Source organism: Miniopterus natalensis, chromosome 7 (assembly GCF_054644295.1).
Source record: "Miniopterus natalensis isolate mMinNat1 chromosome 7, mMinNat1.hap1, whole genome shotgun sequence".
NCBI lineage: Eukaryota > Metazoa > Chordata > Mammalia > Chiroptera > Miniopteridae > Miniopterus > Miniopterus natalensis.
The window spans coordinates 9,547,401-9,617,891 of record NC_142087.1 but is presented as its reverse complement, the minus strand read 5'-3'; the positions used below and the strand labels follow the sequence as shown (position 1 = coordinate 9,617,891).

The window sequence follows — 70,491 nt, the reverse complement described above, 5'->3', positions numbered from 1 at the left end:
CAGTAGCTCCATGTTGGGCCCATGTGCATAAGGGAGCAAAGGCGAGGCCAAGCTGTCAGGGTGGTGGAAAGAATTTTAGGATGGTGCAGCATCTGAGAAGCCCAGGGCGGAAGATGTTTTTAGAAGGAATGACTGTCAGCTTGCGTCAGATGTTCCTCAGCGGTTGACTACTTTACCTTGTCCTTATATAGTCTTTGGAAAAGAGGTTTTTAATGATGACTTCACGGGGACCCGTGTCTGAATGTACCAGGATTTATGTAACCACTCTCCTATTATTGGATTTTGAGGTTGTTTCCAATTTTTGCTACTACAAATTGTGCCATGGTGATTATCATTGTATGAAAGTATTTGGCCACCACCTGAGTGTTTATGTAGGGTAGATTCCTAGAGGTTCAATAGATCTGAGGGTGTAAACATCTGAAAAGCTCATTCAGTCAGTTCGCACCCCCACCGGCAGTGAGTTCCAGGCCTGCCTCGCCGCTGTCCTCCTCATCAACAGGACGATGACACTGAGAACACCTCTGCTCACACAGTGGATGTATGGGAAATGTCCTGTTGTTTTAATTTGCATAGAGTTGAGAAGTTGAAGGTTGAATACTTGCCTGTTCATGAGCTTACTGGTCATTTTGTTTCTTTCTCTGAGTTGTCCATTTTCACTAGTGTGTTTCCTTTTCTTATTAATTTTAATGATCGTATGTTTGTGTGTGGGCGGGGGAGAGAGAGGGAAAGAATGGAAATGGAGGAGATGCTAACCTTCATTGTCACGCATGGTGCAAAATTTTGGCATTGTGCGTGTGTGTGTTTTCACATTTTGTTTATAGTAGTAGTGTTTTTATGCCCCAGAGTTCTTAATTTTTATGTAGTCAAACTGAATGATAAGGCTTTTTTCCATTATTTTGTTGTTCATTTTTATCCCTCTATAACGGGTCAGAAAACTATGGCTGGAAGGCCAAATGTTCCCCCCATCTGTTTTTGTAAATAAAGTTTTATTGGAACACAGCCATACCCATTCATTTGCATACTTTATAGCACTAAAAAATGCTAGCCATCATCTGAGCCTTCAGTAAGTCTAATCTTTTTGCTGATGGGGAGGTATGGCCTCGATGTTGATGGCAGCTGACGGATCACAGATCACCATAACAAATATAATAATACTGAAAACGTTTGAAATACTGTGGGAATTACCAAAATGTGACACAGAGACACTAAGTGAGCAATTGCTGTTCAAAAATGGTGCCAACAGACTTGCTTAATGCAGGGTTGCCCCAAACCTTCAATTTGTAAAAAGCGCACTATCTGCAAAGCGCAAGAAGGTGGAGCGAGTTATGCCCGTTTGTCATTCATAAACGCTAGGAGCCCTTGTCTTCTGGACCAGAGTTATCTAATAGAACTTTTTCTAATGATGGAAATGCACTGTCCAATCTGGTAGCTGCTAGTCACCAGACTAGCAGCTACCAGAATAGTCATGTGACTATTGAGCACTTAAAATGTGACTAGGATGATTGAGGAACTAAAGTTTAGGTTTTATTTAATTTAAATTAATTTAAGTAGTCAGCCGTGGTTAGGCTACAGGTGAACTGTTAGGCTACTGTGTTGGACAGCAAATCCTGGACTGTTATTCAAATCCCTGGTAAAAATGTTGGACAGGTCATGGCCAAAGACAGAGCCTGGGACACAACCCATATTAATGTATCTTAAAGAACACAATTCAACCGAGTAAGTTTGAAGACCTAATTGTCTATTAAGCAATTCATGAACCAGGTAGCATCCCATCTAGCAACTAGAAGGGCACTCTGATGATTTGTACAAAATGAAAGGTGTTTATAGGCAGAAAGAGGGTGGAACTAAAAAGTTAAAAGAGTGGATTATTTCAGGCAAGGACCCCTTTCCTTAGGGGAAGGCATGGGGTTTTATCAGGGAGATTACCTCTCTAGTGTTGGTCAGGAAATTCTAGACTGATTGGATTACAATTTCACTCCTGGGAGAGGCTGAAATAAGGATTAGTTACTAAGTTTTGGCTTGGTGATGTGGCTTGGTGCCTTGGTGAAAGTGACTCCATTTTGGTCTGTTGTTTCTTTCTAAAATATCTATCCGAGTCAATCATTACCCATTGGGGATAGTTGTTCAATTGAAATGAACTTAACTATACTGTTATTTGTAGTTGGTATGTGGGAACAATAGCAAGAGTCTCTACTAAGAAAAAAGAGCCTTCCGTTCTTATGAAAAGTTGGAAGATTTAGCTCTGAGGATTAAATTATAGCAGAGATTCATGCACAGACATTCATGGAACGACATCTGGACAGTGCACAGTGAGTGAGAGACTAGACTAGGCCATGCTGGGGCTCAGAGACTAGCAAAGCAACTTTGAAGAGGGCACAGTATCAACCTCCTTAGCAGTGGATAATATTATTATAAAGAGAGCCTTGTACAGAACAGATGCCTAGAAAACGGAGGCTAGAAGATCATTCATGACCAATGCTGTCTAAGTACCATCCAGGGGAGAGGCTCACACGACCAACAACTTTGAAGATTACCGTTCTGTGCTTAGGACAGTGTGGTTATGGAAACCCATCTTGACATAATGCCATTAAACAGGATGATCATGTCCCTCCGTACAACCCTCTGGTTATAATGACACTTATGAATGGCATTCCAGCCAGGTCCTCCTGCAGATACAGAAGGAGTGACCATGCTTAAATGAATTTCTAGCATGCCAGGCAGTTCTCCTTCTTGCATGAAACTGCATTGTAGTTTTATTGGGCAGCCTCCTATTGCTTGGATCAAATGAGACGTCTCTTGGGGGAAGAAATCACTTGTGGAGACTTGTAAACCGTGGTCCGTTACCTAGGTGATGCCACCCTGGGGGATTCAGCCAATTGGAACTGTCCTGGAACCCCCTCAAACCCCAAACGCTATGACACTGAAGCAGTGGTTCCCCAAGGTATTGATAAGGAGATACATGGGAGGCTTGTCAGATGCTCACTGGAGCCCAGACACTCTCTGTCTTTGACATTTCTCAGTCCAGTGACCCTGTTGAGGAGATAGATGGGATATTTCTAGCATGATTTATTCTTGCTTGGCTTCTAAGGACCACTGTTTCCTTTCTAATGGAGTGAGAAAATGGTCATTTGTCAAAGAAACTCAGAGGCTCTTTAAATACGTAAAAGCTAAATCTTTCAACAGCCAGCAAAGCCAGGGTCATCAAACAACCATGTGGAGGAAGGCTGGAGTTGGACTAATAAAAGAATGTTTCAGAATCTGCTCAGAGCATTGCATTGTCCAGCACATTTATCCCATGTTTGTGCCAATAAAACAGACTGGTCTCATGGCCCCATCCTCTGTCTTCCATATTTGATGGAGGAAATGTGTCCGGCGTGGAAGTGAAGACAAAGAAGGGAGACATATGAGACTTGCTAACTCGGGGAAGAGGGAAATAGTACCTTTGCCACTTACACAGGAAAAGTCAAATGAAGCCCAAATCTTGATGGAGGAGTCAAGGTTCCCAGTCCTTCAAGGGAAATCCTAGGACACAGGCATTCTGGCTTAAGAACCCCAATTCCCTGGGCACCACAGAAGTAGTAATGGCCCTTCTCCAGGTGAGTCATCATCAAGAACTATGCTGTATCTGTTGCCTACTGTTGCATAACAAACCACCCTGAAACACTTAGTGGCTTAAAACAACAATTTATTTCTCTGTAATTCTTTGGGTTAACTAAGTAGTTCTGCTGGTCTTGCCTGGGCTCATCCATGAGGCTGCAATGAGCCAGTGGGTCAGCCTGTGTCTGTTCTCAGCTGGGACGGCTGGGATTCTCTCTCCATGTGGTCTTTCCACCTGGGCTTCATCCAGCATGGTGGTCTCAGGGTTCCAAGAAAGCAAGCGCCAATGCACACACTGTTACCAGGGTTCTCTATCTGGGAACCCTGGACTCAGCTTCAAGCACGCCAGTGTGTGGCTGGCATTGATGCTAAAACCATGGCAGCCAGGATTCAGCACTAGGGAATGGTTATGCTTATTTAATTTTATTGCTCATTAGCTGCATAGCCATGACAGTGATTTATGTGATTTCATAATATTATGGTGAACCCTCAGTAATTGGTGTTAAAGTCTGGATCAATGTTGAAGCAGAAACAGGAACAGAAAAATAATCAGCTGCCAGATGGAACAAATGATTAGTTCATAAATGCAGTGTGCTCGATAGATAGCATCTTTCAAAACCCGGATGGCATAGGAGAAAAGGGAATCAAAACGGGACCTTGGTGGAAGGGTTGGGAAGCTTTGCAGAAAGATAACAGACCTTGGAAGTTGGGACATGGAATCAGACAAAACTATATTTTAATCACCATTTTGTGACCTCTGGCAAGTTACTTTCTTTGTGGCCAGACTTCTCATCTGTAGAGTGGAGAGAGTAATGACGGGGGAGGTGGTGGTGGTGGTGGTGGTGATGGCTGAAAACATTTGTAGAGATAACGGCTGGAAAGTGAATGTAGTCAAGTAGCTATTACTATCTGCCACTAGCCTCAGTTTCAAGGGGCCAGAGGCAAGGTTAACATCTCTTTCTTTTTCTTTCTAATCCTGCTGCTCACCCTCATTGCCATAATTACTCTCATTTTCTCTTTGTTTACTCAGTGTCAGCTTACTATCAGTCATTGATATAATTCTGATTGTAGTCATGTGCACTTTAGTATGAAAGAGTTAAAAAACTATTTTTTTAGTAGCAGTTTTCATCGTAAGCCAGTGGGAATTGAAAGGCTTTGGCCACCCTTCATAATGCAGCACTCAAAGCCTGTTTGCATTATAGAGCCCTTTCAGAGTCCCTAAAATGAAACAGCCTGCTACTGAAAAACTTGTGTCAGGTCATTACTGAGACCCTAGAACTCAAGGTACCTGGAATATCCTGGCTTCCTGTATCATTTCTTAAGGTAGTCACAATATTCATTCTGCTTGGCTTGAGCTATTTGAATGTTTAAAACCCATCTATAATTACAAAAGCTCTTTGGAGGGACCCTAATTAGCTTCTATAAATTGCTTTCTCTAACCTTTCAGAGTTAATATGATCTGTTCCCTTGTTATTTAAAAAAAACCACCACCCTAGGTTATTTCACAAAACTTCTCCCAAGTTACTTGGCACCTTACATTTTGTCAGGGAGACATGGTGGCCAACCTTCCTCCAAATGGGCTAGGTTTCTACATAGTCATTCCTTCCGGCTCATGACTTTCTTCATTTGCTGCCCACGGATGCTGAAAATAACTTGTTTTCTGGCAAGCTTGGGATGAGATTCCTTATACTGAATTAAATCTATAATGAAGCTCTCTCTGCTTTTAGGAGAGAGCATCCTGAACTGCAGGGTTAGGAGTAGGGCCCTCTTGTCTCAGCATCACACCTGGAGCCAGGAGATTGCTACAGGGCCATGCCGACCGACCCGCTAGGGTCCTTGCATGTGGCTGAGGCTCCTGGCTCTGCCTGGCAGTTTTCCCTGCCTTGTGCCATGTGCCTCTGTCTTCCCCCTCCCTGTAGCCCAGACCACCACAGGCCTCACAGATAACAAGCAGGAAACATTCCATCTCTACACATCAGCTGCTTGGTTCAGGAGGACACAATTTCAGTTGTGAGCATGTGAAACAGAGTTTGTTCTTATATTATTATTTATTAATTATTGTAAAACCTACTTTTACCCACCCCTTTGTGTATATATATCAGGACAGATTTGTCCCAACTAAAGCCAAGATTCCTTTAATTGTTCGAAACTGGTGTTAAATTAGAAGCTAATACCTCTGGATGATAGGAGGGTGATTGGGAAGCTGGGGAGCGGCAGAGTAGCTGGGTGACGAGTGATCATCTCAGTGGCCGACAGGAAGCTGAATAATGAAGGAGCAGCTAAGGTTATGGGGAAGTAACTGGAGAGAGGGAGTAGCTGGAGAGAGGGAGTAGCCAGGCCCTGAGGGAGTAGCCGGAGAATGAAAAAATAACTGGACAATGAAGGTCAAGCACAGGAGGGAGTTACTACAGTGGGGCAACAGCGGAGCCCCAGGCCTGGAGGAGGGGCCGCTCTGCCCGCTCTGCCCGTCTCCACTTTGTTACTTTCTTAGGTCCTGCCGGTTGAAGCAAACACTCTCAGTCTGTATGAGCTGCTGGAGTCTGGGCTGCTGTAGGCCAGAGGAATGCAGCTCCCTGTGATTGAGGCTGAGGCTGTGGTGGTGGTGGGCAGGTGCGAGGTGGCTGGGTGAGCTTCACCTTTTTAGGGAGGGGCTCTCTTCTCTCAGCCCCTCAAAGCATGGGTGAAGTTATCTGCCAGAGGTCCTAGCATAACCCACATCTGCGCTCCCCCTTCCCCATCGCCTTCATCATTCTACCAGTGTTCATTGACCCTTCAGTGCAGACACCATGCTAAAAGTCTTGCCATGCATTATCTCCTCGCATCCTCTTGACAAGTCTATGAAATAAGTACTCTTGGTAGCCCTATTTTACAGGTGGGTACACTAAGGCTTAGAAAGTTCTAGTAACTTTTCTGGGTAAGAGACATCCCATACTGACTTCAGAACCTGTACTCTCTCTGCCACAGTCATGGACTGCTGTGGAGCATTTGCCCTTTTGAAAAGCCTAACCCTCCCACCCACAATTTAACAGCATTTTAGCAAAGTCTGGGCCAGGAGTGACGACTCAGGTAGCATGTCCTACTTGAGGAAGGAGCCCAAGAAACAAGCCAAGTGCCCCCAGCCCCCACCTATGGGTGGGTGCAGCCGCTGGCAGCAGGGTTCCAAACCCATTTCCAATGAGGTCTGTCAGATAGAGTCACAATTTAGCACCAGGCTTCCCAGGGCACACCCACCACCGGCAATCAGACCTCATTTGCACTGAGACATTTATAGTCCATGGTGAATTTCCATCATCTGCATAGGATGAGACATAGCAGGAGAAGTCTCTGCCTTTGGGAGTTTTTTCTTCTCTCTCCTGTACTTTTCTGTGTGCCTTGTGACAGATGCCATGTCAAGGGTCGGTTTACATTTTCAAAAGCATTTTCCAGCTGCTTGGAAAACATTACATGGCAATAATTTCAGGCTTTGGGAAATTTTTTTTTAATTCAAAAATAATTTACATGTGGGTCCTGTAGAGCCTGACTTCTCTTTATTTTATGAAAGCAATACAATCACATTGTCATAAGTCACTGGGACCTTGTTTCATAAGCTGCTGGATCCAAGAAAAGCCATTCACTCCAGGAGGATCATGGTGAATGAAATTGTTTTCCACTGAAAGAAACTTAAGGTTAAGCTCTAATTAATGAAGGGGGGTTGGCTATGATACAGGTCGATCAGTAGGTAGGTTTGGGGACCTGTCAAATACACCGCCTTTGTCACTGCAGTTGAAATATATGCATAAAGCCCACACAACTCTGAAAACTCCATTTTCGACAAGCATATTCTGGTCTTGGTATGCTCTGGCTAATAAGCAGCTTCTGACTCATGGCACTCAATGACTGTCATTGCATTGACCCAGGTGTCATTCAGGGCATACCTGATGGTGGCCAAAATCTTCCAAGTCATGTGAGCCCATAAGTGTTTTCTGGTGGCCATGGCTTGGGGACCTCAGCGAAGGCGCTAGGGCACTGTCTTAGTTATATTGGGCTACCAGAGCAAAATACTATAGACTGGGTGGCTTAAGCAACAATAATTTATTTTTTTATAGTTCTGGAGGCTAAAAGTCCAAGCAGGGGGCTGGAACATCTGGGAGATGGCTGGGCATCTCTCTCTCTACATATACCAAAGGCCTCTCCATGTGGCCCCTCCAGCATGGTGGCCTTGGCATAGTCAGACTTCTTACGTGGTGGCTCAGGGCTCCAAGAGCAAATGTTCCAGGATCTAAGAAATGAAAGCCACCAATATCTTGAGACCTGGAACAGTTACAGAGCCACTCAGATTTAGGGGGAAGGGATGAAGACCCAACCTCCTGATGGCAGGAGCTTGATGGTCATCACAGTTGGTGGCCATCTTTAATCTACAGCAGGAGGCTAACTGCTGTGACACTTTGAAAATTCTCTCTTGCTCACATAACAGTCTGAGGTGTGTTGTCATGGTTTACCTAGGGCTGGAGTTGGGGGTGGGGAATGGGGAATAACTGCTAATGGGTATGGGTTTCTCTTTTGGGGTGCTGAAATGTTCTAAAATGGATTGTGGTGATGGTTGCCCAACTCTGGAAGGCCATCCTAGGTGACCCTCCTCCACACAGCAGCCCGTGCCCAGGTTCCTTCCATCTTGTGGCTCTGCCCTCTCCAATATAGATCTGTGCTTTCCAATAGAAATATAGTGCAAGCTGCATATGGAATTTTAAATGTCTTAGTAGCCACTTTTAAAAAGGTGAACAGGGGAAATCAATCTTTAATAATACATTTTATTTAACCCACTATATCCAAAACACTTCAACATGCAATCAACATAAAATACACAGAATGAGATATCTTACATTCTGTGTTTTTTTAATATAAGTCTTTGAAATCTGGTGTTTATTGACATACCATATGTCAGTGCTGATTAACCACATTGCAAGTGTCCATGGCCACAGGTGACTTGTAGCTGCCATATTGGGCAGTTTAGCTTGGGATGCTCAGGTCCCCTCCATCAAGCCGGGGATGCAGAGTGTGTGGGGCTTGCAAGGGAGGTTCTACAGGCCAGACCTGCAAGTGGCATAGGTCACTTCTGCCCACAGTATGCTGACCAGGACCCAGACTGTGGTCACACCTTTACAGGGAGCCTGGGGCAGATACTCTAGCCATGTCCCCGGGGATGAGGGAGCAGGGTTTGGTGAGCACAGCAGATTCTACCCCAGCAGCCATCAATTTTTTGAGCACCTACTAAGTGCTAATTGGCCTGCTTGGCAGGCTTTGTCCGTGTTTAGAGTAAGTGGGAGGCAGCTTTGCTTTCTACATGCGTTTCCCTTGACTCACAGGCCATAGTCCTTGAAGTAGCAGTCCTCTGGCTGGGAGTTGCCTCTCTTGTCCGTACAAACCACAGCACAGAATACAGAGGCGTGGAAATGGAGAAGTTTCTAGAGACAGCTTCCTGGTACTGAGACAGCCCTGGTCTGACCACACAGACCCAATACAGTTCTTACTTCCCCTCCCGTCTGTGAAGCATGAACTTGGCTGGTTTCATTCTGCCTGGGCCCAGAGGCCCTGCTGACAGGCTGACCTCCCAGCAGGAGCGGGGCCCCACTGCCCTGGGCGAGGCGGAGGACATCGGTGATGGAGAGACTCAGACCCTTTTCCGGTTCATATCCTGACTTCTCTAACAGTAGCCGTGTGACCCTGGGCAAGTGGCTTTTCCTGTTGGCATCTTGGTTTTTACATCTAGCTGGCAGCTGTAACAATAATAGCCACCCCGGTGAACTTGAGAGAATTAAATGAAGTGTGTGTCAGCATACCTAGAACAGTAATTGGCATAGGGTAAGTTGCTCCAGAAAAGTTAATTCCTCATCTTTCCTGCTGGGTGGTACCAGATGAGAGGAGGGTGTTTTATTTAACAAAAGCTTACATAAAGAAGCAGCAGTTCACTCCTAGGCACGTCCCCAAGAGCAGCGAAACATATGTCCACACAAATCCTGGTGCATGACTGTTGATAGATGCATTATTTATAATAGCCCTTAAGTGGAAACAGCCCAAATGTCCATCAGCTGGCAAATGGATAAACAAAATGTGGCCTGTGCCTACAATGGAATATTGTCCTGAAGAGGAATGAAGTACTGATTCACGCTACAGCGTGTATGAACCTTGGAAAGAAGCTAAGTGAAAGGTGCCAGACACAAAAAGTCACATATTGTATGATCCCATATGTTCGAAATGTCCGTAATTTGCAAATCTATAGAGACAGTAAATTAGTGGTTACCTAGGGGTGGGGTGGGAGTAGGGAATGGAGGGCGCCTACTAATCAGTGTGGGGCTGTTTAGGGGGTGATAAAATGTTCTAAGATCGAGTGTGGTGATGGTTGTGCAACTTTGTAGGTAGAGTAAATAAAAACTCATTGAATAGTATCCTTTAAATAGGTGGTTTGTATGAGATATAAATTATACCTAAAAAAGCTATTTAAAAATGGAAAGTTGGGGAGGAAAAAGTAAACTAGCACTTGCAGGTTTCATAAATATTCACCCACTGAATCCTCAGGGCAGCATAGTGAGAGGTACTGTTATCACCTCACTTCTGCAGTTGTAGAAACAGGCACAGAGAGGTAAAGTAAGTTACCCAAAGTCACACAGCTAGCTAGTGGCAGACCTAAGAACTAAACTGGGACATCCTGGCTTCTGCTCTAATTGCCCCCTTTTGCAGCAGAGGTCAGACTGTGTGCACGACGGGAGGGGGATCACAGGAGCTTGTCAGCCCAGAAAGACATCCAGGGCCCCCCACCAGGGACCTTCTGGGACCTGGGTGGGCTATGGCCCCGGCGCAGTGCCAGGGCCACTCGGCTCTCATTTTTCCTGATGTTGCCATTGTGCCGTCTCAGTGGGAAGACGTGCAGACTGTCTGACGGTTTTGTCGGGACACAGAGGGGAGGATTATAACAGCAGCACCTGACCAGAGCACCCAGTTATACATCTCAGGTTTCCCTTCCCCACTCTCCAGCCTTCTGTCGGTTCTCACTTTCATTCTCGCCCCTGCTACCTACAGCCTCTTAAAATCCTCCAGTTGTCCGCAGGGAGCCAGCCTGTACCCTCAGCTTGCAAAACCCCCTCAGTGAAATGGCGGCTTGCCCCAGGGGTCTCAGGTTACCCCCCAGTTTCAGCTGGCTTCCTTCTACTTAGAAGCCCCCCAATCCTCCTGTGGCCCGACTCCTCCTGTTACTGTCTTCTTTGGACACACCCTCATCGCAGCCCCACTGGGCCTTGGGGTGTCCACAGGACACAGGCAGCCGGCTCCTGCAGTGTGCCTGCATTAAGCACCAACTCCAGGGAGCTCACCATACCCACGCGATTTGGATCAGAATCCAAGGCTCGGTGAAGCCCCAGCAGCCTGGTCTGCCACCGAGGGGATGCTGTGGGATTCCCCCGAGTCAAGAGGTGGATTAGCAAGTAGTGGAGAGCAAGGACTCAGGGTCAGCCAGGCCTGGGGTTCGACCCCGACTCTGCTGTGGCCTTGGGCAAGTCACTCCATCTTTCTGAGCCTCAGTTTCACCATCTGTAAGATGGGGACACTGACAGGATGCTGTGAAGTTTAAATAAGGTGATGTATATAAGGTGCATGGGCGCATTTCCTGACACACAGCAAGCCCCTGTTAAACAGAACCTTTTATCGCTGTTAGGATATCTCCAGCATGTATCTGGGCCATGGCTGATGATGGCTTTTATTGTCTGAGCTCTGCCCCTCAGCCTGAGCCTTCTAGCTGGTCATCTTTAGCCCCCAAGATGCCACTTTTGCCTCCTATTCGGACTTTGTTTGGCGCTGGTTCCTTTTGTTCTCATTGGTGAACTCAGCAGGTTCTGCTGGGCCCTGCCCATAAGTGAGGCCCCGGGCCCCAGAGGCCTTGACCCTGAACCAGCTTGATATGTGGCCATGCCCTCTCCACTTGCCACCCCCACCAGGTGTGAGTTCAAGCTCACCTGGACCTCTGAGCCTGACATTGTGGAGTAGCTGGGGACCAGTGTCTCTGGAGAGGAATGCAGTGCCTACTGGGGTGGGCTGGGCAGTTGGAGAGAAAGACCTCCGTTAGTGACCCGAACCCAGGCATCAGGGTGGGGCAGGTGTGGGGCCCAGATGGACCAGCAGAGAGCTGGCTCTGAGATGAAGGTAAGGAGGGGGTGTTTCCAGGTGACTCTGAGGGACTAGCAGTCTCTGACCTAGTTTGGGAGCTCTTGGCCCGTCAGTGTTGGAGCTGCAGAAATCGGTTTGCAGACTGGTAGGTACATTCCATTTAATTAGCGTGGCCTCCTTCTGACTGGGAAACACCATTAAGTGGGCTGGGTTGGCCTGAAATCCTGACGGTGGCCTCAGCCCCAGCCCCACAGGGCTATCTGTCCCTCGGGCTCTGTCCCCTTAACCAGGCTGCAATTCAGAATGGCCTGGGTTTCTGATTTGGAGCGTGAGACAAATCCTACCCTTGTCTACCCCCCAGGAAACACCTTGCTCGAACATGGCAAGTGTGAGATGGCCCTGGGGCCTGGGGTGTGAGGGGACCGGAAGGAGGGGGAGCAGAGGGTTCACCGCAACACTGTGCCCTGCCCCGTCCCAGTGGGAGCTGTGACAGACCTCTGGCTTCTTCAGGGTACCCACCTCTCACCCTGCACATTGTTGCACCCTGTGCATGCAGCACGCCAGACCAGAGCCCTGCTGTGTGGGCTCGACATCACAGATGAGGAAACTGAGGCTCAGAGAGATTGTCACTTGCCCAAAGTTCACGCAGCCAGAGCACAGGGTCCGGGTTCCTAACTCCAGGTCTCCTGGCTTCTGGCGCAATCTCCTTTGGCCCCTGCAGAGCCCGGCTCTGTGTCGAAGGCAGCACTCGTCGCCTGTGTTTTACAGCCTGCGCTGGGGTGGGGGGTGCGTTTGAGTCCTGCTCGTGGTTGTGGGGGGAGAGTGGTCACACAGGCTCTGGGCCCCCAGGAAGAGGAACCCCAGGCCCCGGGTGTGCGTGCCTGTGAGCTGTGTGTGTGGCAGAAGGAGCACCTGTGGGTTTCACCACTTCCTCGCGCGGTGAACTTCAGCAGCGTACTTGATCTCTCTGGGCCTCTTTCCCTTGTCTGTAAGCTGGGGTTTCAGCAGCACGTATCCCAAGGTAACTGAGGAAACAGGATGACATGCAGAGGCCTTTGCACTTAGGACGTGTCCCATGAGTGCTGGCAGGGTCTCAGCGGTACTTCTGCGTGGCCAGCTTCTTGGACGGAGCCTGGCTCAGAGGGCTGCTTGCTTTCCCTTCGCTCCGTGCCTGTCTGGGATGGGAGGCAAAGCATGTGTTTTTTTGTTTGTTTGTCTTTTAAATATGTTTTTATTGATTTTTTTTTAAAGAGAGGAAGAGAGAGGGAGAGAGAGAAACATTGATGAGAAACATCCGTTGGCTGCCTCCTTCATGCCCCCTACTGGGGATCGAGCCTACAAGCAGGGCATGTGCCCTGACTGGGAATCAGACCGGCCACCTCTTGGTGCACAGGACGATGCTCAGCCACTGAGACACACCGGCCAGGGCCAAAGCGTGTGTTTTCCCAGAGAGGGCATAGCCCGGCGTGCAGGGGCAGCCTGGGGTGGAGGGTGGGCCTCCTGACCCGAGTATGTCAGGAATCAGAGCATAAGCTATGGAGTTCAGTTGTCCCGCAGTCTGGAAACTACTGGGTTTTAAAAAAATTTGTGAAATTCACATAACATAAAAATAAAATTAACTGTTTTAAAGTATACAATTCGATGGCATTTAGTATATTTACAATGTTGTGTAACCATCCTCTACCTAATTCCAGCACATTTCCATCACCCCAAAAGAAACCCAGACACCCATTAGCAGTCCCTCCCCAGTTTCTTCTACCCCGACTTCAGAAAACACAAATCTGCTTTCTGTCTCCAGGATTTGCTATTCTGGACTTTTCATGCGAGTGGAATCATGCAGTATGTGACCTTTTGCATTTGACTTCATGTTCAAGTTCATCCATGTAGCATATATCAACACTTCATTTATTTTATGTTTGGATAACAGTCATTGAATGGCTATACCACAGTTTGTTTATCTGTTCATCAGTTGATGGAGAGACTGTTGTTTTTATTTATTTTTTAAACATATCTTTATTGATTTCAGAGAGAGGAAAGGAGGGGGAGAGAGAGAGAGAAACATCAATGGTGAGAGAGTCATTGATCGGCTGCAGCCCGCAACCCGGGCATGTGCCCTGACTGGGAATTGAACCCCGATCTCCTGGATCCTAGGTCGATGCTCAACTGCTGAGCCACGCCCAGCTGGGCGAGACTGCTGTTTTTAAAAGGGACTAGAAAGAGGACAAGGCTGGGCCCAGAGGGACGGACGGACACACACACACACACACACACACAGAGGCTGCAGCCCACCCTGACTCACTTCCAGCAGTGATGGTCAGAGGGCACTGTGCTCATGGCTCCTCTGCCCTCGTCAGCACATCAATGTTCAAACTTTAACCGGGTGCTGATGGGGGCAACGGGGGGAGTGGTTCCAGGGGGTGGAGACGGTTAAAGGTCCACCAGGCACAGAGGACCAGCTTCCTGTGTGGTTCGGCCCAGGGCTCACCAAAGTGCATGGGTCAGACCCAAGGCTCTGGAGCGAGACAACTGGGCTCAAATCCTGGCTCTGCTGCTTACTGGGTGACCTTGGACAAATCACTCAACCTCTTCTGTGCCTCAGTTTCTCTTTTGGTTAAATAAATATAAAACACCTACTTAAAAGGGTTGTACCGAGGACTAAATGAAGCCCTTTAGCACAGAGGAAGGTTCCAAAACATGTTAGCTCTTGGCTATCATTAATCTTTAATTATATCAGTCGGCATTCAGCCCTAACGTTGCAGCATTGGGGTTGTGCTGAGCCCCTAGCTGGGCCAGGTCCCTGAGATGTGTCCTTGTGGCACGGTCCCATCCATCTGGGTGGTTATTTTCTTCCTGTGCATCCCTGTGACCCTCACAAGGCAAGGGCTGGTCGGGTTTGGCTCAGCCCAGTATATACACCTGGCACAGTCCGTATAAGTGACCACACCCCCACACCACTTCTGCCTTTTATCTCAGGAGTCCAAAGCCCTGCCCCAGTGAGTAAAGCTCATGCCTTTTTATTCTGACATAATTTTAGACTCACATGCAGATTTTAAAACTAATAGAGGGATCTCTTTTACCTTTAAGTCAGTATACCCCACTGGTAAAACTATAATATAGTATCACAACCTGGACATTGACCTTGATACAATTCACCAGCCCTAGTCAGATGTTGCCAGTTTTCATGCACTTGTGTGCGTGTATGTTTAAGCAGGTTTTTAAAAATTTTAATCACAGTCCTTTTATCCCCTATGAAAGCACCCTGTCCGTTCCTTCATAGCAAGGGATTTCGGGGTAGGAATGAGGGAGCAAACTGCCACCCATGCCTTAAAGAGCCTGATCTTCCCCTCTCACATACTCTGTGGGCCATGGCACTATTCTTTAGGCTTTCAAACCACACACTTCAAATATCCTCATTTGTAGGTTAATTGAAAGAAGCCTCACACACAAGAAGCCATTTCCTAGAACGATCAAAGCTAACTGTAAACTTCATATCCAGTAGGTGGCTATAATAAAAGAGCAGACAATAACAAGAGTTGGCGAGGATTTGGAGAAATTAGAACCTTTGCACATTGGAGAATGGTACAGCTGCTGCAGAAAACAGTCCGGCAATTTCCCTGAAAGTTAAACATAGAATTACCATATGATCCAGCAGTCCCAGTTCTAGGTATATCCTCCAAATAATTGGAAACAGGAGCTCAAACAAATAATGTACACTCATGTTCATAACAGCACTGTGCACAATAGCTAAAAAATAGCCAAAGGATGGAAACAATTCAAGTGTGTACATACCTTTGGTCATAAAGAGGAATGAAGTACTGACCTGAGCTACAGCATGGGATGAACTGTGAGGAGGTTACCTAAGGAGACCTGAAGGATGGGAAGGAGCCAGCCACGCAGAAAGACAGAGGAGGTTGGACTGGAGGAGAGCATTCTAGGCAGAAATAATAGCTTAAGCAAGGGCCTTGGGGCAGGGAAAGCCTCCAGTAGTTCAGTGCTAAGTTGGGAAGGGTGGGAAACCAGTGGGAAAGAATGAGGGATGTTACTGCTGGTGGGTGGTGGTACAGGGGCACAGCCTTGTGTTAGCTTTAAGTGGACATGGAATGGGAAAGGCCGCACATCGTACCAGCTCCAAGGGGCAGCTCATCTGAGATATTGTGGCTCATCCCAGTGTCTTACAGCCTCTCAGACTGAAGGGCTGGGGTGAGGAGGGTGCAGTTAGGGGCAGCTGAGTCTGATATTCCAGGACACAGGCCTGTAATACCCACTGTGACTCTCACCCAGGCCACACAGGCTTGGAAGCCTGAGTCTCACACACGTGCACCCTCACCCTCTCAGCCCATGGGGGGGGGGGCAAGTGCATGGCTCACCCTGGTGCCTTCCCCTCATGGAGAACTTGGCACTAAAGCTCCAAGCCCAGATCCATGCTCTGATGCTCTGACAGCCTCCTGGAGCTTCGAGAACAAACTGTCCTGCACACAGAGTCCTGGCCATGGGACCAGCGTGCACCTGAGCCCTGTGTGCAAGGGGGAAACTGACCCCAGCCCTGAGTTACATAAGGACATCTTTGGAATTTTGCTCCTTTTGAAATGAAACGGGAAAACTACACCCACACAAACAGGTATGAGGGATTAGATAGGAGGGAGACTCCCTCAGGGTCACCTCTGGGTCAGTCTGTGTTCTGAGCGTTGGTTTACTCATTCAGCAAACAGTATTGACACCTGCACTGTACGGAGCTGCATGGGTGGGGGTGCAGAGCAGATAGCCAGTGAATGTTTGTGGGAAAGAGAGAGGAGAGGGGAAGAGATCCAGGAAGGAAGGGAGGGAGGGGACAGATTAAAATGCCCTCACAGAGCTCACAGCTGTGCCCACAGTCACGTGACTAAATATTTACAGTCTAGCTCAGCGTTGGTCCATAGAAATATAATGTGAACCACATATTTAATTCAAAAATTTGTAGTAGCCATATTAAAGTAGAAAATAAACAGGTGAAATTAGTTTGTATATTTTCTTTAACCCAATATTTGCAACATGTCATCAAGTACAAAAAATCGAGCCATTTTTGGTACCTTATTTTGGTGCTAAATCTTCAAAGTACACTCACAGCACATGTCAAGCCAGATTATGCACATTTCAAGTGCCCCAACACCCTACATGGTTCAAGGCCACTGTGAAGGTGACAGGCGCTCTGGCTGAGGTGCCCACTGCCTGCTGAGGGCAACTTCAGGGTCAAGGGACACCTGACTGGGGTGGTGGTTTCAGTCATGTGTTCATTCACTCCCTTAATGGTCAACTCGTGTCCATTGAATGTCTCCTGCACTGGTATGAGGGCTGGGCCGTGATTTGGCTGCTGGGCACAGGGAAGAATATTCCAGACTCTGGGGAAGGCAGATTGCAAGCTCCAGGAGGGCAGAACGGGTGTCTGTCTTGTTCACGGCTGTGCCCACACCTGGTACGGAGGTGGTGCCGGGTGAATACTTGTGGAGGAGGGAAGGGAGGGAGAGAAGGTGGGTGTTCCTAGAGCATAGGCGACTCCGGAGGGAATGGTGGGAGAAGAGGCTGGAGCATCAGGATCACTGGGACAGTGTGTTAAACCCCAGGTTGCTGGGCCCTCCTCCGGAGTTCCTGAGTCAGTAGGTCCAGGGTGGAGCTGCAGGACTTGCATTTCCAACAAGTTCCCAGGTGATGCTCCTGGTGCTGGGACCACACTGTGAGAACCACCGGGTGAGCTCAGGGACAGTGTAAAGGCAATGGGGAGCCATGAGAGGCTTTTGAGCAGGAGAGAAGCACATTCAGGTCTGCGATTTAGAAAACTGTAGGTGGCTACTGGGGACAGAGGACTGTAGTCTCCTCCCCACCTCTCTCTAGCCATGTCAGGGGTACACTTAGCTCAGGAGGGTACCTAAAAACTCAGTCCCATCCTCATACAGTAGAGGAGCCTGGGTGGTGTTCCTAGAAAAAGATACCCAGGAAACTGACATGTTTTCAGCGCTGTGGGTGGACATAAAAACCCTTAGTCAGCTGTAGGATTCAGTGAAGAATTTCTCTGAAATCTGACTGACTGTGGTGGGGAGAGGCTATTTACACTCTACCTCTCAGTTAATCTTAGGAGTTGGTAACTCCCATTTTACAGGTAAGGGAAACTGAGGCTCGGATAGAGGAGATGATGTACCTGAGATCAAATCCCTGGGAAATGGTGAGGTCTGGATTCTTAGCCATCACACCTGCGTTTTCATGCCAGGTGCAACGTTTAGGTTGATTGCCCGTCCCCTAGAGGTACATTTTGGTGGCCTCTCTCCAGGGTGGGAGTGTTTGTAGCAAAGGTCTGAGTAGCCCTTACATCCCGCTGGCTGCTGCCTGGTGCTGGGCGCGCTGGTGGAACAGGAAACGGGAGTCTCCGGGCTGTGGATCCTTAGCTCTAACACCGGGCCTCAGGTTTAGCTCCAAGACATGCATGGAAATTGTCGTGGGGGAGCAGGCATGGAGTTCAGGTGTGGGGTTACTGGGGCCTCTTCCCAGAGCGGTTTGGGGCAAGTTCATTCAACTCACTGTGGCTCAGTATTCCCATTTGTAAAATGGGAGAGATCAAAGAGGCTGTCCCCCTCCTGTGGGGGGCTGTCCTGGGGATTAAATGAGGCAGGTCCTGCATAGCTAGGCACGCAGTAAGTGCTCCGTAAATGTGAGCTCTTGCTGTCACCGGCTTGTTAGATGCTGATGCAACTGCTCCTGCTCCCACATTGGGCTGAATCCCGGGGACAGGAGGGTTGAGGACAGTCCATTTTTATCTATTGCATGAGCATCAGCAAATGATGCCCAGCTCCCAGGGCTGAGGATGTGCCCAGCAAAGGACTCCCAAGTTCTATACTGAATGAACTCTGTCCACAGCCACTGCCCTGGTCCCTCCCAGCCGGCTCCTTGCTAAGAACTGTGGGTCCAGAAGCTCCGCAAAGCCTGCAACTTGCTCCCTCCCACCCAGCCAGCTCCTTTCCGACAAGAGAGTGGTTTTTTCCATTCCGCGCAGTAGAAATACTCCGTTTCCTCTCTGCCCACCCAGCCTCCCTGGTTTCTGCTCCTGAGCAGGCAGAAAATGGGTATCTCGATGTCACAGGAGGTGTTGTGGCAGAAGGGGAGGGTGCAAAGGACAGGGGCCCTGGGGTAGGTGGCCTGGTGGCAGGCAGTCTACCCTTTGAGGAGATAGTTGTCTCTGTTCTGATGCAACAAGGGAGCTGAGTCTGTAGCAGAAACAAAACCAAATACCAGCAAATAAAAGCCCCCAGCCCATACACAGGAAGCAGGAGCTAGATAAAAACACCATTCTGATGGCAACTGCAGCCTCCACCACGCTGGCTGCAGGAGGTCACGCTCTTTACAGGAAATGCTCTTGACAGGAAATGCGACGGCTTTTGGAAGGAAGAGGTGCCTAAATTGGGGGGTTGCGGTGAGATGATGGCGAGAAAAGTGAGCGGCAGTAGGCTTTTGGGGTGGGGGTTGTGCCCCTTCAGTCCTTGGCAGGTGAAGAAACTGAGCCATGAGCTCGAGGTCCACCTTGGCCACACTCTTCCTCTGCCACCTGGGACCGTTCGACTTTCATTGTGAGAGTGAGGTCACGGTGGCGTTCAGCCTACTTTGTTGGGCACATAGAACCGCAGCAGGGACCAGCAAACTGCTTCTGCAAAGGGCAGCTCAGAAATGCCGCAGGCGGTGGGGCCGCGCGGTCTCAGACAGAGAAGCGGCCTTGGGCATGGCGTGAACCAGGGAGCGTGTCCCAGGTAAACCCCGCATGGACACTGATGCGTGACTCTCATGTCATTTTCAGGTGTCATGAAATATTATTGTTCTTTGATTTTTTTTCCCCCCCAACCATTAAAAAATATATATAAAGCACCCCTGGAAGCAGTTCAAAATTGCAAGATTTGGCCGTTGGACTGTAGATTGCCAATCCTCGGATGATACAAACAAAGGGACTGTTATTGTTGTTATTTAACTTCCTCCCCAGCCCGGGAGTCCCAGCCTCAGCATTTCTCTCGTGGCCTCGGCCAGCTTGAGAACTCATTTCCGCCCTAACTCGTAGCAGAAACATGGTTCTTACCCCTTGGCTGTCATTTTGTGGAGGGTTTATGTTTTTTAGCGAAATCGGAAAATTGTGATTATAAAAGTAACACACACATACTTTTGAATGTTTGGAAAATTCTGGCAACTATAAAATAAAAATCACTGATAACCACAGTTAGTATTAATATTTTTCCAATGAGAAGTGTGTGTGCGTAATGAGCATTTCCTTCCCAAGGAGATGGCACTGAATGTACAGTTTTGATCTCGTTTTTCCATTCTATATTATCTGTCAAGCTTTTCCCCGTGTCGTTGAAAACCCCTCGCAAGATACCATCCTCAGAATGTTCCATTACTCGGATGTTCCACGACTTACTTAACCAGTCCCCCATGGCCTAGACTTGGGGCTGCTTCTCATATTTTCTCCATCATAAACGATGTGAACATCTTTGTCGATAAATCTCTGTCCCCTTTCTGATCTTTTCCTTAGAGTGTATACGAGCTAAAGATTACTGGGAAAAATTGTGGTTTTGACTTACACACTGATTTTTGTTTTCCTGAATTTTGCTTTACTGATGATGCAATTCATTAAGTCTCCTAACCGAGGATGACTTCCTTTCCCCGCCCCACCGCCAGCCCCAGGCAACCCCGGCTCTGCTTTCTGCTCACGATTCCATTTTGAAGTATCTTTTTAAAACCAGCCCAAAGCTGATGACCTCCTCTTTCTGCCCTGAATTCTTTTCTGCATCCCAGCAATAATGTTGCCACCCGTTTGTCTGTGTGTGTGTGTTTGCACTTGCTGTTTTCCGCTTGAGCATGCCCTTATTTTTAATCTCTCTTGTTATTTTGTTGGGATGTCTCTCCCGTAAGCAGCACACGACTGGATGTTTTGTCCTTTCCGCAACCAAACCCCTGCGGCCTTGTAGTGGAGGGCGAGCGGTTGAAGGCGGCGCTGGAGTAGAGGCTTGGTGTTGCTCGTCTGGTTTCATGCTTTGCAACTTTGATGCTTCTATGTTATTTTTTTCACTTTGTGATTTTGAATTCTCTGTTTATTTATGCTGTGTAATGAAGTTTATGTTTATTTGCTTTTATGTTTTCCATTGATAGGGAAGATATAAGTCCTGATTTCAATTTTTCGGGTGATTACCTTGAAAATGTTCAAATCTCGTTTGACTCCCTGGGTTAGACGAGCAGAGCCCGGAGTGGGACTTGCCCCTGACCCGTGTAGCGCAATGCCAAGGGGGACGGGGGCGGGGGCGGGGGCGGGGGTGGTTATGAAACAGCAGAGCAGGACCAGGGACACCAGGCAGAAGGTTTCAAGTGGGCAGGTGAGAGCAGGAGGAATTTACCCCCCTACAGGCAACTTGATTTCTCCGCCTAAATATCCATTGGAATGGATTTTATCCTTGGTTATGTTGGAGTGAGAATCTCTTGTCACTAGTTGTGCCTAAAACTAGAACTCAGTCTCAATACTTATTAGCTAAGTGAGCTTGAACAAATTACAGAAGTTCTTTGCTGAATGAGTTAATAGCAGCTAAGCCACAGGGGTTTTGTGGGGGTTAACTGGAATGAGACATGTAAGATCTTAGCATAGTGCCTCACGCTTGAAAAATACTCAGTAAATGTTATATACACACACACATACACACACACATATATATATAGACACACACACATATATATATATATTTGAATCCTCACTTGAGAATTTTTTTTCCATTGCTTTGCAGAGAGAGTGGAAGGGAGAGAGAGAGAAACATTGATGTGAGAGAGACACAGTGATTGATTGCCTCCCGCACGTGCCTCTACCAGGGCCTGGGATTGAGCCTGCAACCCATGTATGCGCCCTTGGCCAGAACCGAACCCAGGACCCTTCAGTCTGCGGGCTGACATGCTAACCACTGAGCCAACTGGCCAGGGCAATATTACATATTATGATGATGGTTGTGAAGCCATTTTAGCGTTTGTGTGTATGCAGCTCCTACCTGGAGGGCTGGGAATATTTTTATCTATTACTTGCCTGAAGATATTAAATAATTGGGCTATTTTAAAAATGGAGAAGAGAAATAAGGTGAGAGAGATGAGGTTGGGGGAGCAACAGGAATTCAAGAGGAGGGGAGTGCAGGGCATTTGGGGAGAGAGAGGACTTGGGATAAGAGCGGATACCTTGGAGAGTTCCCAGGCAGCCAGGCTCTGTGGGGATAGAGGGAGACCAAGGTCCTGGGTCTGTGCAGAAGCTGCAGGGAGAAGCTGGGAGAACTCTGGAAGCAGAATTAGTGCAGAACAGGGCCCTGGCCCAGTCGAGGTCTGTTCAATGTGCTCACAGATGGAGTGGGGAAGTTCTAGGGTCATATTTCTGGACCAGCAGTACCATTGCCTGGAGGCCCTGCGATGAAGTACTGCAGGACGAAAGTGGGGATGGGGGCAGGCAAGATGCCTATGGGAGGGGGCAGGGGGAGCTTGCAGAAGGGGAGGGAGGAAGAGGGAGGAGGAAGTGCACACAGACGCAGTCTTTGCAGCTTTAGTGGATAAACCTTACAGACACACATCTTCTCCACGTTAGATGAGTGAAATGCAGTCCCCGCCCCAACCCTTTGAGAAATGTAGTATCTAAATGTTTGCTCCACATTAGGAAGTGTCTCCTCCCCTCCCCCCATGTTTCAGAAAGACTGTGCATTTCTCAAGAAGATTCACTGAAGCTTACTTTGTACATAGGCTCCCCTGATTTTTTTCTGTTTGTTTGTTTAGGCTTTAATTTTTTTTTTTTTTTAGAACAGCTGTAGGTTTACAGCAAAATTGAGGGAAGGAACACCTATACACCCCCTGGCCTCACATATGCATAGCCTCCCTCCCCCATTATCAACAGCCCCCACTAAAGTGGGAGGTTTGTTACTGTTTATGAAACTACATTGACACATCATAATCACCCAGTGTCTGTAGTGTACATCAGGGTTCGCTCTAGGTGTTGTACATTCTTTGGGTTTGGATAAATATATAATGACATGTATCCATCATTAGGGTATCATGCAGAGTATTTTCATTGCCCTAAAAATCCTCTGTGCTTCATTGTTTCCTGCCTCCCCAACTCCTGGCAAACACTGATTCTTTTACTGTCTCCGTAGTTTTGTCTTTTCTAGAACCTCATATAGTTTGAATCATACATTATGTAGTCTTTTTACATTGGCTTCTTCCACTTAATAATATGCATTGAAGTTTCATGTCTTTTCATGGCTTTATAGCTCACTTCTTTTTAGCGCTGACTAATATGCCATTGTCTGGATGTACCACAGCTTATCCATTCACCCATTAAAGGGCATCTTGGTGACTGCCAAGCTCTGGTGGTTATGAATAAAGCTGCTATAAACACCCATGTACAGGTTTTTATGTGGACATAGTTTTCAACTCCTCTGAGTGAACACCAAGGGGTGCAGTTGCTGGATTATATGGTAAACATATGTTTAGTTCTGTAAGTACCGTGTTTCATTCCCACCAGTAATGAATGAGAGTGGACTGTATTTATGGGGGTCTATTTCTGGGCTCTCCATTCTGTTCCATTGATCTGTTTGTCTAGTCTTTCACTGATACCACACTGTATGAATATAACACATTCTAATTTTTCATTCATTCATCGATGGGCATTTGGGTTGATTCCACTTTGGGGCTATTGTAAATAATGCTATTAACGTTTGTGTACAAGTTTTTTGTGGACATATGTGTTTATTCTTCTTGGGTGTATACCTAGGAATAGAATTGCTGGGTCCTATGGTCACTCTGTATTTACTTTTGGAGGAACCACCAGACTGTTTTCCAGAGCAGCTGCACCATTTTACATTCCCACCAGCAGTGCATGAGGGTCCCAATGTCCCCACATCTTCTCCAACACTTGTTAGTGTCTGACCCCTCTTCTCTGATGGGCCCTGGAGAAGGCACCCTGGGGAAGAGCAAGGCCTGGCCCCCTGGCCTGGGCATCTGACTTTGAGGGAAGCCCAGGTCTTCCTTGCCCACCCTCCACCATGGGGGAGGACCATGGAGTGAACTGCTTCGGCTGTACCAGCCACTGCAGAAGCCACCATTAAGCTTGACTGAGTCCCCACTCCCAGCTCTGGGCGGCTACGCTTCCCTAGAAGCAGCTATTTCTGGCTATTTCTGCTCCAGGGAGGAGCAGTGGTGGGTGGAAAATTTGAAATTGCTCAGTGGGGTGGTTTTGAAGTACAGCGCACTAAGGACTCAGGACAACCTTGACGTGAGAGAATAAAAGGGCTGCTTTTAGAGGGCGCTGGTGCTCCAGGCATTGTCCAAGGAGCAGGCTGGGCCGCCTGCCACCCGACAGCACCCTAGGAGGGGGCGAGGGGAATGGTGGGCCTGAGAGCTGGTTTGACCAGGCTGCAGGTGCTGGACCCCGTGAAACGCTGGGCAAAGCAGACATGGGACCTGAGGAGGGGAGGAAATGGGGTCCGGGTGGTCAGGATTTTTCCACGGAGGACGTGCTGCCCAGTGGGTGGGTGCGGCAGCTGGAGGCAGGCCACCAGAGACCCTGGAAGCAGAGGTGGGCTGTAGCCTGCCTAGGATGGAGAAGCGGCAGGAAACAGACAGAGACGGGCTGGAGCTCAGGCTGCCCGGGCAGCCCCAGAGCTGCCACTCACCTGCCGTAACACCGCAGGCTAAGTGCTGACCTCGGCAGCCCCGTCTGCAAACGACACTGGACACTGACCAGGTGGTTGCGATGACTGTTAACGATTGGTGTCTTTATAACCATGCAAGGTCTAGAGCACTGAGCCAGGCAGTGCGCTTGGCCTTCCTTTAGCCTTGTGCCACCTCTGTGGCTCTCTTCACACTGACATCTGCATCTCATCCTGCGCTTCCCTTTGCTGCCATGTTCCTTCCCTTCCTTGGCTCAGATTCAGCCTTTGCAGGCAGCCGGGTCTGGGTTCAAATCCCAGCTTTGCCACTCTCAGCCTCTGGCCTTTGGGCAAGTCATTCACATGTTCAAACCCGAGCCTCAGATCTTCCCAAATTGGGGAATAATAGCAGGCAGTTAATTAATAATAGCCGGTGATTAACCCTCATAACTGGAGTAGGAGAACTAAGGGTTTGCTGGGTGTAAAGCGCCAGCACCGTGCCTGGCACACAGTTAGTGCTGGGTGGTAGAAAGAACAACCGAGTGCGCAGGGCCGGGGGAGTGAGGACTTGGATCCCGGGCCGGAGGAAGGCGACAGGTGCCCGGGCCTGGGAGTGGGGCCGAAGGACGCCTCGGGCCAGCTGCTGGGTCTGGCTGCATTGACGGTGCAGGCCTGGGGGGGGGTTATTTGCTGTTTCATTTGTGCACAAAATCCACTCTAGTTGCTTTTCAGCCCCCGAGTCACACTCCTTGTGGTGCCCCATATCCACAGGTCTACGCAGGTGTCCCCAAGAGGAGGACGGGTCCCCACTGTCCCATGGCCCCAGGAACAAGCAGCCCTGGGAGCCCTGGACCATTCTTCCCTTCAGCTCTTCCTTCCTTTGTTCATTCACACAATAGATATTTCTTTTAAAAAAAACTTTAAATGTTTATTTTTTAATAAAAATTGGAGATATTTAAGGTGTACAACATGATGTTTATATGTATGTACATGGTGAAGTGATTACTATAGTCAAGCCAATGAACATATCCACGTCCTCATATTGTTGCCTTTTTTTGAGATGCTGGTCAGAGAGAACAAAGTTTCAGTTACGCAGGACCAATAAGCACAGAGATCTAAGGTACAGCATGATGTCTATTAGTTAATAATAATACACTGAGTACTAGAGATTTGCTGAGAGAGTAAATTTCAGGTGCTCTCGCTACAATAGATATACTTTGTGTCTCTACCATGAGCCAGGCTCCATGGTGGGCACTAGTCACACCAGTCAATGAGACTGACATGTCCCTGCTCTCGTGAAGCCCAAAAAACTAAACAAATAACTATATAATTCTTCTATACTAACTAATCACCCTGTCATTACAAAGTGTGATAGGCGGCGCTATGAAGCAGAAATGCAGAAATGCAAGGTACTGTGGGAGAGAATAACTCGGGCCACTGGATTGAGATTGGGGTGATCAGGGAAGGCCTCTCAGAGGAGGTGACATTTTGGCTGGAATCTGAAGGATGAAGAGGAGATTGATGGCTTAAGAATGGGAAGAAAGTGTGTGTGTAAAGGCCTTGAAGAGCTCAGTTTTTGTTTTGTTTTGTAACTGAATCAGTGAGTAACTGGAGAGAGAGGTGGGATGACGGGAGGAGGAGGGGAGTGAGGAGAGGCGACATTATGGGGAGCTGGGTGGGTAAGGAAGTGAGATGGGAAGGGAGTGGGGCTTGGTGAGTGGGTACCCCACAAACATGACTGTGCAAGTCATGTGGCCAAGGCAGCAGCTCAGCTCCAGGGTGCCCCTGCAGGTGGAGATTGCCCAAGGACCACCTCCAGGGGCAGACACCTCTGTCTTGCTGCCCCCGTCCCCCCAAGGCAGGAGCAGGAACCACACTGGCTGCACTGACCAGCTCCAGGTCAGGCAGCCTGCTCCGTGGGCCAGAGAGGGGCAGGTTGCGAAGAAAACGCAAGCTTGTCAGCGGTGATTTCTCCAGGCCAAGGCAGCCACCATCAGCTTCCTGCCGAGATGGGCCTGTTCAGCCTCACTCGCTACAGCTGGAGACGGAGGGGAGCAGATGGCCCTGCTTGGCCCAGGTTCCTGCCAGATTGCCAGGGAGGTGTGGGCAGAGTGATGGGGTTGGTGCCAGGAGCAGGAATGCACAGGGGGAGGGCGGGAGCCACCTCTTCGCTGTCGTCGCCATGGGTTCTTGCCTATATGGGGTGGAGGGTGGAGACATCGGCTGTGGCCTCACTGTGCTCCTTGAGTCAGCAACTACTCACAGTCCCCTGGAGAGAGATGGCCTCTGTCTTACAAGCACATTGAGAGCTCTTGAGAAATGCAAGATGTCCGTGGTTATATTCCCAGCTCCCAGCACAGGGCGGGACCAGGCAGGAGCTCAGCGGTTGTGTTTTATGTTTGTTTCTAAAAGAAATGATAGTAGTAGCTCTCAGGTGTTGTCTTTGTTAATCCTCATAGCAGCCGAACAGAGGCGCTGTTGTGACCCCATTTTACAGATGGGGTCACTAAGGCACGGAGAGGAGGAATAACTCGCCTGAAGCCACAGCTGAACAAATGCGTGAGAACAGATGGGTCACTCCGACAAGCTGATGGCCACGCCTGGGGGTTGGGGCTTTGGGGGCAGGGGGCAGACCTGAGTGTGGACAGTGAGAGGGGGTGGTGACGAGCCGGCGGGCACAGCATGCCTCCTCTTTGTGTTCCCTGAGCCTCGGAGACCCGTTACCCTGCCAAGCCAGCTTCGTCCATTGTGTAAGGTGCTCAGAGAGCCAGAGATGAACCGGGAGAGGCAGGAAGACAGGCTTGCTGGGTCTGGCAGAGCAGGCTGCGCACTGCACAGCTCGGAGCAAGCCGCTCACAGGAGGATTGCATAATTCCCGGGAGTTATGCAAGGGTAGCCCTGTGGGCAGGACCCACCAGGCAGGACCTAGAAGACCGGGGTCTGCAGGCCTTTTCTGTAAGGGGCCAGAGAGTAAATATTTTAGACTGTGTGGGCCATAGGTCTCTGTTGCCACTCAACTCTGCTGTTCTGGGGTGAAAGCAGGCATAGGCGATACGTAAATGAGTGCGTGCAGATGTGTCCCAATAAAATTAAATACAGACTCAGGCTGCCTGCCAGGTTTGCTGCATGGGCCATTGTTTGACGGCCCCAGCGAAGGCCACAGAAGGATTCTGAACTTCATTCTAAGAGCAGTGTGGAGCCACAGGAGGGTTTTAAGCAGAGTGCAAGGAAGCAAATTTACGCTTAATATGGCCCTGAAAGATCTGCCTGTGCCCCACCCCCAGGGCAATGTTTCCTGTCCTGTTTCTGGATCCCTGAGCCCTTCTATCAGCAAGAAGAGGCTTGGCCTAGGACCCAAGGGCCTCTGATGCTTAAGAAGGAGAGGTCACTGCTGTCAATTCTCCAGCCACGCTCCTCCCCACGCCAGCTGCCAGCACAGGCCTGGCCGCTCAGCAGGGCTCCAGCAGTGCTGGTTCCTACTCCTGGCCTCAGGGGCGGAGTGGGGCAGCCCTGTACTCACCAGCCTGGGCTTTGAAATCAGAGGGTTTGGTTTCCTCCCTTTGGCCCCGTGTGACTGTGAGCTGCGCTTCCCTGACCCTCTGCCTCCTCCTCTTCTCCATAAGGGGAACGTTACAGGCATGAATCCGTGAAAGAGTGGCTCTGCATTGACCTGGTGCACAGGAAGGGCTCAGGAAGACGACACTGTTGATAGAAGAATCCTTTTTCTCCCTAAACCCCAGAGGCAGGAGAGCCTGGTCACGCCCTAGGTGGTGGGGTCTTTGCTCCAGGGAGCTGTGTCCAGAGCCAGGCTCTGAGCTAGAGCAGAAGTAGAACCACTGAGGGGACCTTGGTTCACAAGTAGTAAGGGCTCCTTAGAGATGGAGGGAGTAGTCCCACCTCTTGGGCTGAAAATAGCTGCCTGACGTTGGAGCAATTACATGTCTTGGGCTCCCACACAGCATGGAGAACACCCCAATAATTGCTGTGCACAGGCTGCTTTTGGCATCTGAACCTTAATTTCTCCTTCAAAGAGTGTCTCCTGGACAGGAAGCCTGGTCCACCGCCCACCCCCATTGCTCCGTGTGAATAGGACCTTCCTGGACAGGGACATATAGCTACCTCTACTCTCCAAAGGCCATTGCCAGGCCCAGGGTACCCTAACTGGCCCATGGATAGGCTGGGCCTTGGTGATCACTGGCTTTGCCATAATCTCCTCTCATGGCCCTTACGCTGGGACCAGCTACCAGGTCATCCACGACTCTGCAGGAGGGACCCATGGGCCATGCTGCTTATTACAAACAAGAGCCATCTGGGGTCAGCACCAGAAGGTGGCCTGCTTGGCTCAGAGATGGAGAGGCCGTGTCCTTGGACTGAGCAAGGGGGCTGCTGATTAGGTCAGGGCCCTGGAAGGGTTGTTTAGGACTTACTGTGTACCAGGCCTTAGGGAAAAGCAGTAAGTGCTGTCACTGTCCTGCCCTCTTGGGGCTTAGTGTCCTATGGCAGACAGAATCAAAGCCCATAATCACCCAGATAGTTATGTGACTGTAGTTGTGATAAGGCTACAAATGAGATACATAGGAGTGGTGGATGCATATAACAGGGGGAGTCTGAGCTGAGACCTAAAGGATGGAGTGAGGTGGGTGTGTGCATGTGTGTGTGTCCATGTGCGCGCCTGCACGTGCTAAAAAATGGATGCACGGATGACAGTGGGTGGATGGGTGGTGGATGGGTAGATGAATGGACGGATGCTTGAGTCTTCCAGGCAGTGGGAACAGGCTATGCAAAATCTCAGAGGCCAGAGGACGTCTGGTGACCCTGTAGCTGACAAAAGACCATTGTGGAAGGTGTTTGGAATTTAAGAAATGAGACTGGAGAGGTGGGTAGGTAGGAGCACTGTGTACAACTGAGCAGGCTGAGCACTGCACTGCTCCAGGGGTGCCAGTCTTGCGGACCACGGTGTGAGTGGTGCCTGCTGGCACTGTGCAGGATGGAGGCCTGCAGGCAGGGATAAACTCATAATAAGGGTTTTCAACTTTATTCCTAGAGCCATGAGGAGCCATGGAAGGGCTTTGCAGTTGGCGATGGGACTAATGTCCATTTATGATTCCTCAAGGCAGTATAAAAAAGCAAGAAACTTTGTGTCAGGACGTGGGGAGAGTGGGTCTTGCCTGGGGCCCCTGTGTACCTGCACACCCGGTGTGCGGTGGCCACTCACGCCTCTCCCCTCTCTTGCAGTTCGCTACTTTCTGAAGAATAAGGTCAGCCCTGATTTGTGCAACGAGGATGGGCTCACGGCCCTGCACCAGGTAAGGCCGGGCTGGCAGGGGTCCCCGTTCCCTGCTCCCCACCTGGACAGGTGCCCCATCTCCCTGCTTTTTCCTGCCCAGAACCCTCAGGGAGGAGGGAGGGAAGGGGAGCCGCGGCTGCCCCGTTTGAAAGGCTCTTGTCTGCTTGTGTGTGTCTGTTACAAACACGCCCACAGAGCCCCTGTGCACACTCACGCGGCTACACAGCCTCGGAGGACAGGCAGCCTTTGTCCACTGCATCCTCGCTTCCCAGCAAAGGGTTTGGCAAACAAAGCAAATTTGTTTGTAGCTTGACGGTTTATGAAGCACATTTGTTCACACCCACCACGGCATCCATCTACCCTGTTGACAAAGGTGATTGACAGAGGGGTTCTGTGACCTGCTTGAGGTCACATAGTCCTGAGCTATAGCCATGAAACATCCTTTCTAGGGAAGTGTGATGGGTTCGGCCCCCCTGGCTGGGGAGGGGCTGCCGCCGTCATCTCTTGCCTGGATGCTGCACCAGCCCGACTGGTCTCCAGCGTTTAGGTGGCCCTGCCGTGATTCGTTCTCCATGCAGCAGCCACACGGATGCTCAAGCTGAAAAACTACTGGTGTAACTCAAAGCGCTCTGGTGGCTTCCTGCAAGGCCCGGGAGGCCTGGCCCCTGATGAGCCCTCCGTGCTTCCTGGGTCCCTGAGCTCCAGCCAAGCGGCTTTTTGGTTCCTTGCACACCCTGTGCTGATCCCTGCCACACTTTCCCACGTGCACTGGCTATCCCCAGTAGACAAGAGCCCGAGAGCCATGCTGTTATATACATGTCCTTTTCTCCTGGCCACCCCTTTTATTTGTCATTTTAGCCACTAGTGTGATCTTTTGATGTTGGTCCCCCCTACCCGGGCTCTGAGCTGCACAAGGGCAGAGCCCATGTCTCTTGGTCATTGGTGTATCCCAGCATTTCCCCATGCTGGCATGCAGAAGGTGCTCCATATGTGCACGCCAACTTAATGGATGGACGCACTGAAGCCTTCCTGTGCCCTGGCCCAAGTTTCTGAGCAGGCGGGAGGCCAGGCTGCTGGAAGCCTGGGTTGCTGAGAACCTCTCCATCTCCCTGCAAGGGCAGGAAGAGGTGAGCAGACACTGGCCACTGCCCTGCCCCTAAGCCCCAGGGGCACGTCCCCACCCTCAGCCTTCAGCCCAGTGGCCTCCTGTGTGTCCTCTAGGCTTTTCCTCTTGTCCCTCCAGGGTGCCTCGCTTTCCTTATCTGTAAAAGGTTGTTATGAGGATTAAATGAATTCACATAAAACCCCGTGAGCATCACTTGATACGGGATGAATATTAAATATCATTATTATTAAAATGTGTCACAATGTTCATTTCTCTGTCAGGCCACTTCACTTATGTGAAGTGTGGGCTAATTCTCACAACAACCCTCTGAAATATTGCCCCCATTTCACAGCTCAGGAAACTGAGGCTGGGGCTCAGCGCTGTGTAACAGAATTGCCCATGGTGATGGGATGTGCTGTGTATCTGCAATGTCCGGTGTGGCAGCAGCAGCAGCGGCTATTGAGCCCTTGAAATGTTGTTCTGAGGATGAAACGAGGGAGAGCATGGCCAAGGGTTAGCGAGGTGCCTGGCCCTAGTAACTCCTCAAAAAAGCGACAGCTCTTATTGATGAGGTGGCGTGTTATGATTACTGCTGCTGCTGGGCTGTCATTATTGTTGTCATTTTTATTGTCACAATTGCTCCAGTGCAGCCAAGGAGCACATTAAGAAGAGCGTCCTGTGCCCATGAAGGAGTGTGCATTTGCTGCACTTGGCAACAGGGAGCCTTCACTTGGCAACTGAGAGCAACCCTCCTGGGTTAATGAGGAAACTCTCCCGTGGAGAATGTGTGGAAGGGGAGCCGCAGAGAGGTGGGGAGAGAGGAGAGGTGATGAAGCCTCGGCCGGGGCAGCAGGCATGGAGCATCTACACCCGGTGATAGATTGGACATGGGAAGCGAGGGGGTGCGGGGGTCATCCAACTGCGAGGTGTCATTTCCCACCTTGGGGAATGCAGAAGGGAAGGCCTGCACACTCCACATGCACCCCACCCCACTGCACCCTTGCAGCCAGCCCCCAGCCCAGCCCTTGCTCAGACCCGGTCTCCCAGGTGCAGGCTGCTTCAGCCCCCAGGCACCCCGGTCACAAGACTGCAATTCTGGGTGCACAGTCCTTGCCCCCTTCAACCTGAGGCTCCTTCCCCCATCCTCATATTTTCTGCAGCCCCTAAAGGTGGGATCTCTGGCCCTCCTATCCCCTGACCCTAGGTGCTGGGCAGCTGCACCTCATAGGAACCGGGGCTCCCCTGACTCATCTCAGGGGACAGCCGGGGCGCTCCAATCCTTTCCCCGCGGCCTCACTCCGGTTCCTCTGGCGCCCTCTGCGGGCCTTGTCGCGCCACTGCATGCTCCTCCCCACCACCTGAGGCAGCCTGGCCTCACTGGGTCACCTGTGCCCCGCTGTTGGGACAGATGCCTCCAGACCCAGCCATCCCCAAACTGACTGGCATCGAAAGAGAACCTGGGTCTCTGGCACCATCTGTGCAAATGACTGTTCCTCTCGCACGTGTTCTGGTGCTGAGCCCTGGCTCCACTGGGGTGGGGGTGGGGACTGTGGTGCTGCTCCATCCCCATTCCCACAGCCACCTGCGGCTATGGCTCCCACAGGGCCCCTCTCATTCTACCCGCACCCAGCCCCTTCTCCCCGTGCCTAGCCACTTCTGTAGGCCAGGCCACCACCATCTCTTAACTGGGCGATTTCCACATGCTCCTAACCGTCCCTCCTCTTGCCATCTATTCTCCACTTGCAACTAGAGGGGGGCTATAGAAAGACAAGTCTGGTTGTGCTGTACCCCCAAATAGAGCTCTGCAACGGCTCCCGCTGCGCTGAAGGCCAAGCCCTTCCTGGATGGGCAGTGCTGAGCTCAGTCATCTCCGACTTCTCCTGCAGCCTGTTTTCCTCCTCTGTCCTCGCCTCCCCTGCCCATTGCCCTGGCTGGAGGCCTTTCTGTCTCCTTGGAATCTCTTGCTCTCTATCCCTGGACTTAGGGGTTCCAATGACTAATGGCCCCTGAGCCTATCTAGGGGGCTGACCTTCCCTCTCAGGACACTCCCCCACCCCAGCCTTCACGCTGAGCTGGGTTCACTGCTTGGGGTTTCCTCAAGCTCCTGAGTCATAAATTCCTAAGTCAGAGGTTTCAAACTGATGGATCTAGGGCCACGCATTGGAGGCCACTGCTGGGAAGGGAACCCCCTTACTCCCCAGCTTCCCCCTCCCCCTGCAGCCCTGCTTGAATCTGTTGGTCTCTGAGTTAGTGGTCTCCATACATTCTCCTTTGAAGAAAGCCTTCTGGAATTAAAAAGGAGAGGTTTTAAGCTTCATTCAAAACTGTCTCATTCCACCAACACTTTTGAAGCTTTTTAGAGCTGACTTTATAAAAAATATTCTCTTTGTATTTTTATCCTATATATTACTAACTTACAAGGAAGCAGGCTCAGAAAGGCTAAGTGGCTTGCCCAAGATCACACAGCATATAAATACTGGAGCTGGATTCGATCTCAGGCAGTTTGGCTCTACTGTCCTTCTGGGGGCCTCTCGGGGGAACCGGGTGTGTCCCCTCCGGGGCCTGGGGCCTTGCTTGGAGCTGACCCTGCCTGTGTTCCCTTCACAGTGCTGCATCGACAACTTTGAGGAAATTGTCAAGCTGCTCCTTTCCCACGGTGCAAACGTGAATGCCAAGGACAATGAGCTGTGGACACCCCTGCACGCTGCCGCCACCTGCGGCCACATCAACCTGGTGAAAATCCTCGTTCAGTAGTACGTGCCTCTCTGTTCCCCAGGACAGCCTCCTCTCCGCCCCCCTTTTCCCCAAGTTCTTTATTTCCCCATCTCTTTCCTTCTCCCTCTTTTCTCTCTCTGCTCCTTCCTTCGGCTCTCGGTGCCTGGGACTCTCTCTCTCTCCCCGCATCCTGTTTTAACTCTGCCTCTTCCTCTCTCTGTTTCCACCTCTCCCCTCTTCCCTCAATTCCCCTTTTTCTCTCCATCTCCTCAAGGTTCACTATGTTGTGGCAAGTCAGGATTTCTTTCCTTTTTCAGGCTGAGTAATATTTCATTGCACATGTATAAACCGCATTTTGCTTCTCCATTCATCTGCTGATGGGCGCTTGGGTGGCTTCTGGGTTTTTCGCTGTTGTGGATTCTGCTGCTGGGAACATTCGAGACCCTGCTTTCAGTTCTTTCCAGCCTACACCCAGAAGTGGAATTGCTGGATCATAGGTAGTTCTATTTTTAGTTTTTTGAGAATCGCCATACTTTTTTTCCAGAGTAGCTGTACCCTTTTACATTCCCACCAACGGCGCACAAGGGTTCCAGTTTCTTCAGGTCCTCACCAACACTTTCTGTTGTTTTTTAATCATAGGCTAAGGGGTGTGAGGCGGCATCCCACTGCAGTTTTGATTTGCATTTCCCTAATGACTGGCGATGTTGAGCATCTTTTCATGTGCTCATTGGCCATTTGTATATCTTTGGAGAAATGTCTATTCAAGTCCTTTGCTGATTTTTGAATTGGATTGTTTTGTTGTTGTCGAATTTTAGTTCTCTGTATATTCTGGATATCAATCCCTTATCACATGCATGATTTGCAAATATTTCCTCCCGTTCTGTGGGTTGTCATTTTACTCTGTTAAGAGTGTCTTTTGAGATAGAAAATTTTTAAGGTTTCATGGAGGCCATTTTACCTATATTCTTCCTTTGTTACCTGTACCTTTAGTCTTATATCCAAGAAATCACGACCAAATCCAATGCCATGAAGCTTTTGCCCTATGCTTCTAAGAGCTTTATAGTTTTAGGTCTTACAATAAGATCTTCATCCATTTGTTTTGTTCATTTTTTAATATAGTATAAGGTAAGAGCTCAACTTCATTGTTTTGTATCATATCCAGTTTTTCCAGCATCATTTATTGAAAAGACTTTCCTTTCCCCAGTGAATGGTCTTGGTATCCTTGGTGAAAATCCTCACCTTACATATAGGTGAAGGGCTCTCTGTTCTTTTCCTTTGGCCTGTGGGCCTTTATGTCAGTGCCATACCATTCTGATTACTGCAGCTTTGCATTAGGTTTTGAAATCAGGAGGTGTCAGTGCACCATATTTGGTCTTCTTTTTCCAGGTAGTTCTGGCTCTTTGGAGTCCTTGAGAATTCAGGTAAAAAAACAATTATTGGGATTTTGATGGGCATTGCATTGAATCTGTAGATTGCTTTGGATAGTATTAACATCTTAACAATATTGAGTCTTCCAATTCATGTACATGAGATGTGTTTCCATTTATTTATTTATATCTTCTTAAATTTCTTTCAGCAACGCTTTGTAGTTTTCATTGTACAAGTCTTTCACCTTGTTGGTGAAGTTAATTCCTAAGTACTTTAATTTTTCTGGTGCTATTAGAAGTGAAATTATTTTTCTAATTTGCTTTGTAGATTGTTCAGTGTTAGTGTATAGAAATGCAACTTGTTTGTGTGTTGACTTTGTATCCTGCCACTTTGCTGAATTTATTCATTCTAACTTTTTGTGTGAAATCTTTAGGGTTTTCTACATATAAGATCATATCTGTGAATAAAGATAATTTTACATCTCTTCCAATTCAGATGCCTTTTATTATTTATTTATTTATTTATCCTTTATGCCTAACTTTTCTTTCTAGACCTTCCAGTATTATGTTGAGTAGAAGTGGCGAAAGCAGACATCCTTGCCTTGTTTCTGACCTTAGAGGAAAAGCTTTCACCATTAAGTTTGCTGTTTGCTGTGGGTTTTTTACATATGGCTTTTATTATGTTGATGTAGTTTCCTCCTATTCCTAATTTGTTGAGTGTTTTTATCATGAAAGGGTGCTGAATTTTGTCGAATGCTGATTCTGTGTCAATTGAGAAAATCATGTGGTTGGGTTTTACCCCCTTCATTCTGTCATGTGGTATATTAATTACATCAATCAACTTTCTTTTGTTGAACCATCCTTGCATTACAGGACTAAATCGCCTTTGGTCGCAGTGTATAATCCTTTTGATATGCTTCTGAAATTGGTTTGCTAGTATTTTGTTGAGAATTTTTGCATGTGTTCATGGGGTTATTGACCTGTGGTTTTCTTTTCTTGTAGTGCCTTTGGTGTCAGGGTATCATTCTCTTTATTAAAATATCTTTTTCTTTGCATGAGTGCATGAGTCTAAATTCTTCTCCTCCACTCTCTTTATGTGTTGTTCCCTATTCTGTTTTTCTTGCTATCCAAAAATCAAGCATACTTCCTTGTCCTTGCTCCCCCAGTCCTATCCACATGCTTTTCTTTGTGGCAGAACTTGCTTTGGGGGCTTCGGACAGCAGTGTCTTTCCCATGAACAAGACCATCTCTCTCTCTATTGCTCTGATGGTCTTTTATTGCCCTGAAATTCTAGGGTTCTATAATCACACAAAAAGGGCAACATTTAATTTCAAATATTTTCAGTTGAATTAATCTAATAATTGGTGGGCATTTGAGCTGGGCCAGGCCCTGTGGACTCAGAGATGCAAAAGTCTTAAGGAACCAGGCAGGAAATCAAGTGATTTCAGTATCAGAGCCAAGACAGAGTGAGACCAGTGGCTTGGAGCCCCAGGAGGCCAATGAGAGCATCTGAGAGCAGGGAGTCAGGAAGAGTGACCTTTTGCAGAGGTCTTGGCAGAGCCGCAGGGGCCCACTGGGTGGCTGCTGTGGGGATGGAGCTGATGGCACTGCTTCCCTAGCTCAGAGAGGCGGATTAGCTTGCCCAAGTGCACACAGGGTTTAGAGAGGTCACAGTGGAGGGTTGCTAGGCCGAAGGACTGGCTAGTGGGCCATGCTGCACCTCTGATGAGAATCTGGGTGTGGCTGAGTCTGCCTGGAGCATGAATTGGCCGTAGCCTGATCAGCGATGGGGTGAGAGGGCGTGGTGGCAGCCTGTGCAGTGGGTTCCCAATGCTGACCTGTACCAGAATCGTGTGGGGATGGGTTTAGAATACATAACCGGAGCCGCACCCCCAGAGACTGTGCTTCAGGAGGTCTGGAGTGGAGCCCAGGTAATTTAGTAGTTCCAGGTAATTCTGCTGAGTGGCATCCCAGCACCATGCGTGGGAACCACTGGCCCAAAAGACAGATTCTGCCAGGGAGCCCGGGCCCTGTCCTGTCCCTGTCCTGGTCAGCCTTGGAGGGGGAGGTGGGGAATAGCCAAGGATGTTTCTGCATGTGGGCAAAAATTGCAACAAAACATGGAGAAGTGAAAAAAGCTGGCACATGAGAGACACAGGTTTGATTCTTGACCCTCCCACATCCCAGCTGTGTGACCTTGGACAAATGACTGAACGGATCTGAGTCTTTGTTTCCCCTTGAGTGAGATGGGGCCAGCGATACCAGCCCGAGAGGACTGTTATGAGGATTTAATACCATGATGTGTGTACAGGGCTTGGCTCAAGCTTGACTCTAAGCAAATGCCTGACAACTGGTGCTGCTGTCGCTAATGTTATTTTTATTATTGTCACCAGGGAGGACTTTGACACCTGTCCTCAGGGGCCTGCCTGCTGGCTCACCAGAGAAGGAAACTGGGGGTCTGTTGGGACAATTCTTCTAGGATTTTGGCCTCTTTGCGTCTGGGGTTCCCAGGATCCTGAAGCCACTGTCCTTGCTGGGGCACATTTTGGCAGGGTTGTGGGTGCTGGGTGCACAGAGGGGTAGTGGATGAGAGGCCAGAGGGCAGAGGCAGCCAGACCAACCCTAGCCATACCCACCTGGCCCTCACCCTGGCCCTTTCTCTGCAGTGGGGCCGACTTGCTTGCTGTCAACTCTGATGGGAACATGCCGTATGACCTCTGTGAGGATGAGCCCACCCTGGATGTCATCGAGACGTGCATGGCCTACCAGGGTAAGAGTGTGGCACATGCCATAAAGTGGGCTCAGGGCAGTGTTGCCGTGAGCAGCTCTTAAATCAACTCGGGTGAACAGGTTAGCAAGCTAGTACCTGCCTGCCTCGTGCTCAGGGCTCAGGAAATAGGGTGGGTCCCCGTTATGATTACTGTTGTGTGATTAACAAGATGAGGACACGTGCTGTGCAGAAGGGAGGTATTGTTCTCCTCTGTGTCACCCACCCACGCAGGCAGCCTCAGCTGGCCTCCTCTCCTCTTCGTCAGCTGTGGCAATTCAATAAACATTCACAATAAAGATATATTCCCACTTGGGAAAATAATAAAAAGTCAGGAACGTTTGCTGGTGCCTGCCAGGCACCATGCTGGCTGCCAGGGGCCGGGATAAACAAGATGTGGGCTGTTCTCAGTCACAAAAGAGCTGCAGAAAGGAAACAAGTGTAGCAATCAGCAACCTCCCCCTCCCCCGCCCAGTACAAACTCTGAGGCTCCTCCTCGGAAAGGAATCTCAAGCCAGATCCTGGCCTGCAGCCCCGTCGGTCCAGGCCCTGCCCCTGTTTCTCCCCAGATCCCAGCACCCCCCCCCATCTGCTGTGTGCTTTCCCTGGCACCGGGGCTCTAACCGCTCATCTCCTGCAGAGGCTCCTACCAGTTTTTGTGCCCATCTTGTGAATCTATGGGCCCCTTCTCAGAATAATATTTTTAAATATGGTTATCAAAATCATAGGATTATAAAGGAAACCAACTATATTCAAATAAAGCTACCAAAATATTTTAAAATGTGTTACCTACAAACTTTATTAATTCATGAAACAATCAGATAATATGATATGAAAATACCTACAGTTTCTGTTGGCGAGAGCGGCACAGGTGCCACTCATTCTGTGGTTTTGCCTACGTCTAATGGAAGGAAATGCTCTGTTTCACTTGAAGGTTAAAAATAAACATGTGCATTTTTCGTCCTTTCCAGTTTACAGAGCTCCCCTGAATTCTACCCGAGACTGCTTGATCTAATGGACCTTTTTATAGAGCATGTCACTTTCTCACTAAATATCATCCATAGCTGCCAGTAACACTTAAACATTTCAGCTAGAGGTTCAGGCTTTCAAATGTCTTTCTGGGCCCCTCCACCTCAATTTATTCAACTCTCCATTTCAAAGTTATACAGGGTGGGGCAAAAGTAATTTTACAGTTCGTATGGAAAATAATACAATAATTAATAATCATACAAGAATAAACTGTGTTTTGTGTACTCACGACTGTAAACCTACTTTTGCCCACCCCTGTATATCCATTAATTCAGTCATTCCTGTAACAAAAATCTCACTGAGCCTTGTACCAGATGCTTCAAACGCAACTGTGCACGAGATGAAGGAAACTAACACACCCTGGTCAGATAGGGTGGTCAGGGGAGGGTGCCAGACCCAGAGGATGAGACGGAGCCAGCCATTTGATCAGTTTTCGCTGGGTATGTGGATGGTAGGATTTCCGGGTAGAAGAACAGCATGTTTAACAGTAACCGATATCATTACAGGGCCTACTGGGTCACTCCAGGCAAGAGTGGCCTTTGTCCTGTGGGCCAGCACACATTTATGCTCATTGGGCCTGGAACATAGTGATCTGTGGGCATATCTGTCTACCCCCTTAACTGGCAGACCCTGGGTAGCAGAAGCCTTGCCCTCCCTATCTGACTTTCCTTCTCTCCCCTCTTGGGGTGCTGACCAAATCCTCCCTCCCCAACAGGCATCACTCAAGAGAAAATCAACGAGATGCGGGCGGCTCCCGAGCAGCAGATGATTGCGGACATCCACTGTATGATCGCAGCGGGCCAGGACCTTGACTGGGTCGATGCCCAGGGTGCCACGCTGGTGAGGATAGGCGCCAAAACCAAGACCAGCTAGAGCTGAAGTGGGCTAGCACGTGGCGGAGGCTACACCTCTACAGTTGGGGCCTCTGTTTGTTCCTAGCCAGTCTTCTATTGGCTTCCTTGGGCTCTCACCTCTATCTCCCACCTTGGCTGAGCAATTGGTTTCTCTTTGCCTCGTCTCCTTCTCAATCCCTCTCCTATTCCCACGGTGCACTTTGTGATCACTTAAGGCTCTCTAAGAATGTTAATCACTTCCTGAGTGTTCATCATGTGCTAAGTATTTTATGTATTTTCTGGGAGATTGAACAAATGGGGCAATTAAGGTCTGCAAGGTGGCACCCATCATTGGAGGCCTTGAATGATGCCAGGTAGAAGAGCTGGGGCCTTAGCATGAATGAGGCTTTCCCTTATTGGATGTATTGGCTACGTAACAAACCACCCCAAAACTCAACCTCTTAAACCAACAAGAAATATTTATCATCTCACATAGTTTCTGTGGGTCAGGGAATTGGGAATAGTTTGGCCGGGTGGCTCTGGCTTGGGGTCTTTTATGAGGTTGTGGTGAAGATGTCAGCCAGGGCTGCTGTCATCTGAAGGCTTGACTGGGGCTGAAAGATCCATTCCAACGTGGCTGGCAAGTTAGTGCTGGCTCTTGGAAGGAGGTCTCAGTTTCTTGCTTCTTTGGGACCTCTCTTTAGCACTACTTGAATGTCTTCACATGATAGCTGCCTCCTCTAGAGTGATTGATCCAAGAGAGCCTAAGGTAAAAACAGCAATGCCTTTTATGACCGAGCCTCAGAAATCACATGCTGCCCTTCACAATATCCTGTTTGTTAGAAGCAAGTCACTCAATCTGGTCCACATTCAAGGGGAGAGAAATTAACCTCCATCCTTTAAAGGGAGATGTGTCAAAGAATTTGCAGACATATGTTTTTTTATTTTTTATTTTTTATTTTAAAAAATATATATTTTTATTGATTTCAGAGAGAGAAAGGGAGAGGGAGAGAGATCTAGAAACATCGGTGACGAGAGTCATTGACTGGCTGCCTCCTACACGCCCCCTGCTGGGGACTGAGCCTGCATAAGCCCTGACGAGGAATCGAACCAAGATCTCCTGGATCATAGGTCAACTCTCAACCGCTGAGCCATGCTGGCTGGGCTGCATATTTTAAAACCATCGTATTGGACTCCTGAGACCTCTTCCACAGGGCTCAGCATATAGTAGGAATTCAGTAAACACTGTTTCCTTAACCACAGGAGCTCCAAGACCAACCATAAGGGAGAAGAGCTCACCTCTCTGCCTTACCTTCTAGGTCCATATTGCAGATGTAATCATTCCCTGCAATGTGGCTGGTATTTCCACCTCATTCTGTTCTATTCTACTGGATCCAAGAATGATCTTAGACTTGGGTTAGGGAGAGTGCTATCCAACCTCCAAATGTGGGACTGGCCACCCCAAGGAATGCTCACATTTTTCCTTTCCTTCAGCTGCACATAGCTGGAGCCAATGGATACCTACGAGCAGCCGAACTCCTCCTGGACCATGGAGTGCGCGTGGATGTGAAGGACTGGGATGGCTGGGAGCCCCTGCACGCGGCTGCCTTCTGGGGACAGGTAGTTTTCACCCACAGGGCTGTGGGAGAGGCCAGAACAGGATCAACCTGCCCTTCTGTGGTCTAGTGGTTGGTTCAACACAAGACCCACTTAAGGCAGTGACTATAGCTAGTATATGAGCTGTGAAAAGACCTAGGGGGTTGGCAAAAACATTTGACAAGTTGTATTCTAACAGGATAACAATTAAATTTGCCAAATTAGAAAATCCCAGTGTTTCTGCTTTGAGTAGTTTCTCCATTTGTTTCCCAGATATAAAACCCTGATTGCAGTTTTTGCAGTCCCTCCCTAGATACCTGACAGCTCTAGAGTTACAGCTGACTCCTTTTTCTTCTGTCCCTTGGCCCAGGCATTCTGGAGGTGGTGTCAGTCCATTGCATCCCAGGAATCAGCCTTCCCTGGGAATCAGCTTTACCCCACCATTCTTTGGGTCACATCCTAAGAGGCCTTGGGCACTCCTTCCATCTCTTAGGCTTTCTGAGTCCTGGGTAGTGGGAACATGGGCTTCTTCCTGTGTTTCAGATGCAAATGGCAGAGCTATTGGTATCTCATGGAGCCAGTCTCAGTGCTAGGACATCTATGGATGAAATGCCAATAGGTAAGTCCAGCACACCACCTGCTACACACATAGGCTCTCATCAATTTTCTGACAGGTAGGTGGATACATGGATGAATATATGGTTGGATGGGTACTGGATTGATGTATAGATGGATATGTGGATGAATGAATAAATTAATGGATGATAGATTAATGGATAAATGGGCAGATGGATGGATAGATCATGTATGGATAGGTGGATGAATGCCTGGATAGAGTGTGAAGGATGGATGGATGGATGGGTGGATGGGTGGGTGGGTAGAGGACAGACGCATGGATGGATGACTGGTCATGGAAGAGGCAGACGGATGAGTGGAGGAATTAGGTGGGTTGCTGGGTGAGGAGATACAACTTTAGCACCCTGGAATACCTTCTTGCTTGGGCTACAGTGTACCTGCTTGTTTCTGTTGGTACTTCCTGTGTCAGTGGAGAGTTGATAAGTCCTATTGGAACCTATCAAAGGTGTCTGACTCCTTCAGTTGTAGCTGGGACCCTCAGGAGTTGTGACTGTCCGGAACCTGGGTTTCCTGTTATTTCCTCTAGGGATTGGGTTGTGGCCAGGAAATAAGGGTGGCGTTGTGTTCTCCCCTCCCTGCATGCCCCAGAGGGTGCTGGGAGTTTTCAGCTCCTCTGGTCTGGAGGGATCTCGGGGGCCACAGCACACTCCCCTGCCCTTTCAGACCTGTGCGAGGAAGAGGAGTTCAGGGTCCTGCTGCTGGAGCTGAAGCACAAGCACGACGTGATCATGAAGTCCCAGCTGAGGCACAAGTCGTCCTTGAGCCGGAGAACGTCCAGCGCAGGCAGCCGGGGGTGAGCCGGGGGCCGGGCAGCCGGGGGTCCCCATGCCCGCGCCCGCCTGTGGGCCTGGACGCAGCCTTCGGGCCCCCTCTCTCCTGCAGGAAGGTGGTGCGTCGAGCCAGCCTGTCGGACAGAACCAACCTGTACAGGAAGGAGTATGAGGGCGAGGCCATCCTGTGGCAGCAGCGGAGCGCGGCTGAGGACCAGCGGACCGCAGCCTACAACGGGGACGTCCGGGAGACCAGGACAGACCAGGAGAATAAGGACCCAGTGAGTGGCCCCATGCCCTGCCCCGGCGTCAGCCGCCGCCTGGGGAGGAGACCAGGGCCCCAGCCTGGTCTGGCCTCGTCATCTGAGCGCCTCCAGGGGGAGCTTAGCTGGGCAGGGCCCTCAAACCAGCTGGATCCAGTGTGATGGTGGCTGCTGTGGTTAACCAGGGGAGCCTAGGGTGTGTTGGAGTCAGAGCTGGGGGCTTTGGCATCCATTAGTTCTCATAATTGACAGGGGCGAGTGACCACCCTGCGCCTGCTCATACTCCAACAGGTCTAACCTGGGCTTCCCAGGAAAGAGATTCAGTAGGGCAGCCACCCTGGGAGCTAAGGACACTAAAACTCCCAGGGTGGGGGCCAGGGGATATAACAAGAGTTTGAGAACTGTGTTTATCAGAATGCATCTGATTAGGAGAAATTTTTTGAAAAACTGATAGGTACTGGTAGGACCTCTAAGCAGCCTGACCCAGTAATAGCCAATGGTCCCGGGTTTGAGACTGCTCTCCTAAGAGGATGCTCTGTTGGTGTCCTGGGGCTGCTGTAACAAACTACTGCAGACTTGGAGCTAAAGCAGCGGAAATTTATTTTCTCACAGTTCTGGAGGCTGAAAGTCTAAAATGCTGTGTGCCTCTCTCCCGGCTTCTGGTGGCTCGAGCATTCCTTGGCTTAGCTAGCATGACTCCAGACTCTGCCTGTCTTCACATGGTCTTCCTCCTCGTGTGTGTCTGTGCCTCTGTCTTCTCTTATTAGAAAGACACGGGCCATTGATTAGGGTCCACCCTAATCCAATAGAACCTCATCTTAAAGTAACTAATGCCACCTGTGAAGATCCTACTTTCAAATAAAGTCATGTTGAGAGGTGTGGGGTGGACATGAATTTGAGGGGACACTGTTCAACTCAGTACTGATACACTCGGGCCCATGCCTGGCTGTGCTGCTGAGTGGGGCAAAAGTTTGGGGCCAGAGCAGAACTGCTGGGGGCGAGGAGGGAGAGGCTGGCTGTCTGGGCCGTGGGCTGCCTTTTGGTTCCACCACCACACGATGAGCAGCTGAAAGCATTTCTAGAGAGTGTTGCTTTGGCGGGATGCAGGGTGATTAGTTGCCCAGCATGCGCACACATCTCCATGGGACCCTGCTTCCCCAGTGAATGGGGAGGTCACGTGCAGGCTGGTCTCACCAGCAGGAGTGGTGGTGCCTATTGAAGGGGATCCCCATCAAAGCTGGGGGGCTGGGGGTAGGCTGGGATGGAGAGGGCAACATGGAGGCCTTGTTCCATCTAGTCCCCAAGCTTGGGGGTTGGGGAGAAAAGAGTTGTAGACAGAAATCAAATCACATTTCAGATGCCTCCAGCTATGCTTTATTTATTTTTATTTGTGATTTATACATTTCTTGGAGATCCCTGGAATCCTAAGTCAGTACGTGGAGACTGTCTTCATTCTTAGCTGCAGAATATTCCAGTACAAGGACATGTCATAATTTCCCACCTGCCTAATTATGACTTTCAGGCTTTGCTCTCCTGGGGAGCATATCTGTGAAACAAAGTCCTGGAAATGGGCTTGCTGGTGCAAAGTATTCATTCTTCAAGTTTTTTTTGGATGACGTGATTATCGACCTCCAAAGAGGCTGTGGCAGTTTACATGCCTAGCTATCTTCCCACACCCTTCCAGCACTGAGTAACAACAAACTTTAGAAACACTTGTCAGTGTGATTGGTAAAACCTTCAGTGTCTTAATTTTTATGCTGTTAATCATTAGTGAGGTTGAATGTTTTTATTTTTTCCTGTGTTTAATGCTGTATTTTGCCGTGAGCTATATATTAGTGTCCTTTGTTGACTTTTTTCTTTTGTGCAGTAGAGCCTTTTTTAAATGAGCTTTTAAGAGCTCTTTATTTATTTGAGAGATTGTTCCCTTTTCTGTCATATATGTTGCAGATATCATTCCAGTTTTGTCATGCGTCTTTTGACTTTGTTTATGGCGATTTGCTAGTCTTTACATTTTCGTTACTGTCAAACGTATCCACCTTTTCATTGATAGTTTCTAGGCAGCTCCAGTTATGCAGGGACTTCTGGGTGTAAAGGAATCTCTGCTATTTGGAGTGGAGATGTGCTGGGAATACAGAGGGAGGATTGCAAGTAACCAAAAACCCAACTGAAGTCGACTCACACAAAAAAGGAATTTACAGGCTCATGTCACTGGAAAGTCTGGGCCCAGCTGGATCCAGGGCCTGAAAACACAGCATCGGGACGCATTCTCTGTCTCCTTCAGGCTTCCTTCACATCAGCCTCACTATCAAGCAGGCCCTTTGACATGGTGTCTCCCCAGCCCCCAACTTGTACCATTCTCACCACCAGCAATTTCTATAGAAACAGAACTTCTCTCTCCCAGTCATTCTAGCAGAAGTCCCAGGGTTGAGTTTCATCAAACCAGTTTCAGTCTAGAACCCACCGTTGAGCCAATTCCTGTAATGAATGTGTTGACTGTCCAGGCCTGGGGTCATGGTCCAGCCCTTGGAGCAAGGATGAGGGTTTTAGCTTTATTAAAATACATTGATTGGTGAGTTCCCCAGAGAAAACTGGGTGTCCTGTTACCCAGGTAGGGAAGATGGATGCAGGACAGGTCCCGACAGTAGTGCCCTCGGCAGGGGCGCAGGGGGGGAGTGGGCTCAGACCCCCCAGCCAGCTGGTAATGCTGTCCTTTCCCTCTCAGAACCCCCGGCTGGAGAAGCCCGTGCTGCTCTCCGAGTTCTCTACCAAGATCCCACGAAGCGAGATGGACATGCCCGTTGAGAACGGCCTGCGGGCTCCGGTCGGCGCCTACCAGTACGCACTGTCCAACGGGGACGCCTGGAACGTGTACGAGGCGCCCGACTACAGCATGGTCTACGGCAACCCCGGCGTGGCGGACGCCGCCCCGCCCTGGAGCGGCTACAAGGAACAGAGCCCCCAGACGCTTCTGGAGCTGAAGCGGCACCGGGCTGCGGCCAAGCTGCTCAGCCACCCCTTCCTGAGCACCCACCTGGGCAGTGGCATGGCCAGGACGGGCGAGAGCAGCAGCGAAGGCAAGGCCCCCTTGATCGGAGGCAGAACTTCACCGTACAGCAGCAATGGGACCTCGGTGTACTACACGGTCACCAGCGGAGATCCCCCCCTCTTGAAGTTCAAGGCCCCCATTGAGGAGATGGAAGAGAAGGTCCACGGCTGCTGCCGCATCTCCTAGTCTCCATGGGACAGAGGAGAGAGATGCTTTGGGGAGGGGTCCCTGGAATCCAGGCCGGCCCAGCAGCCCTGGCTGGGGAGCCTTCAGAGGGCAGCTGGGGGGAGGTGGGCTCTGCTTCCCAGAGGAACGCTGACCCCACCTCTCAGCCAGCTGCCCATAGCAACACCCCTTCCCACGGTCTGCTTCCTGCTGCATTGTCTGCCATCAGAAACAAGGCCGCCAGCGGCTTCCCAACTCACCCTGCTGTCTGGTTTGGGAGGAGGGCTGGGCCTCCAGTTCTGTTGTTGGTAAAGGCTTCTCTGGACCAATACTTGCATGTCTCACACACACACACACACACACACACACACACACACACACACACCTCATCAACTTGTGTATGGATGACAGCTGGGCTCATGGGAAGCAGGTGGGACAGAGAATTTGTGAGCTAGTCCCAAGAGGATTGAGGTTAAGACTCAGTTTGTCACCACTGCCAGTGTGGCGTTAGCAGGGGAGGGAGCCTGCTAAGCTGAGACCCATAGTCCTGCCCAGAGTCCTCTCGGGGTCTGGACCACCATCCACATCTGACAGGAGCAGGAAGCCCTCTGTGTCCAGAGGGAGCCATGAACCTACATGGGTGGGTGAAACGGACACAGGCCTGTTCCCCAGCCTTGCCTGTGCCAGGGAACAGCTGTGTGACCACCCAGGGGCCAAGGTGGAAAACCAGGCTATTCCATTCCTGGAATTTTCCAAATCACATTTTGTTCTTGGATGGAAACATCAAAAAGTGGAGCAGGCAACAAAAGGCAGCATTTCCAAAAGTGCATTTGATAAAAGAACTATGTAAGGCTGTAAAACTTGAGGCGGGAGGAAATTGAATTTGGCTGCTTTCATGGAGAATGCCATGATCACTAGGCCTTACTGACTTGTGTTGGAAAAATGAACTTAAGTGAGGAGCTTCAGTTGGAAGGGCTTTTCCAAGGAGAGGGTTGAGCTCATTTTGGCAGTTTCTCAGCCAGCCCTCCTCACTCTGAGCCACCAGAGGGAGCAGTGAGGGGCTGCTGCCCACCTCCCAGACTGAATGCTCAGGCCCCCAGGCCCCCGCTCTGCTTTTTCTGGAATGCTCAGTGAAACAAGTTGCCAGTTGGCCCTTGTGAGTTCCTGCCTGGGCCAGGAGCTCCCAGCCCGCTCCTGTTGGAGTGGTGACACCGCAGGGCTACAAATCCAAGGTGCCCATGGCCAACACCCCAAACTGCATTCAGAAGAGAGGTGGTGGGGCTGGAGTTGGGTCTCACTCCAGCCCTACAGTTTCATAGCCCCATTCTCCCTGATGCTGGGAGGTTGGTCACAAGCCTGCTCCCCACAGCCTTGCCCATGCCAGGAGCCAGCTGTGTGACCACCCATTCAATCACCTGAGGGGCAGGCCGCTCACCACCTCTCCACTGCATTCTCTCATGAGCCCCTTTGAAACTGTTGCCCGTGAGTTGGGCGCTATCCACTGACTCAGCCAAAACCCATTGGTGTAACTAACGAGCAGGTTTGTTCCCTGCTCTGTGAGCCTTTTATTTGTCCTAAAACTACCTCCTTAGAGCTCTGAAGGTGCCCCCTAGATCCTGATTCTGTGATTTAGGGGACAAATCTGGGTTCCCTTTAACCCTCTTCTTTCTGAGCCTATGAAAAATTCTCTCTAGGGGGCACTTGGGCAGGGGGCTGTGGCTGGAGAAGTTCCCTTTGTGCCACAGCCTTAGCAATGGGTCTGCCGTTTGTCATTCCCAGTCCCCACTGTGGCCCTCACACACTCCCCTAACCCAGAGAGGGAGCTGGCTTGCAGGGACCAGGCTGATGCTTTACCAGGAGTAGGGCCACTGGGCAGGAGAGCACAGGGCTCAGGAGAGTCGCTGTGCCCCTGGTGGCTCTTGGATGCAGGGAGGATCACAGCACCAGCCCAACCCTACCCCCCAACTCCAGGACATTCCAGCCTCGGGTGGAGGGGAGGTCAGGAGACTGCAGACAGGTGTGCGTGGTGCCTCCTATGTCCCTCGGGTCTGGGTGGGCTCTCCATCACCTCAGCCTACGGCTGGAGCAGGGCAGGGATGACCTAAAACACACATAACTTTGGCTTTAAAACAGTGTTCAGATCAGACTAACACTGAAATTCCTCTTGAGCCAACTTAAGCTACAAGTTGGGAGTGCCAAGGGAAGCCACACACTCCTCGGGGGAGAGCTGTGCAGGCTTTTGGATCGGCTTGCTCAGGGCCCAGGCATTTCTTGCCCACGCTAAGCCCTCTGGCCGTTCCCTCGTTCCCCTGGCTTCCTGCCTCCTGGGCTGTCCTCTCCGCCCAGAAGGCTGGGAATCCCGCTGATTCCCCAACAGGAGCCGGCTGAAGACTCTTGAGCACAAGCTCGTATTTTCAGTCAGAGATAAACCACTCCCTGTTGGGGCTTCAAGTACCTGGGGTACTTTTCCTGTAGGGTCTCTTGGGTGTTGAAGGACAGGCCGGGGTCAAGGTCATCCATTCATTCACGCATGTAGTTTATTGAGTAGTTGTGACATACCAGGCACTGTGTTGGGTTCTGGGGATAAAGGAGGAACAAGCTAGTGTGAGGAGGCTGCTCCTCATGGTTTTCATCTCTTGAGGATCATGGGTGTCAGCAGCAGCCCATTCCATTCATCTGAGATAGAGTGACTGCATCCTGGTCCAGCACCCCTTTGCTTTTCAGCTTCCAGCCCCCCGAGACTATGAATCCCTTTAGCCAGGAAGTAGCTGTCATGACCATCCCTATATGACATTTGCCACTAAATGCAGATGCTGCGTCTTGGGTTCCAGGCAGACACCATCCCAAGTCTATATGGACCTCCCAGGGTTCCTAGCTGCCTTCAGGCCAGGCTGTTTGAGGCACTGTATATATAATAGCAGTTTGAGGTTGGTGTCTAGAAGAGTAAGAAGTCTGGAATTTCCTGCCAAATGCATCTCAGGTTTTTAAACCCATGCCTCGTGCTGATTTTTACTATTTATTGTGAATAATGGGAGGAAAGGGACCTTCTCCTTCAACACTGAAGTCTTTCCTCATGAGCCTGTCTCTCTTCTGGGCAGGCGTGGATCAAGGAGCTGGGACAATCCTGGCGAGATTGACCAGATGCCCAGCTCCTGCTGAGCCCCAGGTCTGGTGGCAGTTCCTGGCAGATTGAAGGAGGCTACTTCCAAAGTAGGTGCCACATGGCTCCCTGTGAGCTCTGGCCCTTGCCCCCACCCTATGCCCCAGACAATTGAAAATTGTCACCAGGTGAGTTTCTGGCCAGTAACTCAGGGAAGCTGAATGAACCCTAGACCCAAGTCTACTAAAGACTTCAGGACGTAATTTTCCATCAAATATGCAGCATCGATGAAATTGCTCTGCACCGTTTTATCATCTTAAATGGGTTTAGAAAGTTGACAAGGGTATGCCCCCTGTCTTATCCCACCGCAGTTCGCTGGCTTTATAGTAACTTAAGACCATTTGGGTTATTGGTGTCAGATACCTTTTGATCTTGAGCTCTCTCTTCCACCTGCTTTCCCAGAGCAGGCTACTGGGGCACTTTCCAGAAGGTGCTCCTTACAAGATGCTCAGAAGGACTATATTTAACTCTTGCTATTGTAGCCTGGTGACAGCCTCCCCTCCCCCAGGGCACATAAAAGCAAAGGGTCATGTGGTCAGTGGGTCATGTGGGTAACTCCATAGAAGTGATCCCTTTGCCAGAAGCTATAGCCCTCTCCTCGATAGGAGTCTCTTGCTGGCCAGTTGGCCAGAGGACCTGCTTCCCATGGGCATGTAAGTGCCATAGTGCGAGGCCTGGCTCTGCGCACCCAGGAAAAGTCTGCAGACCCCCAGCCCTCCGCAATAATTCACCAGACCAGAAGCCACTGATGTACAGAGAACACTTAAGAAAAATGTATTTTATGTGAAAAAAAGTTAAAACTCTGTATACTCTATCAGCAGCTTTGTGTAAAATGGCAATCAAGAGAATCTAATATATTTAAAACTTTTTTAAAAAAAAATCCTTGCAGATCTTTGATATTGTATTGAAGTAACTTTCAGGTAGCTCCTCGCCATGCGGCCGTGGTGGACCCCGTGTCCAAGACCGTGGCCCAACCACATCCCAACGGGGCACACCCCTGGAGTTGCTTCCAGCTGCCAAGGCCTGTGACAGAATTTGCTGTTGAGTTTTTAATTAAGATTATTAAATTCCTTTTAATAACACCTTTTAGTGTGGCTGTGGTCATTGTTGTGAACTCTCTTGAACTATGCTGAGTTGAATTCACAAAGAGGTGAAGCCTGGGGTAGAAGGTGGGGAATCCCTGCCCCACACCACAGAAGACTCTCCCAGGAGGCCTCTAAAGCAGGGGGAGCTCTGAGGTCTCAGACATGGAACAGACGTCTTTCTAGACTGGGAGATGGTGAAATCTGGTGAGTTCAAGAAAAGGTGGATGATTGGGAATGGCCTTCACTCTGTCAGTGTTCCCTTTGGCACTGACATTGAGCACACTTTCAAAGGTGTGTCTGATGACATATTTATACGTCACAGGGCTGCCCCTCTGCTCTGCTCTGCTCTGCTCTTGGAGTGCACTGCTCTGTCCCATCCTTTCCCTTATAGAGCTTACAGAGGAGGTAAAATACTACATGCTACTTCACATCACAGCAACACAGCGGGTGAGGCCCTGGCTATTCTTACTTCTCCCTCAGGCAACAGAGGCGTTGGCAAGCCATGTGGTTGCACAGCCCCAGGCCATGGACCTTGTCTTTGTCATTCCCAGGCATTTGTCAGTATCTTGGAAGAATAGGGAAAGAGTGCTTTCTTGGACCCTTCTGAACACTGGATGCCAGACCAGGGACACATGGAAGGCCCTACACTTGGGCTTGAAAAACTTCACAAACAGGCTGAGCTGGGGAGAGCACGGGAAGAAGAGAGGTGTCTGCAGCAGAGGGCATTCATCCCTTTAAAAAGTTTATTGGTTTCTCAGTGATAGCGGTAACCTCTCACACTTAGGACATACTTTACGGTTGTATAGATGCGCTTGCGCTCTCATTTACACGCAGAAAATGAGGCCTGAAAAGGACTACTGGCTTTAGCGCTGTGGAGCTCGTGATGACCTTGGCCGGAGGTTTTGGTAGAGCAAAGGAGGCATAGGCTTGGCTGGGCAGGGCTCGAGAGAGAGGGAGGAGACTGGAGGCAGCAAGCCCACGCACTTGAGGCTTTACACTGTCAAAGTGGGCAGGGAAGTGGGGAGGGGGAACTGTAGGATCAAGAAAGGGTTGTTTCGCCCAGCTGGGCCTGGCTCAGCAGTTAAGCGTCGACCTAGGATCCAGGCGATCAGGGTTCGATTCCCAGTCAGGGCACATGCCCAGGTTGCGGGCTGCAGCCGCAAGGATTCTCTCATCATTGATGTTTCTATCTCTCTCCCCCCCTCTCCTTTCCTCTCTCTGAAATCAATAAAGATATATTAAAAAAAAAAAAAAAAGAAGAAGAAAGGGTTGTTTGAAGATGGAAGATATTTCAGCATGTTTGAATTTTGATAGGAGTGAACCGGGCAAGAAGGGAAATGGGTGTCCGGGAGGGAGGAGAGAATTGCTGGAGATAGGTGAGTGCTCCCTAAGGCCCGCGTAGCCCAGGGCTGGCAGCTAGGGCCCAAATGGAGGGCGCAGCTGACGGGAGTAACAGGAGGCCCACTATGTAGGCAGAGACGGGGGTGGGCAGTGCTGCGGTGCGAGCGTGTGGAAGTTCTCTGATTGCTTCTATCTTCTCAGTGAAACAGGAATGGAGCTCGGTAAGAGAGAGGCCGCGGCGAGTGAGTGAGGGAAATGTAGGAGGCAGGCAGCGAGGTCGGAGCTCCGAGGCACAGCCGGCCCGGCCGTGCTTTCCTTGCCCCACACCGGATGGCTGCTCAGGTGCGGGCCGAAAGCAGGTGGAGGGGAGCTGGAGCCGCGACGGGCAGAAACACCGACGTGGTGAGAAAGGAGAAAGCTACCTGAGGGTGTAACGGAAGGAACTGGCACTGAGATGGGCCGCGAGTTTTGAATGAATGGATCACTAAGTGCTGGAGACAAAGGCGACCTGGCTGGTCACGCCCAAGCTCTGAGGTCCCAGGAGCAGGGCGTCTCCTCCGCGAGCCGCCGGCCGACCGCCCGGGGCGGGGAAGGGCGGCCAGCAGGGGGCGCGCCAGGACGGCAGGGGCTGGCTCCCCGGCCGCAGTTCGGGTTCCGCTGCCTGCGCCGCCACCCGGGGCCACGCGGCCAATCCGGCCCGTCCCGTCTTTATGAAGAGATCGGTGCTCCGTAAGGCCCGAGCAGCAACGACCGCCTGGGAGCAGGACAGAGTGGCCAAAAGTAAAGTGCGCGAAGCATCCGCACGGCGAGAGCGAGGGCTGGACCGCAGCGGCCGCCGGCGCAGAGACGCGGGGCAGGGGGGCGCGCCAGGGGGCGGGCCGTAGCGGTGCGCACGGGGGCCGAGCTCCGCCGTTACGGGACAACAGCCAATGGGAGGGCCGGGGCGGGGCAGAGCAGCCAATGGCGCGGGCCGGTTTGATTCAAAGCGCCTATAAAGCGGCCTGCGGGCCCGCACTGGCCCGAGCCGGGTCCGCTCGCCGGAGCGCTATGGCTTTGCTACCCCGGGGCCTGGACGAGCTGCCCGCCGCCTGCCTGTCGCCCTGCGGGCCGCCCAACCCCGCCGAGCTGTACAGCGAAGCGCAGCGCCTGGCGCTCGAGGAGCTGGTGGCGGGCGGCCCCGACGCCTTCGCCGCCTTCCTGCGCCACGAGCGCCTGGGTTGCTTCCTGAACCCCGACGAGGTGCGCTCCATTCTGCGCGCGGCCCAGCGGCCCCGCGAGGAGGGCGCGGCGGCGGAGGCCGAGGACTCCTTCGGCTCGTCCCACGACTGCTCGTCGGGCACCTACTTCCCCGAGCAGTCGGACCTGGAGCCGCCGCTGCTGGAGCTCGGCTGGCCGGCCTTCTACCAGGGCGCCTACCGCGGCGCCACGCGCGTCGAGGCGCATTTCCAGCCCCGCGGCGCGGGCCCCGGCGGCCCTTACGGCTGCAAGGACGCGCTCCGCCAGCAGCTCCGCTCCGCGCGGGAGGTGAGTGCGCGGGCGGCCGGGAGACCCCCTTCAGGAACGGGAAACAGGCCTCCTGGGAGCGGGGCGGCGGCCCTGGCATCGCGACGCGCCCCGCCCTTCACCTCGCCCCTCGGATTCCCGGTCTCCCGGCCGCTCCCCGCGGTGGGGCAGGGTGGGAGGGGTCTCGGTCGCCGGGAATGCGCGTTGTGCCGGAGTTCCAACTCCCGACATTCACATCCCCTGGGAAAGGGGACCAGAAATACCTCCCGTTTCCAATTTTAGTCAAACCAGACCAGATTGCCAGTTTCCTGGCCGTGAGCCAGCACTAGATCCCACTTACAGGTGTTCTTAGGGGCTGCTTTCCTTAAGAAGCTCATTCCCCGGGAAAGGGCTCCCGAAAGATTGACCCCAGGGACGACTCTGGGGCGTTAGGAACCTCTTATTGCTGGTCACCTCCACGTGTCTTATGTTGTAGAAAGCAGATCTATGAAAGAGTGGCAATTCCTGCACAGAGTGGAGGGAAAGTTGCTCCTTCTGTGAATGGGTGGGGCAGGGGGTTGCTTTTCCATGGGCTGGGTGATGCCCCAGTTAGTGGATTCCTAAAATGCAGGTCGCCTGCATTAGGTCGACTCTTCACAGCGGGTTTTGGTGCGGTTGTCTGACTCTGGGTGTGATACGGTGTTGGGAGCAGTTGGAGGTCTTGTCTCACCAGCCAGGATGAGACTGCAGTGCGGGGCTGGGCACCTGGGGGCCAGGGAGGAAGAGTGCGGCACAGTGGTGGGTGGAGCAGGCACGTGGTGGGGGTAGACACCTTAGTCCAGCCATGGCCAGCTGCCACCTTGCTTGCCGACTGGCAGTGCTCAGCTTCCTGGCCTTCCCTGCCAGGAACGTGGCGGTGAAGCCCTAGGGCTAGGCCATGGTAAGACTCGGTAGGGGTGGTACTTGAGAGTGACTGTCTGTCACGATATCTGTGCTTCAAGTCTATTTGAAATAGCCAAGTCCAGGAACAGACCCCAAGTCTCCCCAGCGTTCTGATGCTGGCTGCTCTTTGCCTGATGATGGGGGTGTAGCGTGTCAAGGACACAGTCGGCTAGGGCCTCGCCTTTGGGAGAGTAGATGTGGGCCCCAGCCAGGCCAGTATCAGCTCTGTAGTGCTTTGGGTATGCTGAGGGATGCTGCAGACTCTTGTGGGTTCAATGAGAGATTAAAAAGATGGAAAAAGGCTCAGTTGTAGGGTAGGTATGCTTAAGAACTTGGGCACTTACAACTTGAGAAAAGTAATGAACTGGTCTCTCTAAAAGAGAAGGGTTGCCCTAGCGTCTTGCCCAGCTCTAATTTTTAGTGGCAATGACGGGGCATTGGAGCTAACGCCAGAGGGAAACTGTAAACTCTTAGGCTGGCTTTAGAAGGGGTTTGAGGCTGGCACTCGGACTCTGCTTTGTCTTGGGGCATTCTATAATGCTGACATTCCTGGGACCCCCTGTCCCGTTCTGTGCTGTGGTCCAGCCACACACTGAATCTTTGAGATTCTGTATTTGGAACCTGGGTGATTTTAACTGGTAATGGTGGTACATTACCTTTAAATCCAATAAGTATTTTTGACATCTCTGCCCTGTGCCTAATACTTGCTTACTCAGTGCCTCCGGTGTGTCGGACACTGGCGGGGCCCACAGGTGGAAGGCATGATCCTTGCCTGCACTTGAGAGTTGACAGTCTGCTGGGGGGAAGCAGTGAGGAGGTCCTTACAGGTAGTGGGGGGGCCTGAAGAAAGAAAGCCTCCAAGTGGTGGTAACCTTGGAGCTGCCTCCCAGGGGATGGGTGGGGCTTGGCCAGGCCAGAGGGTAGGGACTAGCCCAGAAGTGTGAAAGGACCTGGCATGTTTGGGGGGCAGCCAAGTTCCTTACAGCTGGAGCAGAGAGTATGTGAGGGTTAGTGGTAGGAGAGGAGACTGAAGGGGGACATTGGCCCAACTGTTAAGAGCTTTGCACACTACATAAAGGAGCATTGGGGAGCCCTTGAAGGTTTAGAGCATGGGTGGGGAACGTCCAGCCTGAGGACCCTATATATGGCCTGAGAAATTTTTTGGTCTGGCCCTGCCAAGGCAACCACGGGGCACTCAAAATTCAATAAATCGAGGAGCTTTTTCATAGCTAATTTTAAAGCTGATAATTTTGTATGGCCCGTGAATGATGTTGTAAATATTTAAATGACCCTTGACAGAAAAAAGGTTCCCTACCACTGCTTTAGAGGGAGGAGAGGAGCATGACCAGGTTGGTGTTCCTCAGCAGTAGGAGGGTGGGTTAGGGGTGGGACTGCTATCCAGGACGGTTGTCAGGAGGGCGCCATAAGGATATTAGAAGAGAGGGTCTGTGCTAAGACAATGCTGGGACAGGGAGGTGGGGGCAGGGAAAGAGTTTTAGGTAGAATTGACAGGACTTGGTCATTAGATGATCATTAGAAGGGTGGTGAGGGAGTAGGCAGGAGAGTAGGGAAAGCCAAGAAGAAGGTATAGGAAGAGCTGAGGAGGGTAGAATTTTTGAGCTTGGGTGGGCAGTGATGCCACCAAATTAGGATACAGAAGGAGAATAAGGCTGGGGGTAGGGGTGGGGAGATGAGCTGGATTTGAGACTTGCTCAATGTGATGTCTCAGAGACCATCTGTTTTATTTTAAAAAAACAAAAAATATAATAATGCTTTCTCTGCCAGGCTCTGTTCCATGTAATCCCATTTTACAGGTAATGTAATAGAGAAGTTTAGCTGCCCCGAGAGCACACAGCTGGTGAATGACCGAGCCAGGACTCAAACTAAGAGACAGCCTCTGTTAACCACCGTCAGCCACCACACTGCCGTGTGCTATGTGGAAATAGGGAGCCATTTTTGTCCTCAGGTGGACAGAGGCTTGTGAAGGAGACAGGTCATAGAGAGCGATTCTGGTGACTGGCCCAGTGCTGCTCTGGGTAGAGGTGTGTGTTGTGTACACAGGAGGGGCTGTGTCACTTTGGCCACATCCTCTGAAGTCTGGTACCTGCCACAGCGAGGACTGTGAAGATGCAGGTCTCAGGCAGTTTCAGGATGAGAAGAGAAGCCATTCTGTATCTGTGCTCTGATGGCTGAGTGCTTGATGGTGTGATCGAGCACTTCAGTGGGTCAGTTTTTGTGCTCTGCCCTTTTCCTAGATTCTTATTTAACCCTCCCAGCCCTGGGAGGAAGCCACAATTAAGCAGAGACCAGGCACAGAGAGGTTAAATAACTTGCCCAAGGTCATGCAGTTATGTGCAAGAGATTGGCTCCAGTGCAAGTCTGCCTGGAGGAGATATGGACTACTTTGGACTTCTTGAGAGCTGAGTTTGCTTCCTATGGAGTTTTTAGGATAATTTTGAACTATATAGGATTTTCCTCTTACCTACTCCAGAATCTATTCCTATACTATTGTATTTGTTGGTGAATCATCAGGTTTTTTGGTCTCTTTCGCCATGTGAATCAGTGTTTGCGCTGGTCTCGCTCCCCCACAAGTCAGGTGGCAGTTAAGACCTGGCTGTGTGTATGGCCAATCCCTCTGCAGGCCAGTGAAAAACTGACGCCCCCTCCGCCTGCCTTCCTGGACAGGCACGGTGTCCCTCTCTGCAGACAGAGGCTCTACCAGCACTTCGATCTGACACTTGAATTGTTAGTTTTGTAACAATAGCCTAAGAAATGGAGAGAATGCACACAAGCAAATTTAGGTTTTGCTGTGGAAATTTCCTTTTTTAAAAATTTAAACCCTGAAGATGATATTGTGAGAGTTTAAAGATTTTTAAAGAAATTCCAAGGAGAGAATTCCTGTTCTATTAACGGATGGAAGAAGTTGGAAGAAAATATATCTTGCTTTTTAGCAAGAGGGTCTTCAGGAGAAGCAGCGAGAGCCCTCGGGAGCTGAAGGAAGTCCACATTGGGTGCCATGCGGTCAGCGTGGGGAGTTTGCCAGGCAGGCGATGTTGACCGCTGGGCAGGATGACGCCTCTTTGAGTGTGCGCAGAACTTTGGTAGAATTCCAAGCATGTTGCACACGTGTCCTGTGTCCTCGCTTTATGACTATGGGTGGGAAGGGAGGGAAACTGAGGTGCAGTAGGAAGGAGTGATTGACACAAACATCCTGCTTCACACAGAGGAAGAACTGGAATGAGAACTGGAATGACTGACTGAGTGGCCCCTTGAGGCTGCTCATGTGCTGGGTCAGGGCCCAGATCAGCCCATCGAGGGCACATGAATCAGACTTTAGAGCTGCAAGGGGCCATATGTGAGGACACTGAGCTCAGAGTGAATGACTTGCCCAGGAATAGTGGCAGAATTGGGACTAGCTGCCATATGAGGGCTTTATTTATGCCAGGAACTGTCAGTGTTTGCATGGATTCTCTCTTTGACTGAACCCCCAAACACTACAAGATATAGGCATATTATTTGCGTATTAGAAGCTCACAGAACTTAAGTAACTTGCTAGAGGGTACATGATGTTTGAACGTGGAAGGGCCAGGATCCATGTCTAGGTCTAATTCTACAGCATGTTCACGTAGCATCTTTGTTTCCCAAGAAATGTTGATTTAGTCCATTTGGAATTAGCAGTACCACCTGCAGAGAAAAGGTGCCAGCTGTCCTGGGGAGTGCCAAGTTTCCTTAGTGTTCACTCTGAACTATTGTGTGTTATTTGCAACCATCCTTTGTGGTGGGCTTGATCCCATGTACTTTATGAAATACTTTATTGATCCTCTCAGAATTTAGTCCATGCTTTCAATCATTTGAAGACTGAATATTAGTAGACTTGTTTGGAGTAAAATTTAGTTTAACACTTTCCCACATAGCTCTGGAGTCACACAACACCTGAGTTGAAATTCCAGCTCCTGCATTTGCTTAAGTGTGTCAGTTTGAACAAGTTACCTAACCTCTCCAAGCTTTAGTTTTCTCATCTGTAAGTTGGGGGTAGCAATTAATGGGGTTTTGAAATCTCTAGATATCTCTTTAGAGCTTTTGTGCTAGAAGACACATAGAAAAAATTCCAGTTCTATGTGGAAAGGAGCATAAACAGGGTTTGTGCCCTTCCCAAAGACCAAGAATACCACAGAGATTGCTACTCTAACTGTGTGGACCACCGGTTCCCTTGGTATAAATCAGCAAGGAATAGTTAGTAGGATGGGCGGAGCTTGGGGGTTTGTCACCTGCTGTTGTGACATGGGATTGACACACAGGTGTGGCTGCTCCAGATGTGGCTGAGGAAGTGTAGGAACACTGTGGGGTACCGGGCTTGACTGATTTGCACTGAGTTTCAGATGGGTGTTGACATTGGAATAGACTCAAAAGTCACCACTTACATAGTTTCTAGCCCTAAGAGAGTGGGCAGGCTCTGTATAGCACAGGTGGGATAGGGCAGTGCCCACAGTGACCGTGCGGACACTTGCTGGCCATGGGGTGCCCTTGAATGAGTCCAGGTCATTGCTCAGCTCACTGAAGAGACTGTGCCCTCAGAGATTTGAGAAGCCCAGGTCTAGTTCAACTCTGCAGAGCTTGGTTGCATGGGGGCTTAGAAGGGAGAGTATAGGGGAGCAGGGCTCGGGTCTTGAAAAAACGAAGGAAGCATTTCCTACTGATTGCTTCCACGTGTAGGGCTGTTCCTTCTACAGAAGTTTTAAGAGTCCTGCTCTGGTAAGGGAGGGGAGGAGATGTTGGCTATGGGGGAACAGGGAAAAATGCCTCTGTCCACCCTCTAAATACCCTGTGGGTGCTGGGACCAGCATTCAAATCCAATTATTTTCAGTACACACAGGAAGGGTTGAGGCTTTAAAACCAAACAAACCAGTGGCCAATTAGATACTTACCACCTAACAAAGCTGTTGTTTGTACAGTTGTTGAATGGAGTTGTGAATCCTGATTCCGTTTGGCAGGTGATTTATACTTCTGGCCCTGCTCCTGGGTCCCAGCCTCCAGCAGTTCTCAACCTTCTCTAACCCAGCCAGCTGGGCTGGCTTACTTACTTACCCTGGGTGCACGTCCATCAGCCCCTTGGTCCCTGTTCTAGCGGCACCCTTTGTGCACGTCCATTGGCCCCATGACACTTACCCCTGGCTCGTCTCCTGTCTCCCTCAGTAGCAGGGTTTCTTGAGGACAGTGATTGATCCTGGGCTTCAGTGCCCAGCACCATGGCGAGCTCATGGTGGGCTTGCTGAATGTCTGAAAGAACAGTGGGATGTAAGAGAAGCAAGCAGGTACCTGCGTTCCTCTGCTTTCTTTTATGAGCTTTACTCTCATTCCTACACCTGTGCATGTAGAACCCCTTTATGAAGGTTTTACTGCCGCCCCAAAATCAGTTTCGAAGCTTCTCTCTCAAGCCTCGTTCTTTTTCTGTTTCCTGTTTGTGTAAACCTGAGCCTTCCTTTGCCTCTTCCCACCCTTCCTTCCCTCTCCTCTCCTCCTCCAGCCCGTGTGGCCCATTGCTTGGCTCTCCTATGGCCTCTCCTCTCCTCTTTAACCCTCATTGCTTCCATCCTTGAAACCTATCACTGATTTTTCTTCTTCGGCCTTCAGTCCTTCTAAATACTTGCTGAACCTGAAAAGTATGTGAGTGACTGCTGTGTTGCGGGAGGTGGAGCCAGATCTCCAGCTTAACCCTACCTCTCTCCCAGCATCAGCTTCTTCTGCCCTGTTGGAGTCTTTGCTTTGGACTCATTACTTTCCTTAAACCCCCTTCTCTCCGCTGCCTGCGTGATACTGGTTCCTTGGTTGGCATTCAAGGCCTTCTGTGATCTTGCTTGTTCACCTATCTTCCAGTCATGTCCTGTTGCTCCCTTTTGTGCATACTCAACGTGCCAGCCAAACTGGTACATACTCCCTTATTTCCTACCTCTGCCTCTGTCATCACATGGCTTCCTGCCAGAATGCCCTCCCCTTCACTTCTGCTCTGACCAAATCATATCCTTACTTGTGATTCAGCTCAAATGCCCTCTCTTCCAGGAATCCTTCCCTGCTCTTTGGTAAACAGTGAGCGTAGTGCGTCCACCACTGCAGGGCAGATGCTCTACTGTCCCCCCTCCCCATAGTGTCCCCTAATCGCATTACCTTTAACAGTATCATTTTGCTTCCCTGCGTCCCATGTCCTCTCTTTGCAGATAAGTCAGGTCTAGGTCAAATTTCTTTTTTTTTTTTTTAAATATATCTCTATTGATTTCAGAGAGAGGAAAGGAGAGGGAGAGAGAGAGGTAGAAACATCAATGATGAGTCATTGATCGAGCCCACAACCCGGGCATGTGCCCTGACCGGGAATCGAACCCCGATCGCCTGGATCCTAGGTCGACGCTCAACCGCTGAGCCACGCCCGGCCGGGCTGGGTCAGATTCTTTATAGCTACCTTTCTGCCCAGTGCAGGGGTTCAGCCACAGCAGACTCTGAAGGGGTGCTGGCTGCATAATGCACACCAGTTTCAAGCCTGCGCCCTTTCCAGGTTTTGTCTCATTTAATCCTCACAACAGCCCTTAGACGTAGATGCTAGCTCTGTCCATATCTTCCAGAGGAGGAAACGGCTCAGAGACATGAGGCATTTTCCCAGGGTCACACAACTAGTAAACCGCAGAGCTGGGATTTGTGTGCCCAGGCTTTTCTGCCTTTAACCACTTTTACGTGACCTGAATGAATGGGGTAGATACAACCCCAACTAGGACGTATAGCAACCCATTGGAGGATATAGACTTCTGAAGATGCCACCATTTCAGAAAGAACACTTTATTTTTTAAATTACTGTGCCCAGTGGGTCTCTCTGTACCCTTTACCAAGAATAGCTCACAGCTGGGGTTTCATCCAGATTGGGGGCGGGTACGGGGGCTGGGTGGAGGTGGGCAAATGGGAGGAAAATGGGGACATCTATAACAGTGTCAACAATTAAAAAAGTTAAAAAAAAATTGGGAAGGGAAGGAAAAGGGAGAGGCAGCCAGAGATATACATTGGTCTTCCCAGACACTCACTGCAGTGACTTCCCAGGAGCTGGCATTTCAAGGCCCCTCTTCACGGTAGATGAGACTCCGGTGTTGGAGAAAGACAGCAGAATTGCCTGTCTCTGCACTTCTTTCTTAACCTGCTCCCCCTCCCCCAATACTTAAGGGTAATGACTCTTAAGTACTGTCCTGAGTCTTCTCTGGCAGAGATTGAGTAAGTCCCATTCAAATGCCCCTGCTCCTATACACATGAGACCTGTAAATACTTTAACGTTAAAAACAGAGTTAATGTGATTCTAAAAAACGTATTACTGCTGAGGTTGGGAGGAGAGAGAAGCCCTCACAGCCGCAGACTGTAAAAGGCTCCAGTTGGCTTCGGGGAGCAGTTTCCCTTGCTGGCACCCCACTTCTGACTTGGTTTGCAGGGACTTGTTTCTAAGCCTGGATATTTTGACATCCCCACTTCCCTGCCAGGAGTTAGCTGAGGGCCACGGTTTAAACCTGCAAAGGATATGATTAGAGGCTTTGTGGGTGGAGCAGCCTCTTTAGCAAGGAAATCTGGGAGCTGGCGGATACCTGCCTCTGTTGAGCTGTCTGGATAGCTCAAACTCTGGACTAGAAAAGTGAATCAATGAACAGATACTTAGGGATCTTGTGTACCTTGCATTCCATGTAACATAGTCATTAAATTCTCACTACAAATCTGTTTTGCAGCTAAAGAAACAGACATTCGATCAGCTGTAATTTTCCCAGAGACACCTGGCTGAGGCAGCTCTTCACTGTAGTCAGATGCCAAGAGTGGGAAACGGATTAGGAGGCAGGAATGGAGCCATGTTTCCGGGGAGAAGAAAGGACCGGTGAAGCTTCAGGACAGAATCCCTAGGATATATTTCCATATTCCTGTTCTTGTGGTCTTGTACTGTGGACAGGTAGATACTAAAGAGCTAGAGGTCACCTTTCATAGAGGAGAGGCTGGTGCTCTGGGAGTCCATTGGTTGGAGCCTGACTAGTGGAGGGAGTGGAATATTATGAAGATTTGATATCAGTGTTAGAGGCAGAAGTGGGGGGATCTGCTTGCCTGGTATGATCATTTTCAAGTCCTGAGTTGGTGGTGGATTGGGTGGGTCTGTCTCGATTGTAACAAAAACTCAGAGCTTGTGATCCAAAATCAGGCAACAATCAGATCACAGAGTTAGAGAATGCTGCGCCCAGAAGGGGCCTCAGGGAGAATCTAAGGTTTTCTTCCTTTACCGTGGAAAACTGAAGCCAGTGTGGAAGCACAGGCCAAGACAACGATGTGTTAGCCACAGAATCTAGACAGCTCGCTGGGCTGCGCTGAGCCTGTGAGACGGGAGGGGATTTAGTAAAAGAAGGGAAGTTGAGTGGAACAAGCTCATGGGAGGGCAGGGCAGTGGATTAATGTATGTGTCTGAGAAATTTGCCCGTGTGGAGGAGAGTGGCTAGGAGGCAGTTTGGGAGGGTTAGCTGGGCCAAGTCCAGGTTTGTAGGATACAGTGGCCTGAGTGTCTTTGGAGATGGAGAGGAGTCCACGGTGAGGGGAAAGTGGATACTGCAGAAGGAGAAGGAAGGGTGTCGTAGGATGGGGATCCTTTCCCAGCCCCGAGATGGGGTCGGGAGTCTGGACACGGAGCCGTCGGGTGGTGGTGTGGGCTGACGGCTTGCTCTTCCCCTGCCGCCCGACCCTCAGGTGATTGCCGTGGTGATGGATGTATTCACGGACATCGACATCTTCAGAGACCTGCAGGAGATATGTCGGAAAAAGGGGGTTGCTGTGTACATCCTTCTGGACCAGGCTCTGCTCTCTCAGTTTTTGGATATGTGCGTGGATCTGAAAATTCATCCTGAACAGGAAAAGGTTTGTGTTATACCGTTTCTGGTTTCACCACAATAAAAAATAGGACCTATCTGCATGGCAGTTGCTGGTGGTGTCCCCCCAGAGAGGGAACCTAACAGGGAGCCTGACTGTTCTCGTCCCGAGTCTGCCTTGGAAGCTGCTGCTTTTGACTGCAGTGCTGGCAGGCTCCAATTTTAATCGTAACGACCACCATTTATGGAGCTCCCGCCACGTCCTTGGCACTGTTCTATGCTCATGACAAATGTTATGCAACTGAATCCTCACAGAAGCCCTATCGAGTAAGTGGCATTCTACTTATGTTTTAGATCAGGAAATGGTGGCACAGCCCAGTTTCTACAACTGGAAAGTAGTGGGACTGGGGTCTGACTCCTCATCTGCCATCACTGTCACATGGTGCCTCTCATGTCTCGTTATTAAAAAATTAGTTTTATGTCTTTTGCTCTGAGCATGAAAGTAATTTAAGCTTAAGTATTTAAATGCAAGGTTGTACAACTTAGCTAGCTTGGTGTCTTTAGAGGCAAGAAAAATAGTCATACTTATTGCACCATTTTTTTTTTTTTTAATTAAGCAACTTAACCTGTGTGCTTCAGAATTTATCAACTTAGCTCACACCTGTGAGTACCTACAATGAGCTGTTTTAGGTACTGGAAATAAAGCAGTCAGCAAAATGAACAGGAATTTGGGTTACTGATAGGAATCATAAAGTTACTGCCTTATTATCAAGCACTTTGGTTTTGCAAAATTTTAGCTATTTAACTTCTACAGAGTTTTTGTTGGTGTTTTCCCATCACCAACAAGCATTGGGAAACCGAGGATTGGGTTTAATTAGGTAGGTTCCAACTTGTCGCTAGTGCTACAGACAAATCACTGTGGAAATTATTAGCTTTTTAAAAAATTAATTTCCATTTTAAAATAATTTATGATTTACAAAGGAGTTACAAAAACAATATAAGGAATTCATGAATACTCTTCGCCCAAGTTCTCTAAATGTTAACATCTTACAAACCTCAGTACAAATTTGCAAATCAAGAAATAAACTTGATATACTACTATTATCTAAGCTAAAGATCTTTTAAATTTCACTAACCATTCCATGGAAGCTCGTTTTCTTGTCCAAGATTCAGTCCAGGACCATAGCTGGCATATAGTTGCTGTGTCTCCTTAGCTTCCTCTCTTCTGGGACTGGTCCTCCTCCTTTGTCTTTTAGGGTCTTGACACTTTTGAAGAATACTAGCCAGTTTTCTGTAGAATTTGGGTTTGTCTAGTCTTTCCTCATGGTTAAATTCAGATTATGCGTTTTGGTAAGAATACCACTGAAGTTATGTTATGTGTCGCCATAGTTTTCTTTGCTTTGCCTTTTGTTTTTATTTTTGAAGTAACAGATTCATAGAAATTGCAAAGATAATACAAGAGGTTTCCATGGATCCTTCACCCAGTTTCCCCCAATGGTTATGTTTTATGTAAGTTATAGTACAAGAGCAAAAGCTGGAAATTGACATGGGTACAGTGTGTGTCTATAGTTTTGTGCCATTTTATCACATGTGTACATATGTGTAACCACCACTGCCATCAAGATACAGAGCTGTTTGCACCACGGAGATCTCCCTCGTGGAAACTTTACAGTCACATCCACTCCCTTCTCTGTGTCCTCCTACCATTTGTAACCCTGGCAACCACTAACTTGTTCCCCATCTCTATAATTTTGTCATTTAGGGAATGTTATGTAAATGGAACCACAGAGTATATGACCTTTTGAGATTGACTTTTTTCCCCTCGGCATAAAGCCTTTGAGATTCGTCCAAATTATTGTATCAATAGTTTGTTCCTTTGAATTGCTGAATAGTATCATGGTGTGGTTGTACTATAGTTTGTTTAACCACTCACCCATTGAAAGACATTAGAATAGTTTCCAGTCTTTTACTATTGTGAATAAAAGATACTATGAGTATTTGTGTACAGGTTTTTGTGTGGACATAGGCTTTCACTTCTCTGGATGACTTAGTCTTGCTGTAGTTTTTAATCATTCATTACTTTTCTCTCTCTTGTCTAGTCCTTGCAGATCAAGAGCACACCTTATAGCAAGAAGCATGTCCTATATCTCTATTGTCTCAAGGCCTGGCACATAATAGGGGCTTGCTTTGTTTGTGGAATGAGAGAGTCAAACAAAAATCTTAAACATTTAATTTGAATGTGTAAGATTTCTAAAGATATTCAGCTACTGATCTGCCCCAAAGAATGCAGATTGTCTTAGTATTTTACACACCATTGTATATACATGTGTGTCATTTTACAAAAATAATTATGCATACACATGCAGTATATAGCCCCACTGTGGTTCCCGTGTACTTTTCTGGTAAATATGTACTTGTAGGAAATTTGACACTACTGATTAAGCCGCGTGCGATATGAATGTTTGCCACCTCAAGTCCTATATTAGAGAAGGCTCATTCTGTGTTCTCTAGACCCACTGTGGTGTGGGGGTGATGATGGGCTGTTATTTATTGGTGGTCCTATGAGACAAAAGAAGTAGGAGAGATATCACCTTAGTTTCTTTAAGCCTTTGTTATTTATTACTAGCATGTCTCTTTTGATAATTTAATCCCCCATGTTTTGTTTCAAAAATCATTTCGTGGGTTCTGTTGTTTAGTATCATCAAAAAGTGAGTCTTCTTTTAGAGCACGTGTCCACATGAGCTAAGGGTCTCAAAAATAAATATAAGATGGGCATATGAGAAGCTGGACTAAATGTGAGGCAACATTACTTGAGTCCCGAGAATCGCCTGGCTGTTGTCCAGGGTGCATTGTTATTATATGGTGACTGTGAACCACTCATCGGTCAATAAATTTGTCTTTCTGGGAAGTGTAAACTAAGCCCTCTTGTCTTAATGATTTGTTCACTAGATTGTTCATTTCTTTTTTCCACGCTCTCCCGCCAACAGCTGATGACAGTTCGGACTATTACAGGAAATATCTACTACGCGAGGTCAGGAACTAAAATTGTTGGGAAGGTTCATGAAAAGTTCACATTGATTGATGGCATTCGAGTGGCCACAGGCTCCTACAGGTAAGTTTCTCACCCGTCCATGCTTTTTAATCTAAATGTTTTAGGAGGAGCATGCTATGTAAAGGCAAAAGCTTCCTCCCGCGCCCCGCCAATGCCAGGCTTTATGTCCAGGCATTCTGAGATGTGTGCATCTGTGTGTGAACAGGTTAATCAAAACCTCCTCCTGCAGGAGGCAGTTGGGTGGAGTCACCTCCCCTGCCCTGTGATCCACAGAACTGAAGTGCAAAGGTTGAAATTTGCCTGGAGACCCCACGGTGAGTGAGTCCTAGGTGCAAGCCTCAGCCAGGCCTGCAGTGGGTGAATTGGAGGTTAACAGTGACAGTCACAGTGAGTCTTGTTCCTGGGTACTTTGAACCCCTTGTCCCTGCTCACTTGGAGAGAAGGGCAGTCTCAGGCATGTGCATCAGTGTAGAGGGCAGAGCCGAAGCTGTCAGCTTATGCCTAATTCCACCTTGCTTTAAGCCTTGTAATCTAGTGCTTTAGAAAGTACTGATCCACGCTCTGGCCCCACCTTTGAAGTCTCACTTTGGCATTGGCGTCTTAAGGGAACTTGAATAGAGGGTGGAGGTAATGAGTGATTAACACTAATCCCCAGAAGTTAAGACGTGCCATTTTTCTCCCGCGGCTTCAGTGTTTGGCCACCTCTGCATTTGCTTGTCTGATGGGGTGCATGAGGTATGTCTGTAGAGTTTAAAAATGAAAAACTCATTTTTGAAGAAACGCACATTCCTGAGTGATAATTATGAGTCAGCCCTGGGTAAAGGTGGACATGAAAAGATTTCTGGACGATGAGGTGATAAGAGGAAAGTCTTTTGATGCCTTTCCTCTCAAATAGGACCATCCACGCTGGGGGGAAAGCTCGGACTCTTTCTTGCGACTTTCTTTCATAAGAAGTTTTTAAATAACAGGAGGAAACTAGATTTTCACCCAAAGTAGGATTGACCTATATTAGCCAAATTTAGCTCAACTGGTTTTTGGCTATTCTAAAATATAAAAACTACCCTGTACAAATGAAATATGCTACCATTGAGAATGAGGGTAGCTTTCATTTGTTGTGGACGTTTTATAATCCTGGCATTAAGATAGGTGTCTTATTTACATGATCCCACTGAAGGTTTTTTATTTTTATTTTTTATGTTTTTATTGATTTTTAAAGAGAGGAAGGGAGAGGGAGAGAGAGAAACATCAGTGGGAGAGAAACATTATCAGTCGGCTGCCTCCTGCACGCCCCCTACTGGGGATCAGGCCTGAAACCCCGGCATGAGCCCTGACCAGGAATCGAACCTGGACCTCTTGGTTCCTAGGTTGACACTCAACCACTGGGCCCCATTGAGGGTTTTTAAAAGACTTCCTTTTCCATCAGTGGGGTGATTGCAAGTGCAGAAAGCTAAACTTAGAAGTGTCAAAAGGTTTTCAGTTCTTGACCATTTACCAAAATACTGTCTCCTGGTTCTGCTTTTCGCTGGTTGGTCTTTATTCTCGGTCAGCTCTTCATTTGAAGGCAAAGGCCCAGGCTTGCTTATGTGGCCTTTAACAGCCATCTCCCTAAGAGAGACTTTGTTCCTCTCGGCACTGGTATTGGTCCTTGAAAAATTACTTGGCCTGAGGGGGTCACACACCCACCCTCGGTAACCCCCCATTCAAGCGGATAGGGTCCTCTGGCCAGCCTGGTCGTGCGCCCACTCCCTTGTGATTGGAGAAGGTGCCTAAATGAAGGCCTTCTCTGCTGGGGTGGGCATGGGTTCTGTCACCAGAGGAAGGAGGCGGGATGCTGGTCAGCTCTGAACATGCTTCCAGCAACAGCGTCGGGGTTAGAATAGCAGCAGTCTCCTTTGTGGAAACGGCAGCACTGGAGGGAGCACGGGGCACTGCACTGGTCATTCTAAGGACGCCCTGGTGTGGAGTCTGCCACAGCTTCCCGCTGTGAAAGCACTAGCTCTTTGTTTCTTCACTTCGAAAATGAGGGCACTGGCCAAATATTTTAGAAATATTTAGAGGGTGTGTAGGTTGTAGTGTGTTGGTTAAACAGCCTTCTTACTTTTATGTTAACCTGTCTACGTCATATGCCTGGGTTAAGGCTGGTTGAATTCATTCTACACGGTAGGTATGCTGTTATCAGAGTCAGGATGCTTATGTAGCAGGAAATCTGGGCTTCATTCCTTGGATTGACAATAAGAAACTAAAATCGCGTATTCTTACCAGCTTCTGTTTGTTTTTAACCCTCAAGTTTCACGTGGACAGATGGCAAGTTGAATAGCAGTAACCTGGTCATCCTGTCTGGCCAAGTAGTTGAACACTTCGACCTGGAGTTCCGCGTCCTGTACGCGCAGTCCAAGCCCATCAGCTGCAAGCTCCTGTCCAGCTTCGGGGTCAGCGGCAAGTTTGACCATCTCCTGGAGCCGAAGCCGCTGTCCAAGGAGCTCACGTGGGGTAACCTGCTGCGCCAGCGGCTGGCCAGGCTCTCGAGCACCCCCAAGAGTGCCGGGCCGGAGTGTGCGGCCTCCCCTAAGGGCAGGGCGCCGGCCGGGCGCCGCGACTCCGAGTCCTCCACCATCAGCGAGGAGGACTACTTCAACAGCCACAGGGACGAACCAGAGGGCGGGAAGGTGACCGATGCCGCCACTCAGACAGAGCCGGGAGAGGAGATGCCCACGGTGAGCGTGAGCGACTCGGGCACACAGACCAGCACCGCCATAACCAGTGCTGGGACCCAAACCACAGTTGCCACCCGGGCAGCGAGCTCCCAAACCACGGTTCAGTTCATGTCGGCCACCACCCAGACTGATGTGGGCGAGAATGTTCTCTTTTCTCAGGGAACACATTCTAAAGAAGGGTCCCCTCTGTCAAAGATGTCTGTCTCGAGGTCTTCCAGCTTGAAGTCGTTCTCCTCGCTGTCCTCGCAAGGCTCAGTGGCCAGCTCCGCCGGCTCCCAGACTTCCGTCAGGACCATTGACTTCATCCTCCCCGGGCACGCCAAGTACTGGGCCACCCCCCACTTTGACTCACTCAGAAACTTGAATAAAGAGCGGCAGTTTCACTTCTCCGCCCTCAGGTCCCGGCTCCACCACATGCTGGCCATGGTGTCAAGGAGAACGGTTCTTACTGAAAACTATCTTGGCTTTAATTCCGGAAATTTTACCAGAGCACCAGTTAATCTGCTGGCTATTAGAGATATTACAGTCTATCCCTCCTATCAGTGACTGCTCAGCGTTCAGAGCCTCCTGGGTTCAGCCAGGCTTGTGATAGACATCACAAGCATCCTGCTCTGCAGAATGTCTCCTGTCCCTAATTGTTTTTCTTTATCTTTTAGTCACCATGATTTTTTTTGAATTCTATAAACTGCACACTATTTTACATGCTTTAATTTTATTTTTGTCATGTATAAACAAGCTCTTGGCTTTATGGTTTAAACACTATAGGTACAGTTTCTTTGCACTTTTTTTTAATCCTCACATGAGGATATTTTTTCATTACTTTTCAGAGAGTAGAGGGGGCTGGGGAGAGGAAACATCGCTGTGAGAGAGACACATTGACTGGTTGCCTACCCCCCCCCCCCCCCCCGACGAGTCGGGGAGCAAACCTGCAACCCAGGTACGTGCCCTTGACTGGGAATCAAACCTGTGACCCTTCAGTGCTTGGGCTGATGCTCTAATCACTGGGCAATTCCGGCAAGGGCTCTTTGCACATTTTAAACATTGATATCTCTTAAAGAGGTAAATTCTGGTAAGAGATAAAATATGTTTTGCATTTTTCTAGATTTGTGTGTTCTGTTTTAGAGCTTTGAATCACTAGTTTTTATGATCAAAATCCTGTTTAGAATAACCAGTTTATTAATTGTCTCTTCTTTAGGAAATCTGTGTTCTTAGAATTAACTAAATATAAACAACTTTTTTTGGTGATTGCTTGAGTACCTTTTTTTTCTTTTTTTCTTTCGGGCATTTTTCTCTTTAACTCTGGGAGTGTGTCATAAGTAATGCACCTATCTAATAGCTATTTATGCAACTTTTTTATATTGTTGCGTGAAGAAAAAGTAGATGATCCAAATTGTAAAAAAGAAGACATTCACTTAAAAGTTAGAAGACATAAAGAAGTAAGCATCAGGGTCACCCCTTCCTTAGCAATATGAATATTGATGTTATTCTTTCTATAGTTTGAATGAGGACACTTGCCAGAAATCGCAGGTCTTTTCATGTGCCTGTAGCTGTCTTTTTTCAAAGAAAAGGCTTGAGCTATTTAGACCGTGACCTTAGTTCTCTGCTTCTCTGCGAACGAAGGCCTTAGTTGCATTTCTGGATTCATCCCTGATATTAACTCTAGTGGCCCCACGGGCTTAATTTCAACAGATGGGTGTATTGACAATGATTTAGCAATCTAATATCCGGGAGTAGGGGCAAAGAGGACACTGACAATTATCCCAGATTCCTAGTCCATTGGCAGGCAATGCAACTGGTTTCTACACCCTGCTAATCAGGGTTGGCATAGCCGTGGAATTCTGTTTTTATCTAGTCTCAATTACATGGACAGACAAAAGGAAGAG

The 70,491-nt window shown here is 49.4% G+C and overlaps 2 protein-coding genes across 2 annotated transcripts; both read left to right on the top strand.

Moving 5' to 3' along the window:
* Window positions 1-29,476: 29,476 nt before the first annotated feature.
* Window positions 29,477-45,995, top strand: PPP1R16B (protein phosphatase 1 regulatory subunit 16B). The gene is made up of 9 exons (XM_016219294.2): window positions 29,477-29,701; window positions 33,395-33,540; window positions 37,536-37,639; window positions 39,381-39,505; window positions 40,993-41,118; window positions 41,638-41,713; window positions 42,394-42,523; window positions 42,613-42,781; window positions 45,486-45,995. The coding sequence occupies exons 1-9, from the start codon at window positions 29,477-29,479 to the stop codon at window positions 45,993-45,995; spliced, it is 1,611 nt and encodes a 536-aa protein (XP_016074780.2).
* Window positions 45,996-52,599: 6,604 nt separating this feature from the next.
* SACK1D (scaffolding CK1 anchoring protein D) lies at window positions 52,600-69,512 on the top strand. The gene is made up of 4 exons (XM_087818730.1): window positions 52,600-53,084; window positions 62,724-62,891; window positions 65,830-65,954; window positions 68,182-69,512. The coding sequence occupies exons 1-4, from the start codon at window positions 52,608-52,610 to the stop codon at window positions 69,152-69,154; spliced, it is 1,743 nt and encodes a 580-aa protein (XP_087674856.1). The 5' UTR covers window positions 52,600-52,607; the 3' UTR covers window positions 69,155-69,512.
* The last annotated feature ends 979 nt before the right edge of the window (window positions 69,513-70,491 follow it).

Coding starts and splice junctions, on each gene's coding strand:
- PPP1R16B (XM_016219294.2), top strand. CDS start 29,477: ATGGGACTAATGTCCATTTATGATTCCTCAAGGCAGTATAAAAAAGCA. Junction 39,506..40,992: donor ATGCCCAGGGTGCCACGCTG/GTGAGGATAGGC, acceptor CCTTTCCTTCAG/CTGCACATAGCTGGAGCCAA. Junction 41,714..42,393: donor TATGGATGAAATGCCAATAG/GTAAGTCCAGCA, acceptor CTGCCCTTTCAG/ACCTGTGCGAGGAAGAGGAG.
- SACK1D (XM_087818730.1), top strand. CDS start 52,608: ATGGCTTTGCTACCCCGGGGCCTGGACGAGCTGCCCGCCGCCTGCCTG. Junction 53,085..62,723: donor AGCTCCGCTCCGCGCGGGAG/GTGAGTGCGCGG, acceptor CCCGACCCTCAG/GTGATTGCCGTGGTGATGGA. Junction 65,955..68,181: donor GTGGCCACAGGCTCCTACAG/GTAAGTTTCTCA, acceptor TTAACCCTCAAG/TTTCACGTGGACAGATGGCA.